Source organism: Coturnix japonica, chromosome 1 (assembly GCF_054131305.1).
Source record: "Coturnix japonica strain WE chromosome 1, WE-NBRP24, whole genome shotgun sequence".
NCBI lineage: Eukaryota > Metazoa > Chordata > Aves > Galliformes > Phasianidae > Coturnix > Coturnix japonica.
The window spans coordinates 178,977,473-179,038,294 of record NC_140663.1 but is presented as its reverse complement, the minus strand read 5'-3'; the positions used below and the strand labels follow the sequence as shown (position 1 = coordinate 179,038,294).

The following is a 60,822-nucleotide window of genomic DNA, read 5'->3' as shown; positions in this document are numbered from 1 at the left end:
CCCATTTGTCACTTTGACCCTTTTATCCCCAGTACCTTCACAGTTGGGTTTGATGCACCCATTGTTGCACAGGTTTCTGTATTTTCCCCTTTGCTTTGCTGTGTGTGAGGAATTTCCGGAGGCATTAGGAGGATTGGTGCAGGGTGATGTGCCGGGTGCCTGTTAGGCTGAGGCTGGAAGTGTTCGGCTTGGCATCAGACCCCGTTCCCCATGTGAGCAGCTGTGATAAGACCAGCTCCACGCAGCAGCATCACCCCCGGCAGGAACTGATGAGCTGTCCTCCATCTACTGGTGGTTTCAGGCCTTCCCTCCCAACTCCAGCCACAGCCACAGGGATGGGGTCCATCCAGGGCTGCTGGTTGTTGGCTTGCTGAGGTCTCCATGCAGCAGCTGTGGCCACTGAATCATTGAATAGAACCATATAATCAACCATTTGAGTTGGAAGGGACTTTAAAGGCATTCTGGTCCTACTCCCCTGCAATGAACAGGGATGCCCACATCTCCATCAGCTGCTCAGGGCCCTGTCCCTTCACACTGATGTCTCCAGGGATGTGGCACCCACCACTCCGTGGTCCTGGGAGTGTGAAGCTGTGCAGAAAGCTGCCAACACTGCATGGTGAGGGGCCCTGGGGAGCGAGGGGGGAGAGGGGGAAGTCACTGAGGTCAGCAGTTTCCCATCTCTTCTTCAAGGATGGATCTGCAGGTCTCCCCCCCCGCCCCCCATCAGCCTCATCCCATCCAGGAATCGCTCTCATGGCCATGGGGACCTTCTCCACATTGCTTTATTGTGATAATCACCGGGAACACCACGCACCCACACAAACAGCAGACTGCTGAACGAGCACTAAGTTCCCTACAAAAGCCTCTGTGCCCGCCCTGTACCTCTGGTTGCTCGGCCCTTTGGATGAGCTGAAGCAGCCCTTCCTATGGGATCCCCGCGGCACTGCGGGGCCCTGGGGACGGGCGGCTGCCACAGTGCGGGTACAAGAGCTGCACCGCAGCCCAGCTCGGAGCCCCGGGGACCGCAGGGACCGAGCACAGCTCGGAGGTGCCGTATCCCATGCGAAACGCTCTCCTCCCCTCTCCGCTTTTATCTGGAAGCTGCGTTCCGGGCAGCGAGAACTGAGCGAGACGGGAGCGGGGTAATCGCGCAGAGCATCCCCGGCACCACGCATCGCTTCGGTGCTGGGAAACGCTTCGGTCGGTTCCGTTCTCGACACACAAAGGCAGCAGCGAACCCTCCCGGCCCCGCGGTGCGTCCTCCCGGAGCTCCGTGCCCTGTGTGTGTGCTCCGGTCCGGGGGCTCCGAGGTGCCGCTGCTCTTTGCTCCCCGTGAGGGGAGGGGAGAATCGAAATAAGGTAAAAGTGCGAGAACTCGGAGCTGAGGGCATCTGGGTAAGAAAAGGGAAGAAGTGATGAAAAACGAGAATTAGTATCTGCTGAGTGATGCCCAGCGGTCCCTGAGCGGATGCAGCCCCCCGGCACTCCCCAGTTTTGTTGCTCAGTTCATTGCCGTGGCATAGGGCACTTTAGCTCCTGGCTCTGCCCTCTCCCTGTGCCCCCCATTCCTCCGCCGGCAGAGCAGTGAGAGGCTGACACATCTTCGGCTCCGTGCAGCACCGACTGAAATGTCGGTGTGTGATCAGCTGGGTTTGCCTTCTGCAGCCAAAGCATCGCATGGGGAAAACCAGCTCCATCCCAGCTGAACCCGGGACAGCATCCTCAGGCACAGCTGCTGGGGCCGTGCTTTGCCTGCAGCTCTGACACGGATTTTAGCAGTAAAAAGTTCCAGAGGACAGAAGAAAACTGCTTCCTTAATGCCCTGCCTGTGTCTGTGAGCTGCAGGGAAGCAATCAGAGGAGGAGGGGGGGCATAGCAGTGCAATGTGCCCCTGCCCATCTGCAGCTCAGCACTGCGGGTTGGGCAGGAGGAGCTTTGCTTTGGGTGTAACTGCACCCATGGATCTGCCGTTAGCATCAGTAGCATTTGATGTCTGTTAATATCACAGAATAGATAGAATGGCCTGGGTTGCAAAGGCCCACAGTGCTCACCCAGCTCCAACCCCCTGCTGTGTGCAGGGTCACCAACCAGCAGCCCAGGCTGCCCAGAGCCACATCCAGCCTGGCCTTGAATGCCTGCAGGGATGGGGCATCCACAGCCTCCTTGGGCAACCTGTGAACAGTGCGTCACCACCCTGTGGGGGAAAAGCTTCTTCCTCATATCCAACCTAAACCTGTCTCACTTTAAACCATTCCCCCTTGTCCTATTACTGCCCACACTCACAAACAGCCATTCTCCCTCCTGTGTATTTGCTCCCTTCAAGTACTGGATGACCACAGTGAGGTCTCAATATGCCACATCTCTTTTTATTTCATGCAATATTTATATGGAATTGTGCTAATTCATTTACATTATTCGATGATGATTACCTTCAGTGTTTCTGTAAAACTGCACGCTTTTTTTCCTACACAGCAGCTCCTTGGATTTCCCTTTAGATCTGAAGCTGTCTCCATGAGGAACCATCTCCTACTCAAAAAATGCAGTTGCTTTCTGATACATGGAGCCAATATTTTGGAGTGCAGCAACCCCACAGGTTTGTTTTCAAGTATTGCACTTGCTCATCTCGGCTGCGTTAGGAGCAATTCCAGTTTTGAGTATTTCAGAGCTGACTGCTATTGCAGAAGCTGCTGGAAAAGAGGAATCCAGCCATAATTTGTGAGTCTGGGTCTGACTCTGCTTCCTCTGAACCTGAGCAGGGCAGCGATGCTCTTCCCCTGCCCTAAAGGTCTTTCCAGTTGCATGAGGTGAGGAGCAAACCAAACTGGGAGCTCATCGACCCTAACGCCAAAAGGAAAGAGGAAAAGAGGTCTGGGGATGATGATGAAGAATGGGCAGCTGCTTCAGGTCTAGAGCTGATTGTGCTCTAACCTTGTGTGAGCCCAGGAAACTGGAAATCCCACTTATCCCCTCTGCAGGTGCTGATGTCTGAGAACACCTTCTGCAGCCCTGCTGGCACCTGGCCTTCCTCTCCTGTTGTTGTCTGACCTCTGCTCCAGGCTGGCAATACATCAGTGTCAGGTATTTGTGCTTTGTGGGTTGGTTCTGTCTCCATTCCCTCTGGTCTACATAGAAGTACTTGATGGAGAAAAAAACGCATTTATATCATGTTAAGATCAAGTGAAGAGGGAATTTGGATGCTGCCATTGGCACATAGGAGCAGAAACATATAAATGCCTGATGCAGTGCACTGCAGCCCGGGGGTCTTTGGAACTGGCTGTGCTGTTCACAGCTCAGAGGTGATGGTGGTATTTGGCAGTGGTGGAAGACCCTGGGCATGGCAGATGTGCCTTAGCAGGGTCTGTGTGATAGGACAAGGGGAAATGGTTTCGGACAAAAAAAGAGGACATTTAGATTGGATATAAGAAATAAGTTATTTACAGTAAGGCTAGTGAGGCACTGCACAGGCTGCCCAGGGAGGCGGTGGGTGCCCCATCCCTGGAGGCACCCAAGGTCAGGTTGGATGGGGCTGTGAGCTGTTCATTGTGGGGGGCCGGACAAATGTCCAAGAGAGGTGGTAGAGTTGCTTTCTCTGGAGGTGTTTAAGAAGCATGGAGATATGGCACTGAGGGACATGGTTAGTGGACATGCAGGGATGGGTTGGAGCTGGACTTGTTCATCTTAGTGGTCTTTTCCAATCTTAATGATTCTTTCTGTGACCTTTCAGAGGTCCCTTCCAACACAAACCTTTCTATGAAATGCCATTCTGCAGGGCTTTCTGTCGTTGCTATCAGGTGCACCCCATGCCACCTTCCAACCTTACCAGCTCAATCCCGGCAACATTTGTGCTGGTTGGCATCCCAGGCATGGAGAAGCTGCATGTATGGCTGTCCATCCCCTTCTGCTCCATGTACCTGGCTGCCCTGCTGGGGAACAGCATCCTGCTGCTGGTTGTGAGGGCAGAGCAGAGCCTCCATCAGCCCATGTACCTCCTCCTGTGCATGCTGGCGGCCGCCGACTTGATGCTGTCCACCACCACCGTGCCCAAGATGCTGGCCCTTTTCTGGTTCCATGCTGGGGGGATCTCCTTCGGTGCCTGCCTGACGCAGATGTTCTTCCTGCACTTCAGCTTCTCAATGGAGTCTGTCATCCTGCTGGCCATGGCCTTCGACCGCTTTGTGGCCATCTGCCACCCGCTGCGCTACGCGGCCGTGCTGACACCCACAACCATCATCAAGGTGGGGCTGGGGGCTGTTCTGCGCAGCTTCTGCATCATCTTCCCCTGCGTGTTCCTGCTGCGGCGGCTGCCGTTCTGCGGGCACAGCATCATCCTGCACACCTACTGTGAGCACATGGGCATCGCCCGCCTGGCCTGCGCCGACATCTCCATCAATGTCCTCTATGGCCTCGCGGTGCCCTTCGCTGCCGTCGTGCTGGACGTCGCACTCATTGCTGCCTCCTACGTCCTGATTCTCATGGCAGTGTACCGCCTCCCATCCAGGACAGCCCGCTCCAGGGCCTTCAACACCTGCATCTCCCACGTCTGTGTTATATTCCTTTTCTATATCCCCGCTTTTTTCACTGTGTTAACACACCGCTTTGGGGGGGAAATCCCTCACCACATCCACATCCTGCTGGCCAACCTCTACGTGCTCTTCCCTCCACTGCTGAACCCCATCGTGTACGGCGTGCGGACACGGCAGATAAGAGAGAAGGTGGTGAAGATACTCCTCTGCCCCACGAAGCATCTGCTGCAGGAATGAGATCCACATGTAAGGAATCATAGAATCATAGAATTACCAAGGTTGGAAAAGACCTAAAAGATCACCCAGTCCAACCATTCACCTATTACCAATAGCTCCCACTAAACCACATCCCTCAACACAACATCCAGTTATTCCTTGAACACCCCCAGGGTCGGTGACTCCACCACCTCCCTGGGCAGCCCATTCCAGTGCCTGGCCACCCTGGAGATGTCTCCCCATCTGAAGATGTCAAGAAAAGGGTAGATGTGGTCAGTGGGCATAGTGGGGATGGATTGGGGTTGGGTTTGGAGATCTTGGAACTCTTCCTTGACCTCAATGATTCTTTAATTCTGTGTAGCCAGAAGCCAAATGCCAGGCTCTCTGCTTGGCTGCAGAAAGAGGGTGCCCATGGAGGGGAGGACTGACCCCGGCAGTGCCATCTATGGGACCACTCAATGAAGATTCTGCTGTGGTGTAATGGAGCTCTCAGTGTCTGTGCTGGAGTCAGGGGAAAAGGAGTGTAATAAACCTGTTCTAATCACAGATGCATAATGGGGCTCATTGCAGGAATTGCTTCTTTATTAAAAATCACTGAACTAGAAAAGTCTCCAGAAGGAATAACACAGAAATAAAAGCAAGTGTTGCAGATTAGCACGCCTGGAGTCTCTTTATTCCTTAACTACATAACATCTGTCTGAGCTTTAAGGGAACAGCTGGGTGAAAAACTGTTCCAAAGAGAGCTGGGTTGGCGGTCAGACTTGATGATCTTAGTGGTCTTTTCATGAATCACAGAATCTCAGAATGGCCTGGGTTGCAAAGGCCCGCAGTGCTCATCCATTTCCAGCCCCCTGCTGTGTGCAGGGTCACCAACCAGCAACCCAAGCTGCCCAGAGCCACATCCAGCCTGGAATGCATTGGGAAAGGTAGTTTCAATTCATTTGGAGGAATAATATACACCTTTGAGGGCCTGAGGTCCTCCATTCCAGGAGCTGATAGCAGTGCAGTCACACACTGCTGAGAGCTCTGGCATCTGGGAAGCAGGGACTAACTGAGCATTGAGACAAACAGGTACCGGGTCCTAAGGAGATTCTTGCTGCAGAGTGGCTGTTTTCCTGGACAGCCAAGGGCTTCAAAAGCACTTGGGCACTCTGCAAAAGCAGCTGCAGGGAGCAGAGCAGGATGCTCCCAGAGCAGAGCTGCAGCAGTGGGCAGAGGTTGGGGGAGGTTTGGAGCAGCCCAGTGCAGCCCCAAAGCATTAGCAGCAGCTGTAGGGCTGACCGCATTCACTGTCAGCTCTTTTGTCATTAAATTACTCATTTCCTTTGAGTTCTTGTAGTAATATCCCAAACCACCCAAAATGGTTCGATGCCATTCTAAGCTTCTGCAGCAGCACAGACAGTGCAAACAGCCCCCGAGAGCCCATCTCAGTGCAGCAGCTGCTCTGCCTTAAGCCTGAGCCGCTGTAATGAATGCTGCCCCCGACGGCTGTTGTAGCTCTTCATATCTTTCACTTGCGCAGATCCTGGCAGTCCTGGCTGTACGTGCATCCCAGATCACAACAAATAATTCAGAAAGAAACTGTCTGCATTCTGAAATGGATCACATCTCACTCCTTCCAGGAGTGCCGTAAGGATGAGCCCGGCGCAGGCACAGAGCTCCAAGGAGAGCAGAGCTGGCAGCACATGGAGCCCCCGCAGCACATACTGCTTTTCCTTTGGCCAAAAACCACCCATCCCAGAATAGTGCTGAGATAAAAAACTGATCTCACTTCAGCGTTGGTTTCCAGTATTTAATTTGCATCCGGTCAAAGCACTAATTTGGGTCCAGTTTATCCCCCCCAGATCCGCATCTCTCTCATAGATGCAGATCTATGTTGTGCAAAGCACAACAGTCTCCTTGTGTGCATCTTTCAGATCTGGGCTGATGTTTTGCAGTAGGTTTGGTTTAGGCGTGGGCATCCTGCCCTGAGCATTGCTCCTGGGCAGCACTTCCCCCACAGAACTGAATCAGCAGCACCTCACTGAGCAGGAAAACCCTTTAATAACACTGGTGGACCTGCAGCGCTGCCTCATGGCTGCACCACTGCCCAAACGGCGCTGCAGAATCAAAACTCAGTTTAAATTGATGGCTCAGGGTGCCCAGATCACATCCCTTCCCTGGGCACCACAGGGGAGGTTTAGGTTGGATCTTAGGAGGAAGTTTTACACCCAGAGGGTGGTGACGCACTGGAACAGGTTGCCCAAGGAGGCTGTGGATGCCCCATCCCTGCAGGCATTCAAGGCCAGGCTGGATGTGGCTCTGGGCAGCCTGGGCTGCTGGTTGGTGACCCTGCACACAGCAGGGGGTTGGGCTGGATGAACACTGTGGGCCTTTGCAACCCAGGCCATTCTATCGTTCTATAATTGCATGACCACAGATCACTGCAGCCCACTCCCATCACATCCCATCTGCACAGCCCAGGTGCTGCTCTGGGGTATTATCCTGATGAATTCCCTATGACTTGCCATTGTTTCATTGTAGAAGTGATGGGATTTAGCAACAGAGAGGCAAAATGCTCAGCACGCCAAGTAACGTGAGATGGGCATGCAGGGAACAAAGGCCAAACAAAGGATACAGGGGTGAGAATCCTGTGGTGCCATGCAAGGCTTAAGCTGAAACATGACCATAAGAGCAACAAACAAAGTTTGTAACAGATGTACTGTCTGAACCAACTGCAATCAGGTCTGGAGAGGGAAGTTCTGCTGGTCCACAAACCTGCCTGCAGAGAGGGGAACTTGCCTGCGATGTGCTTGGATTAACCCACTGCAAAAGAAGCCCTCCTGATTGTGCTGAATGCACAACACAGTTTCTATCTGCAGCACTGGTTTGCTTCATAAGTACTTAGCTTGCTGTGGTTGGGCATGTCTGCTTTCCAATGAGGTGCCTGCTGCTTTGTATGCAAGCAAGAGAGAAATCTGATTCATGTCTCTGCTTCTGGGCCCATGTCTTTGCCTGTGTGCTCACAATCTCTGCTGCACAGTATCAGACATAACCTTGGGGCTGTCCAGTTTGCCTTGTGCTAAAGGACATTGGGAAGGTCAGATGGGCTCCTGAAGTGCCACAAGAATTCTGTGCATTGCATTTTTCAGGACACGATGCCGCATCCAGGACATTTAGTTCTTAGGTTTTCCAGCTCTTGACACAAAGAATGATGGGCAAATTCATTACTAAGATGATCACTGTATTATCAATTTAATTGCCAAGAGCTGGCAGGAAAGTGCAGCAGGCTGTCTGCTCATGGCTGCTGTTGGAACCCCCTGCTGTGTGCAGGGTCACCAACCAGCAGCCCAGGCTGCCCAGAGCTACATCCAGCCTGGCCTTGAATGCCTGCAGGGATGGGGCATCCACAGCCTCCTTGGACAAATGACACACCGAGTAACCAAGGAAGAAATGCTGAAGTCGCTGCCTTTGTAGGAGGTGTTCTCCTGTGTGTGCACCGTGCTGACATTTCTTATCATTGCAGGTGAAAGAAAACATTTTGGCACCTCTGAACATTGTCTCCAGACTTACTGCTTTCAGGAGGAGAAATCCAAACAAGCGTCGTGTCAAACTATTTTAATTCCTATTTTGACAAGTGATTAAATTCTGATCTGCGAAATGAAGAGCTCCCTTTGCCTTCAGTTCGACTCTCCCTGGATGTACTGGCAGGGCAGCCATACCCTTCTCCTCTTCTTCTTCTCTTTCTGAACATGTTTTATTTACACCGTGTGAAGTTAAGACATAAAAGCTGCCATCACAGCTCCACGTGAGGGCAACAGAATGAGAAATCCATTCCACTGTGCAGGAGAAAATGGTACATAACAGATATCAATTTCCCGGGTAGGGCTGCTATGAGTTTTTAAGCGTGGCCTCTCAGGTAATGCAATAAAAATAAATACACAATTAGGTTTTGGCTTCAGAAATCATACAGGAAATATTGTTTTATAATGTACTGCTCACATTCATCTTCTCCTGTCGTATTCTCATTGTGTTTACATTGATTTGATGTACCAGGCAGCTGTAGCGTTTCACATCTCTTGGTATCCAGGGCCATAAAGTAGTGCTAAAATGCACATTAAAACCAAATGATCCCTGCGATATAGAGGGAAACATGGATAATGCTGCTGTCTAATGGCTGAGTCTAAAGACCAAGAGAAGGCTGGGGGCCAGTCAGACACCAGGGTGTACTGGGAGCAGGGAATCAGCACGGAGATGGGCTGCATGGGGCACTGGTGGGTCCCCATCACTGGACGTGTTGAAGAACCATGGAGATGTGGCACTGAGGGACATGGTTAGTGGGCTTGGTGAGGATGTGTGGGGTATGGGACTTGGGGATCTTAGAGGGCTTTTTCATTCTTAATGCTCCTGCGACTCCCTGATTCTATAGTTCAATGATGGGACTTGGTAGGTTGTGTCAATGGTTGGACTTGTTGACCTTTATGGTCATTTCCTACTATGGTGGCCATGAGAACAACCCAGCGCTGTGGCTCTCAGGAACAGGGAGGACACTGGAGCACGACCTTTGAAGCCTCGTGTGGGGAAGCCTTGCATCTGTGCCCAAACTACACGTCTGCACTGGGATTCTCTGTCTGCAGAAGTCAGCTGGGTTTGCCTGGCTGCCCTGCAGCTGACCCTGAGAACATCAAGGAGCTGAAGTAGATTTAATGGGATGAGCTTTAACAAGGCCAAGTGCTGGGTCCTGCACTTTGGCCACAATAACCCCATGCAGCACTATAAGATTGGGGTTGAGTGGCTGGAAGGCTGTGTAGAGGAAAGGGACCTGGGGGCATTGGTTGATGTTTGGCTAAGCATGAGCCAGCAGTGTGCCCAGGTGGCCAAGAAGGCCAACAACATCCTGGCCTGTATAAGAAATAGTGTGGCCAGCAGGAACAGGGAAGTGATTAGAGCATGTCCTGAGCGGGCTGCTCAGGGAGGTGGTGGGGTCACCATCCGTGGAGGTGTTCCAGAAACATGTCACTGCAGAGAAATGGGACCCCTGGGCTGCACCCTCCTGAACCCAGGGGAGCCTACAGCCTCCTGGCCCTGATGGGGACGGCTGTGCTGTGTGATGCCATTCTGCTCTGTGAGGCCCCAGCAGTTCTACTTTAATAAAAATGAAATGCCAAGATGCTGACTCATCACTCTTATTAAACGTTTCCAAACAACTGCCTGAGCTAATCCTGATCTATTATGCCTGGGAAAACAGAAGGGATGTGAGCACACAGCAGTTACATGCCTGAACTTACCAGCCCCTGCATCAGACAAAGCATGGAAAACACAGAATTCATTTCCTGGAACCCCAAATTCTGCTATTGTTGCTGAGTTTTAACGTTCCCTGTGGTCATATAACAACCTAAATGCTCAAAAGGGATGAGGAACATTTCCCATCCCTTATCTCAGTGTGAACATTCTCCTTATGTTCTGGTTTCCTAAAAATCACTCAGGTATGTCTTCAGCACTGGATCACAGAGCAATGCTTCTGTCTGAGAACCACAACATGAATTCAGCTCAAATCACAAAATCATTTGGCACTGGAAAAAGGACAAGACAGGTAAAATCCTGAGAAACAGACCTCAGTGGGATTAATCCATCTCCAGCCACACTGCTGGGCTGGGAGCTCAGGTCTCTGGGTTTGCTTCCAAAGATCCCCCGCAAAAAGATGGTCAGGGTGAAGGAAGCTCAGAAGCACTGAGATGTCCTGCTTACTTTGCTGGAGGTTTGAGCTGTCACCGTCAGATCAAGGATGTCTCAGTCTGACTGAGAAAGGTTAAGCCGTGACCATGCCAGGGGATGGCAGCTTTGCTTGTGCAAGAAAAGCAGATAGATGTCTTTAATTAACTCCAACAGCAGCTTAGCTGAAATGCAAGGACTAGAGGAGGCCTCTGGTATGCTTTGTGAGGTTTCCCCTTTGTGGGTGATTCTTACCAATTAGCAGGGCTGTGACTTTCATATTTTTGACAGAGACCATAGAATCATAGAGTGGCTGAGTTGGAAAGGACCGCAGTGATCATGTAGTTTCAACCCCCTGCTATGTGCAGGGCTGCCAACCAGTCGACAAGAGACTTTCAGGGATGCAGAAAGGACGTCAGGAGGGAAGCATTTCATTCTGCTGGCTGCTGGGCAATAGCCCACATTTAGCTACCTCTGTTCAAGTGCAAGAAAGTGGGCAAATACGTATTGAGACAGCGCCTGCTGCATTCCTCTTTAGGCAATGTCATGATAGGAATTAAAAATAGCCCTATACTACTGAATCATTTCTTCCAGAGTTAAGATTTGCTCATTTCTGACTCTGCATCAAGTGTGAGTCATCATGACTAAGGCATATGTGCATGTCTGTATGCCTACAGGGCGCCTGAAATAACACAATCCATACTGGAGTCATATCAGCCTCAGTATCTCCCTGCCCAGGGCACGCTGGACCCTGCAGGGTCTGACAGTGCTCCAGCCCAGAGCTCATTGCCTGGACGTGTGAAGTGTGGAATGAGATGTGAGCTGGGCAGGTGGGCTATGCAAAGTGCTCAGGCATCAGCTGCCCCTGGTGGGGTTTAGTAGTCACTGAGTCATGTCTGAGCTCTTAACACTTTGTAGGGTTGAACAGCTGTGAGAAATCTCACCTGGAAAGGCAAAGCTACAACCCACAGTGGTGCAGAATCCCAGAATGTTTGGGGTGAAAATATCAATGAATCAATCAGTGAATCAATCAATCAAACAAACAAACAAAAACCCCAGTGCAAATTCCCACAGCTGGGACAGAACAGAACATCCCTTACATTGGTGCTGCCTGAGCCCAACTGTCAGCAGAGCAGCTGTTCAGAAATGGTCTGGTAGGCAGCAGGAGGACACGAGTCCTGCATTGCGGGTGGCATTTCTGAATGCAACCACTGTGCCAAGGGCTGGAGGAGCTGCGTTCATGCCAACGGGAGAATAGAAGGCAAAAGAAGCTGCTCATTAAGCATTCTAATACCTGACATTACAGAAAACACTGAGTCGTACTCACCAGAGAACCATAGAATGATAGAATGGGCTGGGTTGGCTGTGCAGGGTTGCAGACCAGGCAGCCCAGAGAAGAACACACATGAAGCTGTGGACGAAAGTTACAGTAGGGGAAAATTAGGTTGGATGATAAAGGAAAAATTCTTCCTCGTGGGAGTTGGGATCGGAGCCATTGGACATCTAGAAAAACCTGTGGGATTTGGTCTGAGAAACTTAATCCAAGCAGACATTAAGATTCTGAGTGACTTGGCTGGAGCGTACCGAGTTGTTTGCACAGACACATTTGATGTACTGGGGGAGAATAAATAAAGCAAGACTGTTCTCAACAGAAGATGTGTGGAGTCAACTCCTCATCCAGAGCCTCAGCAATACGTCCCATCGAGTCGCTACAGACAAACAGGGAGTTGGTGTGCTTCAGAGACCCACAGTGACACCATCCCAACTCCCAGATGGATTAATGCAATGACGCAGCTTTCCTGCCATTCTGCTGTTCCGTGGTGTTACTGAGGAGCTGAATACTGCAAAGGCTGAACTCCCCAAGGCAGACTTGGGCTTCCACAAAAGAAGAGTGGGCAAAAACTCATTCGAGACTGTTGCTTTCACCCCCAGGTGACAGATAGTACAGGGATGTTGAAGACTTGTGCTTTCTTTTGTTTCTGATGGCTTCTGAATGGGTGCTCAGGTTTAATCACATGTTGAATGATTTCTCAGTCTGGAGTTTGGCTCTTCATTACAGTTCTGGTTGCAAACACTTGAGCAAATTGTGTTACCGAATGTGTTTTCAAGAGAAAAAACACCTTCCATGGTGAAGTTTGCCTAGAGCACGAGCTTCTTCAGTCAGCAGTGGGAATAACGTATCTCTTGATGCAGACAGAATTATCTGATAAATCACAGGATAAAAGAGTGTGGACTCTGGTTTAAAGTTAAGTAGCCAGCAAATTCAATATGAATATCAGTTGCTTCTATCTTCACCCAGAAGGACACTATCAAGCACAAACTGTATGGCATAATGGGTGCATCCCAGCAGTCTGTGGTTTGTGAAGGCACTTTGTGTGCTGTGGTAGAGAGGCTCCTCCTTGACATGAGGACCTCGAGGACCCCCCTGCAGATCTGTTTGGTTTTGATGCTGCGGATGGTGGTGTTCAGCAAGGGGCTGAGCAGCAGGTTGGTGTTGGCCATGAGGACATGAATGAGGGGAGAATCATGTTTGCCAGAGCAATGAACCACAGACAATGGGGATGTACAGGATGAGGATTGCCAGGATGTGGGACCAGCAGTTGTTCAAAAGCTTGAGATGCTCTTTGGATGCAGTGCTCAGAACTGTCTTATAAATCAAAATATATGACAGGATGGTAAGCAGTGAAACTAGCACCACTATGAGGATGACCACAGCTCATGTGTACATATTACTGAACGTGATGTCTGCACACAACAGCTTGACCAGGTCCTGATGCAGGCAGTAGGTGTGGGAAAGAAGGTGGGAGCGGCAGAATGGAAACCTCAGCAAGAAGAGCGATGACAGCACACTCAGCAGAGGGCAGCTGGCCCAGTCCTTCCTATGGTGAGGATGGAGGAGAATCTCAGTGGGTAGCAGATGGCCACATAGTGATCAAAAGCCATGGCCAGGAGCACTGAAGACTCTAAGAATGAGAAGGAATGAATAAAGTAACTAACCCTGAGCAGTAGCTCACTCAGAAAATACTCATCACAGATGGCAATGTATATAGAGAGAAACCTAAATCAGAGACGTCCAGCATGGGCTGGTGGAGGCTGGGTTGGTTCTGACAACAAAGAGAATGGTGCAGATCCCCATTATGGGAATGTAAATGCATGTGAGAGGAATGGAGAGCCAGAGGTGAGCAGCCTCCAGACCTGGGATGCCCATCAGGGTGAATGTGTGACAACAGGAGCTGGAGCTGCTGGGCAGCCATGTGATGGACCAGGAGATTCTGCCCTGGAGCAAGAAATGAGTGTGCTGCCACAGACCAGAGAACACACAACTGTGCAGTGATATATGCAGGTGATGTAGATCTCATAAATTACTCAGGCTCATAGCCATGGTTAATAAATATGCTGCTGACAATTCTTCCCTTTTCTGTCTGTCAGATAAAATACCCACAAACAGAAGACAAATGTATGACGTATGTGTTGTCTGAAAAACATGATGATCTTGATAAGAGAATTGGATATGAAATTGTTCTGTGAGCGTGATGAGGGATGCCAGAACAAATAATCACAGCGATCCTTTCCAATCTAATATTTTCTAACTATTCTGTAACTGGAACACAAAGCCCACGTGCTTTACCAGGATTGCTGCTGTCTGATGGGTGATGCTGGGAGCTGAAGCCTGGGTTGGGCAGAACTGTGGCTCCTGGATATCCATGATATTAAGGCTCATCCATGTTCTGTGTCCAGCTCAGACATTAAAGCTCATCCATGTTCTGTGCCCAACTCAGATTGGTGCATTTATCTGTCCCAATCACATTCCAGACATCAGTGCCAGCTTTGTGCATGGAGCAGGGGCACACAAATGCTGTATGTGCCCCCTCTTTGCTGACATGTGCGCTAGGGCCCCCCAGCTTTGCTCTCACTTCCTTCCTGTTGCACTGAGGGATCCTTGCTGAAGCTCAGGGTATGGCAGTGGGTTTTTGCAGAGTGACTCAAATACCCCAAAAGGTGCAACCTTTCCTCAGATGGGTCTGTGTGGCTGTGGGATGAGCAGAGGAGCGTTCGATGCTGAATTGCTCAGAGCTCCCAGCACCTGGAGGAAGGTGAGATTGCCTAAGTGGCTTTCTCTTTGTAAAACAGCTCTCATAAAAACCATTCTAAATGATACCCTGCAGTGCCTTTCTTATAGGGGGGACTATGAATGCCTTTCTTATATGGGGAACCATGAGCGCCTTTCTTATAGGGGGGACCATGGACAGCACCTGCTGGCACAAAGCAGCTCCCACTGAGCTGGGAGCTCCTTCACTCCCGTGTCCTCAGTGAGGTGACAGCAAATGTCTCCCACCCTTCCTCCCCCATGACCTCTCCCAGCCCCACATCCCATTTCCTTGTCACACACTCGATGATGCTCCATGGGGGTGGATCCTGCAGCCTGGTGGTGTTTGGTGCAGGAATCAGCGCACAGCAGGCACACAGGGCTCGTGGCTCTGAGTGCCACCATTGACCCGAGGCTCTGGAACATCCTGAACCACGAACAGTGATTTGTGTTGAGTATTCCTTAATGGATTTTTTTTTTTCCTTTAGTTTGTCCTATTGCTCAGTTGAACCCCTGCAGAGCTTTGGTCCTTGCAGCTCACTCTGACAAAATGTTCCAAAGCTTAATCCTATTGAGTGAAAAACAACTCCTGTAATTGGTTTTAAATTTGCCACCTGCTATTTTAATGTGTCTTAGCTCTTGTACTGAAAGAGACAGCAAGCAATTACACCTAAATGTCTTCCTCAAGATATTGCTGACCCCCTCAATGGCAGCCATCTCCCTTCCAGACTGCAGAGTCCTCCCTCGCTCACACTCTTCCTTCTTGCATGGTTCTTTTTGCCCTGCCTTCGGTTTACTGATTTACTGTTGACTTATTTTATTTTAACCTTCCTTCTGCCTATTTTTGTTGCCTCTTCTCAAAATCCCTCTTGTGCCTGTAAAGGTATGTGGAAGGTGAGAGGTTCTGAAGGCTGTCAGGTCAAGACAGCAAATTGAGCACACAAAATGCAGAGAGGAAAAAACTCATGAAGTGATGTGGAAAAGAGCAAAGACGAACTAATTGCCAAGCACAGCTTTGGAGAGGGTTGGTACAGTCTTTGTAGTTGACAGGAGGAAAGTGGAGCAAGGGGAAACCAGTCAGACAGGGGAGGTTTAGGTTGGATCTGAGGAGGAAGTTTTTCATGCAGAGGGTGGTGACGCACTGGCACAGGTTGCCCAAGGAGGCTGTGGATGCCCCATCCCTGCAGGCATTCAAGGCCAGGCTGGATGTGGCTCTGGGCAGCCTGGGCTGCTGGTTGGTGACCCTGCACACAGCAGGGGGTTGGGATGGATGAGCACTGTGGGCCTTTGCAACCCAGGCCATTCTATGGTTCCATGACTTCCTCCAGTGGTTGCACAGCACTGATGAGCAAAGTGTCTTTCTGGTCTCTGCCCTGGGACTCACTGCTGAGCTGGTGACAGGTAGAGGGCAGACCTGGGCAAATCCCAGTCGTCAGGGATGGATTCCAACTCTGCAGTGAAGCTGCTGTGCTGATCTCCATATTGTGAGTGAAAATTACAGAGCAAAATCACAAGGCTGCAGTGGGCTGGGATGGCATTACGTCGGTGAACAATGTGTTTGGGTTTAACTTGCCTTTGTGTTGTGCTACGTGAAACAACTTCTCTCTTGTGCAGAGAGTGACAGCCCGATGGCTGGGACCAGGCAGAAGGATGAGGTGCCCTCTCCCCTGAGCCCTCTCAGCCTTCCTTGACATCTTTCTGCCTGAGCAACTTCTGCACAGTGCAATGCACCCGCAGCCTCTCTGACAGCCAGTTCCATCACCCCACCACCCTCACAGTGAGAAACTTCCCCCAACATCTAATCTAATTTTTCCCTCCTTTAGTTTAAAAGCATTCCCCCTTGTCCTATCACTATCTAATGTTGATTTCCCTCACCCTAAACTATTTTAACTTGACCAAAGCAAGAAGGCTGTTAGCATCTTACACGCATTGTTTTGCATAGAGGACATCTCTCTATTAAAAACACAGTATCAGGCACTCTGCTCTTCCAGCATGAAAGCTGCTTTCCTTCAGAAAAATAAGCATTGCCCGGGGCTTATTTGCCCTATCCTAAGAAACACAGGACAGACCAGGTAAAGTGATAGCACTTTGTCCTCCATTGGACATACAAGGTGACCACGTACAACCAGATGGTCATCTTTTAGATGCTTTATGGTGCCCCACAAAACCAGAGCACAGCTGTATTGCTCCCAGGCCTTTCTTCTTAATAACATTCCCGTCTTGGAAACCCAGACCTTCACCTCTGTCAAGCTGGAATTAATTCATTTTTCCTTTCTAGAAGGTTCTGCGACCCAAAGTGGACATGGCAGTCATGGAACGCATTGCTCCTCCCGGAGCAGGGCACCCCAGTTGTTTTTCATACAAGATCCTAAGATTTGGGTCATATGCAATGACTAATGAGCTCAGTGTAATTCACTGTGGCACCCAGACCAGGGGCTGCCAATGCTCATTATAGAACCAGTTTCCCCACCAGGCAAAACAGTCACAAAGCAGGCAGGATCAACACAAATCAATCTATTGACAGAACAAAGGAAATATGAGACAGTGAGACCAAGGCTGAGATGGTGGGATGAGTCTCCTGAAGTATTTCCTGGAGTGCAGAAAACCAGTGCTTGATCACGTTTCAATTTCAACACTTAAATGTTTTTCCCTCTCCTTTCAGATACAATATACTGTTGAAGGATGACCCATGTCTGAACAGTCAGCATGATATGGGACTTTATTGTACGAGTTGTCTCCTGGTTACTCTGGGTTCTGTGAAGTAAAACCTTTTGGGGCCCCACAGGTATTTATTGCTGACCCCCACAGTGCCCTGACATCGGCAACCATCAGATCAAGGTGACTCAGCCATTAGAAAAAGATTGCTTCCACCTCACTAATTATTTCATCTCCATTCATCAGAAAGACACAGTTTTGCTATTGGGAAGCAAAGTATGAAACACCAGAAAAAAAAACCCACACATGTTTTTTGAAAATCTAATCGCTTTAATGCCAGCCCGTTGGTACCTCCAGCCAACAACAACCGCTAATGACGCAGTTTGTGAACAATGTGTTTTTACCCAGCGCTGCCTGCCTGACCCTGCTTTTATTCCAGAAGAAGCATCATTTCTTTTATTAGCCCAAAGGAAGCAGTTGGAAGACGAGCTTGCAGAAGTGCCTTCTTTCTATAAAATAAATAACAGCCAGCGACCACTCTCAGCAGCCACACATCTGCCAAGGGCACACATGGCTCCAAGCAGAGAGGGACCAGAAGGGAACCACCACCTACATGGGGACATCCCATGTGTGAATCCAAGCTGTGAGGAGGGGCACAGCATGAACTTTTCTGCGCCCAGTCACGGTTCTGCTCATAGAGTCACAGAACGATAGAATGGCCTGGGTTGCAAAGGCCCACAGTGCTCATCCATCCCAACCCCCTGCTGTGTGCAGGGTCACCAACCAGCAGCCCAGGCTGCCCAGAGCCACATCCAGCCTGGCCTTGAATGCCTGCAGGGATGGGGCATCCACAGCCTCCTTGGGCAACCTGTGAACAGTGCGTCACCACCCTCTGGGGGAAAAACTTCCTCCTAAGATCCAACCTAAACCTGTCTCACTTTCAAACCATTCCCCCTTGTCCTATCACTGCCCACCCTCACAAACAGCCATTCCCCCTCCTGTTTCTATGCCCCCTTTCAGGTACTGGATGCCCACAATGGACGCAGCACTGCAGATGGGGCCTCACAAGAGCTGAGCAGAGGGGGACAATCACCTCCCCGTCCCTGCTGGCCACCCCTTTTTAATGCAGCCCAGCACAGAGTTGGCCTTCTGAGCTGCAGGCACACACTGCTGGCTCACGTTCAGCTTCTCATCCACCCGGACCCCAAAGTCCGTCATACCAGAAGGATGTTCAGTTCATCTGCTTTGTTGTATGGATATTGCTTCCCTTTTTCTACTCAGAAAACAGAGAAACAAATCTGGAGGTAACACACTACTTCTAGACCATCCAGTCTGACACAGACATTTGCTGACAGAAGCCTTCCCCTCCCTGCCATCCCAGTGGTGTGGATTTACAGTGCTATTGCATGCCTGGCACGTCAGGACAATTCAGCATGTCAGCTTTCTCCTGTTGTACTTTCAGTTCTTCTACATTACTCACAACACAAAATTAATAGCTGGTCTCCATGTCCAGTCATCAGAAGGAAGCTGGAGTTGCACCAAGAGATTCAAACAGGGAGGCAGAAAGAGCAAAGGAGACCTGATCCAAAGCAGAGCTGGTGGAGCACACAGGGAGCATCTGCAATGGAATGTTCCCATATAAAGCAGAGATGTTGGCTGAGCCCAGAGCAACTTCCCAGGGACAGAAGAGCTCATGGCAGCAGCAAGGTCAGACCACCCTCAGGACAGGCCTGGAGGCTTGTACATGGATGTGGGACAGCACCTTCTGGCCCTAAAGGGGATCCAAGAAACGCTTACAGGAGACAGGAACTTGGTTGTTATTTTGACACAGTGGCAGAGCTGACCATAATCTGCATGGACAGCAAGCATGGGATGGACATAAGGAGCTGCTTGAATGGCATTCCTCCAGAAAGCAAAGCTGCTCAAGACTAAGGAGTTTCACTTACTGTTCTTTAAGCAGGTCACTGTTGCCAAAGCGGCTCCAGGTGCTTCCTCTTCCCCATCCCCAGCTGAGTTAGGCAGTCCAAACCTCACTCTCTACTTGAAGCCATTTGTGGCCTTCCCAAAGCCAAGGCACAGAGTCAGCTTTGGATTTTGCAGACAATACACCAAAGAAGGAGAAAAGGTTCTGATCCATGTACAAGCAGGGAGTCAGTAACCAGCTGCAAGAGGCTGCGTGATTAAGGTACTTTAAAAAACAAAAGCTTCTGGAAATAACTGATTTGATCTCAAGCCTCCTTAAATCAAATAAAGCCCGGCAGACCGGACAGCTGTGGGCTGAGCAGCCCTACGCACTTCCCCATTACCATCCTCCTCACTATTCCTTCCAAAAGGAAAACTATTTCCAGCCCCCCTTCAGAGACTTGTTTCTACTTCAGAGGAAGGAAAACAAACCAGCACAGCAGGGAGCTTTGCGCAGCTCCTTTCACAGCCTGCAAATCCAGAGTAAAGGGTGGGAGCTGCTGCCTCCAGGGAAGAGAATGTTTTGAAGCAGCACAGGCACGTGGCCAAAGGCTGAGCCTAAACATGGGCTGTGAGCTGCACCATCAGCCTGAGCCTCACCACACCATTGCCACCACCCAGACCAGAAGCTTTATTCCACCCCCACAGTGCTTCTTCCTCCTTGGTAGGATTTGCCTCCAGACAAGGCTGATTCAAAGCAATTCTTTTATTACCAACTATCTGGGCATGCAGAAGGACCAGATGCCAGCGCTAAGAAATGGATCATGAACAAACACTGCCCACCACAGAGCACAGCCATCAGCACCTGTCCCATGGGCAGGAGGCAGCAAACACAGGGTGAGAAGACAGAAGGATCTCAGACACAATGATGGGAAATCAGCAGCGGGCATCAAAGTCCAACAACACAGTCCATGCTGGGCATCCACTGGGGCACATGAGCAAATGGAACAGACCAAGTGCCACTCACACACAGAAAGAGAAGCCCCATCCCTTCAAGGAGCTGTCACAGGGACCTCCACCCATAGGACCCCCAGCCTGCAGTGAGCAGCACGGGGGCCAGCAGCAGGATGAGCCATGGCACAGCACACGCAGCTCTGCCCGTCTCAGGAGTCACATCCTCCATCCTGACAGCAGCAGATCGCTTCTTCCAGGCGTAGTACTTTGCCACAACCACATTGGGGTTCCCCTGTGTGGGGTCAAACCACATCTGGATGCAGCGCCCACTGCCCCGGTGTTCTGTGGTGTATTTGTACGAATAGGACCAGATCTTCTCACACAGATCTTTGGGTGTGGGGAAGACCTGGGTGAAGGGCCTGCACATGGATCCCCAGGGACAGCGATTTGTTCCTGAGGACAGCAGCACAGAAAGAAACAACATGAGCTATTTGCCTACTTCCTTCTATTGGGGGGAGCAGGGGAGCAGCCTGCCCACAGGGCATCACATCTCAGCAGTGACAATGGTGGCTTGGCTGCTTCCCAGCCTGCAACCCCCATAGGAAGGTGACAGCAGCCACTGGTTGGGCTCCAGGCACCAGGTGGGAGCAGGATCATTCCCAGGGTCCTACTGCAGGGGGAGGGAAGGCTCTCTCCAGAGCCCACTGACCTGTTGCCCAGTTCCAGCCCTTGTGCCAGTTCTCTTTGCACGTGACGTAGTCCTTGCAGTCCTCCCACCATTCCTCACAGTCCTCTTTGCACAGTGGCACGTGCAGAATCCTCTCCCGCCTCCAGCTGCTGTCAGCCTGCAAGGGAATTGGGCAATGGATGCTGGTGGGAGCCCTGGAAAGCTGGGGCACAGGATCTGCTGCACCCTACAGTCCCCTCCCAGCCCATTCCACTGTTCTCCAGACCAGAACCAACCCCAAAAGATCAGCCCTAGGGAGACAAACCTCAGCAGTAAAGCAGACATTAAAAAAAAAAAAAAAAGAAAAAAAACAGAAGTACCCCTGGACAGCACACACCTATACATGCCACAGCATATCATATGGAGGACCACCATATAACACGTGACACCACTATATGCCCCACTCCATCACATGGAATTTGACTCTACCGGGTCAATCCAGGGCCCCAGGTTGGGTGAGCACTCATACAAGCACGTATCCTGAATGAAGTGACGCTTGCACTTGGGTGGCATCACCCCACAGTGGTTCCAGTTGAAGTTGTACAGGTAGGACTGGTCCTTGTGGGCTTCTGAGCTGGTGTTGGCCGTGCAGCAGGCATTGTCCTTCCAGGGAGCACACTGCAACAGAGCAGGAGAAGGCTGTGCAGAAGGCCTTAAGGGAGCCCAAGGATGCTGCTCATGTCAGCATCCCACAAAGCCTCCAGCAAGAGTATTTTTGCTTCTCCAGGCAGCCCTTGGGTATTTTGGACCAAAGAACTCAAGACTGCAGCAAGATGGTGTTGAAGGAAAAATAAGGAAAATAACAGTTGGACTGGATGATCCTGTAAATTCCTTTCCAACCTTGTGACTCTATGACTCTATAAGAGGACATTGAGGGTCAGATCCTCAGCAGAAACAGGTGCCAGGCAGAGGAAGGGAAAAATTGTCACCTCCTGCATCCTAGATGGTTTTTGGTTTTGTGGATGGTTTAACACCATCCACACCAAGGAACCGGCATCAGAGCTCTTCAATAAGAGAAGGGGTTGTAGCATTGAGAGGGAGTAGAGAAGACAACTTTCCTTTGCTATCAGTACATAAAACCTGGGAAGGAGGCCCCTTGGTGGAAGGAAGGGTGACCACGATTCCAATTACCCGCACCACTATCTTTGCCCTTGCCTAGAAGGAAGCAGCAAGCAGGCCTCCTTCTCAGCACAAGCCTTCTTCAGGCAGGTATCTGCTAAGCCCCAGTCACTTGTGGGGAAGTACAGACAGCCCAGACAGCCCCACTCAACCCACCAGCAGCACCGTACCTGGCCATGCAGCATCCCCTCTGGGCCAGGCTTGGTTTTATGGTGCTTGGCATCCATGCAGACATTCAGCAGCGGATCCTTGGCAGACATCACCACAGAGGCAGCCAACAGCACCAGCAGCACCTGCCCTGCTCTCATCTCCACAGCCAGCCCCATGGGGATGGGGATGTCACAGAGCAGCAGCAACCAGCACACTGCACAAGCTCCTGGAAACACATGAGTGGGTTGCCAGCAATGCTCATCAGCAAGGACACAACGGCAGCTCCCCCAAGCAAGTCTGCAAGGTCAGCCACGTGTTATCTTCTGGGCATTTCCACATGGGAGGCACAAGGTCCCTTTTGTATTCACTGTGCTTGGCTTCCAGCCTAAAGTGTCCTATGGAGCACCCTGATCAGAAGAGGGAAGCTGTATGGGACTATTTGGAGCTGGGACCCTTCTGTATTAAGCCACCCCTTGCAGAGCTTTTAGACTCCAAGTATTTAGTTAGAAAATGCTTTACTAGTTTGAGAATCTTTATGACAAGTTGCTTGGAACTCACAGTTAAATACATCAGCACACCAAGAACTGCAAGAGACCCATCTCATTTCCAGGAGAACAACAACAAAAGAAAAGCTGTTCTTTGTTTTATTTGGGCCTTCGGAAACTCACAACTGTTAAGTTCAAACTTGTGAAACAGAAGACACTTTATGTTACTGTGCCTTCTCCTTCTCTGCACACCCAGAACTTCAGTAGTTACCTCCTTGCACAGCAGAGCTGCTCTGTGCCCTTTGCTAGGGCAGGGAAAAAGGGCCAAGCCAGAACAACCTGCTCTATAGGTGGAATGATATGATCTTAAATGTCCCTTCCAACCCATTCCACAATTCCAGGTTTCACAGAACACTTTGCAGAACACAGAAGGATGGACCATTGACAGCATTGAAGTGATACAGAAAGGAGCAGTTTTAAAACTAAGAAAACACATTCAGTCCCAAGGAATGGAGCTAACTTGCATCAAACCTGTATACGTACTATATTGCAAAGACAAAAACAAAACACCACAACCCAAATAACCCATCAAACAAACACAACCAGAACACAGCATTACCTGCCTGAAGGCTATTTAGCCCCCTGCTAATACCTCAAAAGCACAGCAGCCTCCTGCAGTCAGCTTTAATAGGAAACCCTCCTGACACAGGTGCTGGCACTTGCAATTACTTTCTTAACGTGCTTAAGGAGCTTTGACTCCAGCCAGCATTCATTGCCTTGGAAGTAGTTGTGGTGGTAACAGACTTCCTCAACCCTCTGCACCAATCTGGTGGTGTGTGGGTAGGACTGGGCTCTTATCTGCTATGGCCACTCACACAAAGTCCTTTTTCCCTCTGCTTCACACCAGGCAGTTTAAATTTCTGCATGCTGTTGCATGAGATAAAACACTGGAAGGAGGGCAGATCTGGGATTCTGCCATGGACCACCAATAAATACAAAGTGCTCATCACAGAGCAGGGTGTGCAGAACCCGCCCATGGAAGGGAGGTTGGAACTAAATGGTCTTTGTGGTCCTTTTCAACCCAGGCCATTCCATGACTCTATGATAAGTGCTGCTGTCTCATGGGGAGGAATGGTAACTCCCAGCACAAAAAATAGAGACCAGCTGGAGGAGGGGAATTGTGCATTTACTGCAAAGCTGTGAGATCAATAACAGAAAGGAAAAGTGGGGCTCCGACCGAGTAGGAAAACCTCCACAGACCAGCAGATCTTCCTGCTGGCACAGCACTCATTTCCATAGAGTCACAGGATTTTGGGGTTGGGAGAGACAGCTGAGGATCACATCCAGCCCCGTTCCAAAGCAGACTTCCTGCAGCCAGGCTGGAGGCTGTTTTGCTTCAATCCCAGCCCTGAATTTTGGAGGTGAACCCGCTTGCCCAAGGAGCTTATCTTAAACTGAACTCCTGAAAACTTGTAGCTCCATGAGACCCTGTTTTGGTAATTTCCACAGCCTGGCCACATGCTGCATAAGCACTGGTGTGCTTGGAAAGCAAATGGGATCCTGGGCTCCATCAGCAGAGGAGTGGCCAGTGGGGACAGGGTGGGTGACCAGAGAGGCTATGGGTGCCCTGGAGGTGTTCAAGGCCAGCTTGGATGGGGCCCTGGGCAGCCTGGGCTGGTATCAATGTGGGGGTTGGTGGCCCTCTGTGTGGTTGGGGGAGGTTGGAGCTTCATGATCCTATAAGTCCCTTCCCACCCAGGCTGTGCTGTGATTCTGAGCCATGCACACACTGCTGCCATTCCGTGTCCTTTCAGCTGTCACAGTGTCAGTGACAAGGAGCACTCTGCCCCCATTCACCTCCTCTGTGCCTTCGCCTCCTCTGCCCCATCTCCTCCTGGATGTCCCTTTACAGACCCCATCCGCGCTGCCCGCTCATCTCTCATGCCGTGTCTTCCTGCTCCCTGTGGCACAGCACTGCAGCTGCAGCATTTCAGTTGCACCGCGCTGCCCTTCCTCTGTTTTCTGTTCCTCACTGAGGAATTTCTAATATCGGGTTTGTTTTTGGATGCTGCTGATCACTGAACTGTGTTGCTGTAAAGCTATCGGAGCTGTGACAGCTTGTTCCTGGGAGATAATTGTTAGCCACGAGCCTGTCATTTTCCATCTGAAGTGTTGTGCTTTGTTCCCCAAACGCATCCCTTCATGTTGATCAGAAGTGATTTTTTTTTGCCTGTTGTTTCATTGTGATTCAGCCTTACGAGGGTCTTTGCAGAGTTTTGCAGCTGGTCCTCCCATTTCTGCAGTGATTTAATCCCATCACCACACTCACGGCCTTGTTGTTTTCCTGGATCAAGAGCAGAAGTCCCAGCACGGACTGCTATAGGGGATTGCTATAGAGGACAGCCACACGCCTCTGCTTAATGGCTCAGCTGTTCACCAGTGTGCAGGACATCATTCTCACCCCATGGGATCGGAACCCAGGCAGAGGGAATCCCTGGGTCTGCCTTGTCCTCTTCTTTGAAGACCTGCAGAATAGTGTAGAGGCTGGTCTGTGTGCTGGGGGTCCATTCCTACCTTGTTCCCACATTTATCTACATATGGCAGTGCAGAAAATGGGGCCATTCCCACTCAGCCTGGTCCTGGCCATATCCATTCCATGGGATGGGTGCATTCCACCTGTGTTTGCTCCATCCTTGGTGGATCTTTGCCTGGGGCCATGTTTTACCAGTTCAGATCTGTGGGGTGAATGCTTTGGGCACGGTGTGTGCACAGTGTCCCTGCCAGGACCTCAGTGCACCTCCAGCACATCTGAACTTGCTGGGACTTCATATCCCATTGGAGGTGCATGATGGGGTCCCACATGGCTGCTGCTGCTACTGCTGCCAGGTCTGTGGGTGTTGTTATGAGAGAAATGGAGCCACGCAGTGTATCAAGCAAAGGATTCAGTCAGCGTAATTGAAATCCAGGCAGTCTGATACAAGAATCATCATTAGCCCTGATCTGCTATTGTGGTTTGAAAAAAAAAAAAAGGAGAGGAAAAATAAGGAAATAAGTCCTTTGCATCTCAGAGTTCTGCACACAGAGATTAATTCAAAGAACAACCAACTAATTGTAGATGTAAAAGCTCAAGAAACATGAGCTCTTAATTGTGTCTGACCTCCGCTGTGGGTGCTATTAATCCATGGCAGCAACGATTATAAGGGAAGGTGAGGAAGGCACCTTGCCACTGAAATCTAAGAAGTGGTTTGGGATCATCAGGTTGAGTTTGAAGACAAATCCCAATCTTGGTGGTATTTATTCAGTTCTACTTGTGGCCGCATCACCAGTAAAGCTGTCACATCCCGACAGTGCCAAACGCTTTGGCGCATACGGTGCACTCAGTCACCGCTCCAGGAGTAAATCACAGCGGGACGACGCTCATAAAGCACTGAAAGTGGGCCCAATGAACCAGAAACAAATGGCAAACTGTTGATGCGAGCGCGTGCGTTGCTGGGGAACAACAAGGACTTATTTGTGGGAGTAATGCCACCAAAGCCCAAGATGTTTGTCTTGGTGCTAAACAGAATGTTTGTCATTTTGAAATGTGTTCTGATGAAGCTGAGCTTGTGTACATTGGAAAAGGCTGTGTGTGTGTGGAAGCCTTCTGTGGTTTTATACCGGTAGATAATAGTACAGTAGGTACAAGCAGTCGCTCAAATATTTGTGTGTTTTTTAACCTTACTGTAATTGTGGGATGTGATTTTGATTAATTGCCTCCTGTTACATTACATCTTATCAGTAGTTATAATTGGGTTATGTGCAGAGTGCAGATTTGTTGCCTCCTGTTGCATCCTTCATCCAGCTGTGATTTTACTAACTCAGGTATTTCTATGTCTACTGCTTGTAATTATATCGTATATATAGGTTTGGAACAACTTCAGCCACCCAAAATGTGGGAAGTCATACAAATTAAGGAGCAGTGCTTCACAGGCTGCATACTGAGGATCCCTCAGTGCTTAGATTATCAACACACCCCTTACAGCAGAGAGCCAGGAGAATCATGGAGTCATAGAATGACACACAGAGGTGACCACACTGCTGCTCCAAGGGTCAGACCAACTGTCTGTGGTCATGGGATGGAGTGTGTTGGTGCTCCCCTGCCTCTCATGTCCCTCCTTCCATATCCATCTTGTGTGATAGCAGTGATAGCAGTCAGGATGGATGTGTCTGGTTGTGAGAGCAGAACTGGGCTAAGGTGGATGCAGGGGTGATGGTGAAGATGGGGCAGAAGATGGGCTTTGCTGAGCAGGGATCTTCTGCAGCTTATGTGGAAAAGAACGTGTGGCCACTGGAAGTGAAGGTGTGTGACTTGGCAGGGCTGCAGAGCATTGGGTACTGCATGTGAAGCAGAGGTTTTGACCTACAGACACTGGCCCTGTTCTGCAGACTTGCTGTACTCTGGAGCATTTAAGGGGACGGGGCTCAGACTTCAGTTGAGTAAAGGACCATAGCCTGGAGCCTTCCACAGCTCACCCTTGTCCTACACCAACACACAGACAGTTTTCAGAACATCTTTTTACCCAAAGGCAACACTGGGCAGCAATCAGCCCTTTTCCTGACCACCATGGCAAATCCACACAGCACTAAGTCAGATTTGCCTTCTCAGCATTGACTCAGAGCAGTGTCTAGTGTGGGTGATTCAGCCTAATATTGCTGTGTCTGGCAGTGCTTTATTGCCATTTAAATGGCACTCGGAATGGAAGCCCTAACCCTAACCCTAACCCTAACCCTAACCCTAACCCTAACCCTAACCCTAACCCTAACCCTAACCCTAACCCTAACCCTAACCCTATCCCTATCCCTATCCCTAAACCTTACCCTAACCCTAACCCTAACCCTATCCCTATCCCTAACCCTAACCCTAACCCTGTGCACCTACCAGGCATTTAGAAAATTCCCCATTGGGAAAGAGAGCAAAATGCACACAGCATTTCCTATAACTAGTAATGCTCGTAGTAGTTGTGACCCCACATGCTGGTATTTATCACAGTAACAGGTGATTGAAGATGTTGTAGGGGTATGTGGTATTGACTCTTGCTGTGATGGGATGCTCCTGTACCCTCAAGCTCTCCTTTAAGCAGCAGTTCATAAAGCAGCGCAGGGAGACAAAGTGCACAATGGAAATCTGTTTGTGCAGGTCTGGCAGATTTATGGTATCAGATCGATTCCAGTTTGTGTCTATGGTTCACTAATAGAGACTTACCTTGACTTTGTGTGCCTTTGCTATGTGCCTGAAGGGCTGCACAATCCATCACAAGCCAATGTCAGTGGCAGCACCACAGCACTGCCGTGTGTGTGCTCCATAATAGTCTTGCCACTTTACTGCACAGGAGGTTTCATCCATTCCAAATGATTTTGTTAAGAGGAACAAAGTGAAAATGGAAATCTAAACGCTCTCAGCCCTCTCAGTTTTCCAGCTTATTCTGCTAATGAAATCCTTAACTTGCAATATAGCCTCTAGAGAACAAGAAAATCCCACATCTAACTGCACAACTGCAGATAAATGAATATCAGTGCTGAATTTGTGTGCTTATTCAGTGGGATGCTTGTATTGATTCACAGAACTGAGCCACACGTAATCCCAGTGAAAGAACCTGTGAAGCACACATTTAATGGCTGTGGTTCAAAGACTTGGGTGAGCTCAGTTCTTGAGCCTTTAGCTTGCTGAAAGCGCTGGAGGGAGGAGAAAGGATGCCCCATCCCTGCAGGCATTCAAGGCCAGGCTGGATGTGGCTCTGGGCAGCCTGGGCTGCTGGTTGGCGACCCTGCATATAGCAGGGAGTTGGAACTGGATGAGCACTGTGGGCCATTGCAACCCAGGCCATGCTGTGATTCTATGATTCTATGAATTGGGCACACCAAGAACTGTTTCTGTTCATGGTGAGTGCAGCCAAAGCCAAACACTACCAACATTTCTAATGCTTGGCCAATGCAAACAGGGGATTTTTCCTATCAATAATGCATCTCCTTGAAGCTTCAAAGAGCTGATATCTCCCAGTTTGTGAAAACTGTGTATGAGAGGAGAGGACAGCAGGGAAGGTGTGGGTGTCCATGTCAGGCGTTTCCCAGCAAGGATCCTTATTTCCAGCCCCCTGTGTCAGTGTTTGGTGCAATTTTTCCTTCTGGCTGTCAAAACACTTAAAGACAGGTAGAACCTGATGGCTGATGTCACCCATTTCTTTCTCACAACTAACCTAAATCTCCCCTCTTTTAATTTAAAGCAATTTTCCCTTGTCCTGTCACTGTCAGACTGTGTAAGAACTTGGTCTTCTTCCTGTTTGTAAGCTCCAGACCCAACAGCTTGCACTTGAATCTCACTGGGTTCTCATTGCCCACTTTTCAAGCCTGTCCAGGTCTCTCTGGATCCCTCACTTCTGTTGCATCAACCACACCGCTCAGCTCGGTGCCATCAGCAGACTGCTGAGTGTTTGATTGATCCCATCATGTATGGCATTGAAGAAGAAGTTGAAGAGCACCTGTCCCAGGATGGATGACCTGGGGACACCACTTGTCACAGCCTCCACCTGGACATGGAGCCACTGACCACAGCCCTCTTGAGAAATCATGAGGAGCAGAGCAGGCAGGATGTCAGCAGGACAAGGGGCAGGGCTGGGGTCTTCCATTTGATATGAAGATGTATCCTTCCCTGGAGAGCTTCTGCCTCATTTTCCTTCTGCTCCTCACCATGCACAAAAGGGAATGTGTCCACCTGCCCTCATCTGACCCGAGCACGTGGCTGCCTGCTGTGCAACCTGGCCCTGTGCTGCTGCTTTGGGGTCCAGCAGCAGGACCATAAAGAGCAGAAGTGCAGCTGGTGATCCGGGTGTTGTGTTTCCATATACGTGCATAGCAGTTCTGAAGTCTGCACTGATTGGATTTATTGCGTTATTGATGGTGTGAAAGGGGAAGCTCGTACCAGCAGGATGTGTCAGTGTACAGCGATGTCTGTTATTTGGCCTGAGCAGTGACAGTGCCTGGCTCAGCACAGCCCCTCCTTCAGCTGAGCATCCCCCTGTTCCACTGCCTGATTATTATGGGGTGGAGTCATCCCCTTCTGTCTTTTGCAATCGGCGAGGTTAAAGAGAAATTAAGCACAGAGGCTGACCCAAGCAAAGATCATTCTGAACTGAATTAATGGGCAGGGAGCTCTTCCTTGCATGCACAGTGTCTGCAGTGTAAAGCAATAAATAAAAAGCAGCTGAGGCTCCTGGCTGAGCATGTGAGTGCAAGGGCTGCAGGGCTACGTGATAAATCCTCCCTTGGGACTCCATACCACTCTCATATAAAACACAGCTATGGATTTTTAGACACACAGAGCATGGGAAACACAAGCCCTGATTCTGCTGCACTGGTCACAGCAGACACTCCATGGCATAGGAAAACAGGGCATCATCTACCCACATCCAGAGAACCTCCAACAAAGGCAGTGCTTTCATTTCTATTTCATGGTAATACACTGAGACTGATGGCTGATCTAATCTTGGCCTTGAGCAATACTAAAAAAAGCCATTTTACCTTTTCACTTCCATTCAGACACAGTGATGAGGGAGGGAGGGAAAAGGCAGAGAAAATACATATCTCAGACCCTGGTCAGATAGTGCTCTGATTGCTCCAGAGAGAAGAAACTTGCAGCAAACAGAGCCTCGGCCTGATCATGGCCAGAAGGAAAGGGTAAGGAGCCAGCACAGGGTTAGGGTCAGGGTTAGTGCTGCTTAGCTTCAGGGGATGGATTGCCATGTGCTCCATCACACCTCCCAGCTGCCAGCAGTTCATGGTCAGGATCTCCCTGGGATGTTCATAGAATCACAGAATTGCTCAGGTCGGAAAAGACCTTCAAGATCATCAGGTTCAACCACAACCCGACCACTCTACCCTAACAAACAGCCCTCTGCTACATCATGGCACCACCCTGAGCACCACATCCAAATGCTTTAAACTGGAGGGTGAATTTGAACCCAAATCCCTAGAAAATGTCTGCACAAATAAATGATTTTGGTGGACGAAGAAGAAAAGCAGAAACTTGAATGAATTTGTTGAGTATAAGGGAGAGGACACTACCAGAAAGCATCGGAGCTTCTTGGGACAGCTGAGATAGGATCATAAATTGGGATGGTTGTGGGCTGACAGCCTCCCTGCAATCAGAATGATTCATGGATCGTGAAACACAACATTGCTCAGAATGTAGATCCCACAGAGCTCAAATATAGAGCTGAGCCCCAGCAGTCATTATTATAATGGCAATTAGCACAAATAAAAACAGTGCCCTGGGACACAGTGTGCTGTTGCCATAGATGGCTTTAGGTCTGACCAGATTCGTCCCACTGCTTTTGTTTTAAATTACACTTTAAGTGGTGCTTTTATTTCAGATGAAGGCTGTGGCTCAGGCAGGAGGAGCAGCCCCTGGGCTCCCTGTGGCTGCAGCTGGTGTTCCACCAGCAGACCTTGTCGTGAAGGCTGTGCTGCAGCTGCTGTGGTTCTTCAGTGTGGAACTGATGGGATCACATCTGGGCTCTGGGTCCAGAGTTTGACATCCCAGTAATCATAGAATCATCATAGAACGACAGCATGGCCTGGGTTGCAAAGGCCCACAGTGCTCATCTTAAACCAACCCCCTGCTGTGTGCAGGGTCACCAACCAGCAGCCCAGGCTGCCCAGAGCCACATCCAGCCTGGCCTTGAATGCCTGCAGGGATGGGCATTCAATATCAGTCTGTCTCTGATGTGGGAAAATACGCTCCTCCCTCTGCTCACATCCTTATGGACAATGTCTATAGAACGCAATAGAACAATGGACAATAGAATAGGCAATAGAACGCCAGCTGAAATGTGAACCATCCTTACAGTCAGACGTGGCCTCCTGCATTGCACACAAGATACTATTAATTAAAGTAAATGCCTGTGGCGCTGAGTGATATAACTGCACAAACATTTGAACCAAATGCAATTCCTTCTATTGATTCGCCTCCTAAAACGGCGTCTAATGGGGAATTATTTTCTGTCTGCTTTCTCTGGTTAAATAAGAAGTAAATGCTTCAGTAAACTTCAAATGTTTCCATCGAAGCACTGGATATATCCATGAATATTAGGCTGCAAACAGCAGCAATTTGTATCAGCTAATTAGGGAACAGAGCGATCACAAGGACTTGAAAGGAGTCATCAGTAAAACAGTGATTCTTAGTGGTACAAAGTTAATGATGAGACAGCAGAAGTGCCCAGTCCTAAAGAGCATCTGGGACACCCTTTCCCTGTCTGGCTTGTTTTTCACTGTGTAGATGATGGAGTTGAACACGGGCAGTAGGAGCATATAGAGGTCGGCCAGTGGGATGTGGACGTGGTGGGGGATGTTGTGGCCAAAGCAAAGAGTGAGAAATGAAAACAGTGCTGGTGTGTGGAATGTTAATGTAACACACACATGAGAGCTGCTGGTGTTACTCAGTGTGTGTGTGTGAATCATTGAATCATAGAATGGTTTGGGTTGGAAGGGACCTCAAGGATCACGAAGCTCTAAGCCGCAATAGCAGGCAGGGCCACCAACCTCCACATTGATACCAGCCCAGGCTGCCCAGGGCCCCATCCAAGCTGGCCTTGAACAGCTCCAGGGATGGACGGGGCATCCACAGCCTCTCTGGGCAGCTGTTCCAGCACCTCACCACTCTCATAGTACAGAACTTCCCCCTGACATCCAACCTCAGTCTTTCCTCCTTCAACTCCAAACCATTTCCCCTTGTCCTGCTGTTATCTACGCTTGTAAAGAGTTGACTCCCCTCCTGTCTGTAGGCTCCCTTCAGGTCCTGGCAGGCTGCACTGAGGTCACCCCGCAGCCTTCTCTTCTCCATGCTGAACAAGCCCAGCTCCCTCAGCCTGTCTTTGTATGGGAGGTGCTGCAGCCCTCTGAGCATCTTTGTGGCCTCCTCTGCACCCTCTCCAGCAGCTCCATGTCTGTCTTGTACTGAGGGCTCCAGACATGGACGCTTTGCTCCATCATAGTGACAGGCAGGAGGAGAAGGTTGCCAAGGAGTGCTGCAATGTACAGCAGGCAGAAGGGGTTGGAAAGCCCAGCTTGCAGCTCCTGTCCCAGCAGCAGGAAGGATGCAGGCTGCTTGCTCTGGTCGGCTGCCTCCATTGTGAGGTGGTGTTTGAGCTGGTCTGGGCTTCCTGCCCTGTGAGCAGAAATGGGGAGGGTGAGAAGCACAGCTCTTAAGGAGTGAAACCCACCTGGGTTGTGCTGGAGCAGTTTGTTTCTCTGGATCCTGAAGCTGTTTGCAAATACGATTCCCATCACGCGCTGGAGGGGCGTGCTCTGGGTACTGACTGCAAATCAAGCAATAAATCAAATTAGAAAGTGTTCCTCATAGACCAGGTGCTGAAACCCAGCAGAGGGCTTTGCTAGAAGCAACAGGTCAGCGCCAGGCTTGGCAGAGCATCCAGGAACCCACAGCCCCAGGCTCTCATTGCTGTTATTTATTGTGTTTTCATTCTGTCGCCCCCAGAAGACATAAAGGAGGTGAGAGGTTTGGGCTGAGTGATGCTGATTTCATGCAGCGCGCTGCTTCTTTCTGCGCCTCCCTCAGCTCTCTTTCATTCCACACTTTACATGATGGCAGACTGTGGTCCCTGCGAGGCACAGCACCCAGGCAGTGCAGAACAAAGCGATGCGGACATTGCCCACAGAGGGACATGGGAGCAGCAACATCTATGATTCTATGAGCATCTGTGTGTCGTGTGCTCCCATGGGGTGTGCATACAGAGCTCAGCTCTGTGCTGCTGGACAGACGTGGTGAAAAACACGACCAAAGTGAAGGGATTTGGGCTGGAACTCACTCAGTTTGACCTGTCTGGGGAGATTTCAGCATGGGAGAATGCCACTGGGGAGCAGAGATGGGGGAGCAGGATGGGACTGCATGGTGAGGGCACACAGGTGAGTGGCACTGATGTTCTCTGGCCAAACCCACAGAGACAGCACAGGGTCTGCTGTGCTCACTGCCTTCCTTTGCCTGTGTGGGCATCTGAATGCTGCTTTGATTAACACAGCAAATGTGTCTGCTCTGCAACAGGCAGCACTGCAGTTCCTGCTCTGTGTTCTCACTGCCGCACTGTGTCTCTCTTTGGGGACATAAAGAGGAAATCCAATATTGACAGGGAGAGGGAATGGGAAACAGGTGGGTGAGGAGAGGGAGGGTGTGGGGGAATGGGAACGAATAAAAGGATAAAAACCTGGGTACCTTCAATGAAGCAATAAATCTGGATTTAGTGGCTGAGATGAGAGCAGACAAACTGCCTTAACTTATGTATTTGCTTTTCCCTTTCTTTGAGTTGGGAAAACTGTGGTCTGACATCGTGGGAATAAACAGTTTAAAATGAGGTTTTCAAGCTCCAGAAAATGGGGTGTTTGCAGGAATTCCTTCTTGCCAGCTGTCAGGATGTGCCCAGCACAGGAACTGCAGCACTTAGCACCTGCCTGGGGCTGAATCTGGTGCAGGAACACATGATTTTAATCAAACGAGGTTCTCGTGCTTCATTCACCCCCTTGAGATGAATGGCTGACAGTTATTTCTGATGCCTGAAAACCAGTGTTGTATTGGTGAAGCTGGAATGACCTGTCCCAAGCCTGGCCTGGATACCCCAGTGTGTGCTGAGCCATGGGCACGCAGAGCTCCATGCTGCAGTGGGGGCCCTTTCCTCCCAGCCTTGTGCTGGCAGAGCAGGGTGAAAAACATCCTTGGCTTGTGTAAGCACCGCTCTGCAATAGACCAAACACAGCCGTGTTATCAGCATTATTCCCGTCCTAAATCTTAAGCAGCTCCATTGCAGAGCCATGAATCCCAGCCCGGCTGAAAGCAGCACAGCTGTGTGCAGGGAGCGGGGCTGGTGTGGCACTGCCCAGCATTTGTGGGGGTGGGCTCGATGACCATTAGAGGTCCCTGCTAATCCCCACGGTTCTGTGATCTCAGGTGTCCCCTGCCCTGTCCCACAGCTGTTCCTGCAGCTCAGGCCTGAGAAGTGGATGCAGATTCGTGTTCCTCAGCCCAGAAGTGAAAACACGAAGGCACACACACAGCTTAAAGCCCAGCGCTGCGCTGTGGGACGGCCCCGAGCAAAGCGCCCTTCAACCCACAGCGGCTCCACTGCAAAACGCCTCCAGGAAACCACTCTGCCGAGTGCCCCTTCTCGGAGACATCGCTTAGAGCCCCTGAAAAAGGAGGAATAGGCGGAAAGGAGGAAGAAAAGAAGCAGGTTTTCCTAGAAGCTCCTGGAACATCCGTGGGAACGCAGGGGGAGAGACCCCCCCCCCCCCATTGCCAGGGCTGTAATTGCGCCCAATGCCCGCTAGGGGGCAGCAGAGAGCCGCCAGGGGCTCAGATCCGTCGCACCTTCCGCCCGTTCCCCCCTAACCCCCCCCATAAGCAGCCCCTCATCCCAACCCCCTGCTGTGTGCAGGGTCACCAACCAGCAGCACAGGCTGCCCAGAGCCACATCCAGCCTGGCCTTGAATGCCTGCAGGGATGGGGCATCCACAGCCTCCTTGGGCAACCTGTTCCAGTGCGTCACCACCCTCTGGGGGAAAAACTTCCTCCTAAGATCCAACCTAAACATCCCCCGTCTCACTTTAAACCATTCCCCCTTGTTCTATGGAGGGGGAGTTTGCTGTGACAGTGTTGGCCTGGGGCTGATGTGTGTTTGCTGATCCAGTGCATCATGGAGAGGCAGATCTTGGGGATAAGGAAGAGCAGGACAGCATGGACATGGGAGATGCAGGTGCTGAGGGCTCTGGGACACCCTCTCCAAGTCACAGCGTTCAGAACAGCCTTAAGGATCAGAAGACAGGATAGAAGGACAAAGAGTCCAGGACTGCACAGTGAGGAGGAGGTTTATGGGTGTGTGCAGGCTCTGCTCTGCCTTAATGACAACAGGGACCATCCAGTTCCCCAGCAGCACCAGGAGGTTCATGGAGAAGAGAGCTGAGTGGTTTTCCATGATGCAAATCACCCAGGAAGAACATCAGCATCTGGTCTGGCTGCTGCTGGTCCCAAGTGGGGTGAGACAGGGATGCTCCATCTTGTCCTTGAACAGCTGATGGCCACAAACCACACTGCAAAGACAGGCTGAGGGAGCTGGGCTTGTTCAGCATGGAGAAGAGAAGGCTGCGGGGTGAGCTCATTGCAGCCTGCCAGGACCTGAAGGGAGCCTACAGACAGGAGGGGAGTCAACTCTGTGAAAGGGCAGATAACAGCAGGACAAGGGGAAATGCTTTGGAGTTGAAGGAGGGCAGATTGAGGTTGGATGTCAGGGGGAAGTTGTTTATAGAGTGGTGAGGTGCTGGAACAGCTGCCCAGAGAGGCTGTGGATGCCCCGTCCATCCCTGGAGGTGTTCAAGGCCAGCTTGGATGGGGCCCTGGGCAGCCTGGGCTGGTATCAATATGGAGGTTGGTGGCCCTGCCTGTGGTGGGGGGTTGGAGCTTCATGATCCTTGAGGTCCCTTCCAACCCAAACCATTCTGTGATTCCATGATTCATGCACACACTGAGTAACACCAGCAGTCCTGGGGTCCTTTGGCTCAAAGCACCTCAATCAGAGGCGGCATCATGACCAGCAGCGCTGTGACACAGCAGAGCCTGGCAGGGTGAATAGTGCTCATTTCCCTGCATGCACACACTGACACAGACATTGATCTGCTGCAACTTAGGAGCAGAGATCAGGAGACCTTGATTCTTTTAAACCAGCGAAACAACACACCGTGTACAAACCCACAGGGGGAAAGAAGGTCTTCGTGGGCTGAAAGAAAGTGTTACTGACAAATCAACATCTGGAAACTGACCATGGATAGAAGTAAACTGGAAATCAGAAGGAAGCTGCATCAAAGCTGGATGTCCCTGAGGACTTCCATCCCCCCCCAGTAGAAATACAGAAGTGGAACTGCTTTTATGGGCAGTTTTCTAAGGGAGGTTTTCTGGTGGGTGAAGTGGGGTCTCCTGCTGATAGAAGGGGTGGGGAAAGGACTCGAGGACTCTCACAGCTGGGGTCCTTTCCCCACAATAACTGCAGACTCTTCTGTAGGTCCAACTCCGGTCCTCATGTCTGCCTTAGAAGGGACACTGAGCAGAGGGACCCCCATGCTCTCTGGGTGGTTTGGGGGCTGTGAGTGGAAAATGATCTGAACAGAACAGGGCTGCTCCTTTCCCCTCATAACCAATGGAAAATGAGAGTTTGGGTCTTTGAGAGTTTCCCATCACTGTGTCTTCCCCTTGGAAAGTCCTGCCAACACCCATGGCTGCCTGTGGGGAGCAGGAGTTGCAGTCCGGGTTGGGATAAGGGCCAGCGTGGCCTCTCTTTTTCTGTTGCTTTTTTTCCTTCCCTCTCACTCTTCCTTAAAGCCGTGCCTCAGTTTCCCTGCCTGGAGAGGGAAGCTGCTGCCTGGACTGCTCCTCACATCACCCTGAGGTCTGATCCTCCTCTACTCCATGCTGGATGACTTGCAATATGAATGGGCAGAATAAAACACATCCCAGGACGGTGGCGGTGCCTCCAGCTGCAGTCTGCCTGCCTGGTGGGAAGGGGACTGTGTGCAGCTGCAGCTCTGGGGGTGACAGGCAGCTGAGATGAAGTGGGTTTGGAACCACTTCCAGCCTGAGCACTGCTGGAAGCCCAGGTGGAGAGGATTGCATTGTGCTGTATCTCACTTGTTGGAGACAGGTGTGGTATGGCAGCACTCAGCCACTCTGGGATCCCTTTCCCAATGGGAACCTTGTCCTGCTCCGTTCTGGGAGCCTTGGGGTGAGAGGCTGCACTGCCTCAGTTTGCACAAAGCTGAACACCAACCACCAGCTGAACTGATGGTGGATCAGGAGCTGTGCCAGCATGGGGAAGGGGGGCTCCCTCAGCTCCCCAAAACCTTCCTGTGTTCAGGGAAGCAAGGTTTAGTGCCCCAGGAATAGGGTCAGACACAGGGTCATAGAATCATCAAATCATGAAGGTCAGGAAAGCCCTCTTAGATCCCCAAGTCCGACCCCAACCCACCCCATCACACCTACTGACCACATCCCTCAGTGCCACATCTCCACAGCTCTTATACACCTCCAACCCCGCTGACTCCCCCACCTCCCTGGAGAAGAGGGGTCGGCCACAGGACGTGCCCCACTGTCCCTTTGGGAATATGGGCACTGGTGGCTGCCCTGGGATGGAGGGCAGCTGGGAAATCCCACAGCTGCAGGACACATCTGCAGCCCTTGCTGAGCAAACCAGGGGCCACACGCTCTCCTGGCTCTGCTAGAAAATACATATAAATAAATAACAAAGCACGCAATATTTTTTCAGCTGGCTGCTCCTCTGCCTCAGCAGAATTAATTTCTGCTGCCTCAGAATTCTGACGCAGCACAAAAGTGAGCCAAGGGCCTTATCACAGCCCCGCCGTGCTGTTTGTGTCAGCCCTGTTATCACCCCATGGCAACCCACACAACCGTGACTCAGCACAGCGCTGCTGACAGCTCACACTGATGGACAAAGCATTGGGAAAGGGGGCTTCAGAGCCCACCCGAGTGCCCTGCTGCAGGGCAGCCTCAGCACTGCTGCCCTTGAGATGGGGGAGACAATATCTGTGGGCTGCTCTCTGTGCTCAGCTCAGCCCCACAGTGCTACAGACGTGTGGGACCCCTGGGAGAGAGGTGTCATGCTGTGCAATGGTCTCAGATTAAGCAATGTTTTCATGCTGTGCAATGATCCCACTCAGTGCAATGGTCTCACACAGGGCAGTGGTCCCAGGTGGTACAGCAGTCTCACACTGTGCAGTGGTCTCACATTAGGGCAGTGGTCCCAGGTTGTGGAGTGATCTCATGCTGTGCAATGGTCCCACTTGGTGCAATGGTCTCATGTTGTGCTGCAGCCCCAGGCTGTAAAATGGTCTTGCACTGGGCAGTGGTCCCACTTAGTGCAGTGGTCTCATGTTATGTGCTGGTTTCATGTTGTACAACAGCCCTCCGGAGGTTGGTGGCCATGCCTGTGGCAGGGGAGCTGGGACCTTGATGATCCCTGAGGTCTCTTCCAACCCAAACCATTCGATGATTCAATGTTGCTCAATGGCCTCATGTTGTGTGGTGGTCCCAGGTTGTGCCAGGGGAGGTTTAGACTGTGAATGAAAAGAAATTCCTTCATGGAGAGGGTGGTCAAGAGAGGAATGGCCATAGCAGAGGTAGAGTCCCCATCCCTGGGGGTGTTTAAAGGGCAGAAGGGCTGAGTGGTGGGACTTGGTAGGTCAGGTTAATGGCTGGGCTTGGTGAACTTGAAGGTCTTTTCTGACCTCAATGATTCTATGAGCTGTGTGGACGACAGGCCCATCCCTGGTGGGCTTCAGGCCCATCCCTGGTCCACTGTCAGCATTCATTGCTTCAAATGCATTGGGGGAACACAGACTACACAGAAAGTGCATTCCTCACCCAGTGGTTCCATGCTGCACACAGGAGGAGGAAGGCCCATCTCTGAGCACAGCAGTGCACCCCCCTGACCCCACAGGCACCCTCCTTGCTCACAGGCACCTTCCATTAGCAAGCATGGGGCTGCAGTCTAGGACTCAAGGTTCCCACTGAGTGCTGGGTATCTGGGGGATGGGGGTCCTTCCCAGCTCCCTTCTTGTCTGGAGATGGGGATCAAACACCCACCATCCAGCCTTGGGCATTGGCCTTGCAGCCACTTTCTTCTCTCTTCAGCCCACAGCTGTGAGTTTGGGCCCTGTGCTGGCAGAGCCTCCCCCATAGAGCTCCCCAGAAGGAATTCCCTGCTGAGTGGGCACAAGTCACTTGTAGGATGTGTGACATACAGGACACAAAATGACCTGTAAGGCACAATAGCACCTGTAAGATGCAGTGCTACGTGTAGGACAGGACTGTCACATACAGTACACAACGCCAAGTGTAGGACACAACGTGACATATAGGACACAATGTCACTTGTAGGAAACATTATCACATACCGGATATAATGTAATGCATAGAACTCAACATCTCATAATGCTTGAAGGCATTTTTGCACTGCTGCCCTCCAGGTCAGAGCATTACAGTTCAGTCTGTGGCACTGCAGTCATTTATTTCACCTGAATGGTCCCAGAAGGGGCCTCCTCTGTGGGTCTGCTTCTTCCCCCTCCCTCCTCCCATGCAAAGAACCCCCTGGGAGCACCTTTAGGAACCCCACATTGATGGAGGAGCAGGGGGGGGGGGCTCATCTCCCTCCTGCCCCACCAGCTGTGCTGTGTTCACTTGGCACCACTGTCAGCATTTGGGGCAATAGTGAAGAAGACCCTGAAATCCTCCCCTGCACCACCTCACTCCTCCCTAAGGAAAACGACAGGGGGAAAACTCAGTTTTCCTATAGAGGCTGCACAGGAATCGACAGCAGCTGCTGGGTGGAGGCGTGCCCAGACCCCAGCCCACTTCTGCTAACCCCAAGGGGAGAAAGCAGGCAGCAGTGGGTGGGCGCAGTCTGGTGCTGGATTTATCTCGGGCTGCAGTCAGGGTGGTGAGGAACTATCTGGTGTGGGGCTGGCAGGGCGTGGGGCTGCCGGGGGGCGATAGGGGGGCAGTGGGCAGAGGGCTGTGAGGCAGCTGATAGGGGGTGTTGTGCTGTGGGGATGCTGCTCCCAGCACAGCTGGAAGGGCTGAGACTGCTCCAGGAGTCCATTGTAATGTGGCCTAGTATGTCACATCCTGGTGTTCCCAGGGCTCTGTTTGCCCCCAGGCCAAGGCAGGAGCTCTGGTGGGAGAACAGGAGCTGGCACTCTTGGCCATGGGTCTGTGTTCTCGTGTTGAGTAGATGGACACAGGGGGTTTTACACCCAGAGGGTGGTGACGCACTGGAACAGGTTGCCCAAGGAGGCTGTGGATGCCCCATCCCTGCAGGCATTCAAGGCCAGGCTGGATGTGGCTCTGGGCAGCCTGGGCTGCTGGTTGGGGACCCTGCACACAGCAGGGGGTTGGAATGGATGAGCATTGGGGTCCTCTCAACCCAGATTCTATGATTCTGTGACACCCTGGCAATGATCCTGGGCTCCCTGGTGAGGAGCAGGAGTGAGAGCAAGTCATCAGCTCAGTTATGGGCAGGAAAAGCGTTACCTCAAGTGGTGCAGCCTTGGGACACCTCCTCATCCATACTGAGCTGCTTTGGCCCATTTCTGCTTTCTTCTTGTGCTGAGGGATAACCCAGCAGCTGTGTAATTAAATCTTTCACTCCTGTCTGGATATCCCGGCTCTCACACCTGACCTCGTGCCTCCCATCCCTTCTGAACTGAGCCTGGAGAATTCCTTTACAAGGATGTGGGGAGAGGGATATGTGAATGGGGTCAGGGCCCTTTGCTGCAGTGCCTGGAGGTCCTCTGAGCATTTCTGTGCATTTCTATTGTGAACAGCCCCAAACTGCACAATGGGACCAACATTTCAGACACACTGGATTTCCTGTGATATTAAATCAGCACAAGGCTGTAAAGCAGCTCCAGTGCTGATGTTTGCACTGTGAGCAACTCGTATGGCATGAAGCTCAGGCCCTGAGAGGCTGACAATGAATCACATGAATAATGACCCGAGCACAGCCAGGGCTGCTCTGTGCCTCTTGAATCAGAGCTAACGGGCATGAAGGGTTAAGCCTGGATACCAAAATGAGGTGTCCAGGTTAGGAGTGAGCCCCTGACCCCCATCCATTTCACTGCTAGAACTGGTCCTTTGCTGCTGTTTTTTTTTTCTTCACTGCTGCAGTCAGTAGTTTATTAACAACCAGCAATGCAGAAATGCTGTGTTCCTGGCCTGTGCATATGGAATGAACAGGCTGAGGTCCCACAGCAGCATCCAGGCTGCAGGGCTGGGATGCTGACCTCTGTCTGTACAGACCCAACGCTGTGTACCACCAGATGCTGTGGGGGCTGAGCAGTGCTCATGGAACCCTCAGTTATATTCCCCCTCAGTTTATTGCTGTTGCATGGAAGCCATTTGATCTGTCTTTAAGCTGAGGGTGATGAGCCAGGGCTCAGTTAGGTGTCTTTCCTTGCAGCAATAGCATGGAGCCCTGAGCCCGCTGCAAAACCACGATCTGCTCTGACTGCACTTTGCTCTGCCCATACATCTTCTGGGGTCTTTTCTGCCTCCTCTTCCCTCCTAAAGAAGAAGCCTAAGGAAGAAACCCCTCATAAATCCTTGGTGTTTGTGTTCAGACGTGGCAAGGTGTGTCAGTTATGGCGATTCAGGCCAACTGGTTGCTGCTCTCATTTTCCTAAATAGGTCATTAAGTTTGTCCTACGGGGGCCCAGAGGAAAAGCTCTGCCTGTCCCTTTGGGTCTGTGGCTGTTCTGTAAGGCCACGCTCTGGATCCCAGTTTGGGGTCCATCTGGGCAGTAGCTGTGCATCAGCAGCATGGCAAGGGTAGGCCAGTTCTGCACTATGTAAACTTGTCATGGTAAAGTGAAGAGCCCCATTTCCTCTGCTCCCTCCCTCCAGTGTCTCTCAGGACCACCATTATCCACCTCATGGAGACGTGACCCTGCTCCACAGTGCACCCATGAGAGCAGATCAGTGGAACAGGGACCTGGGGTTTCTCTCCTCTCTGCTTGCTTCTCCACGGGGCCCATAGAGTCAGCATTTATTGACCGCAGATCCTCATTAAGAGTGAAGCTGCAGTGCTCTGCTCTGAGCGCTGTGTCTGATGCTCACTGCTTGTCCCAGCCACCCCTGCCCGAGCTCTGTCATGCTGCAGCCTCACACACTGAAGAAAAACATCATTATCTTTTTTATTGAAAGTTCAGCTTCACCGAGCTGAAAATGAGACTCCCATCACAGCTGAGGCAAATGCATTGCTAATAATAAACCCAGATGTAGCTTGGATTTTATGCTTTGTGTGGCTCTGCCAGGCAAAGCAGACTGCAGGAAGAGAAGTAATAACCAAGCAATACGTGAGAGGGGCACTCCGGGCTGTTCATTGCCCCCCCAGCTGTGCATACAGCTGTCCTGGCCAGCTCTGCTCAGTGCTGTGCTGACACATGATGGGAATGTCTGTGTGCCATTTAGGGTTGCACATATTCAATTTCATTCTGAGTCTTAGTTAAAGCTGAAGAGCTTCTGAAGCCTTCAGATCTCTTCAGGAGCCGTGGGTGTGTGGCTGTGTTTGCTCTTTAGGTGAGAACTGCAGCAGGCTCCGGCCACCTGTGTGATACACTTATCTGTGCTGAGCAGCCCTTGCCCTGCACGGCATTATCAGAGCACTACGGTCCACCTTGCTGCTGGAAGGGGCCCACGGGCCATGCATGGGACTGACAAATTGCAACTAAATAAATACATAATGAAATAAATGCATAATTCAAAGTAAGAATTTCTCCTAGAGTGCTGCAGCAAGAATCTGTAGCCTGATGGCACCCAACCCTGATCCCAACCTGATCCCACTGGGATGTCCACGAATTGTAGAATGGTTCCAGTTGGAAGGACATTTAAAAACCTCCTGGTCCAATTCCCCTGCACTGAATGAGGGCACCCACAGCTGGATCAGGAGCTCGGAGTGCTGTGTTTGTGCCGCTGCTCAGTGTCACTCTGTGAGGGTCAGTGGCAGTATTGGTCTGTAAGTGGTGCAGGTCAGAGATCATGGAATCATCGAGCCATAGAATCCTAAAGGCTGGAAAAGATCATCAAGTCCAAACATCAATCCATCACTATCATGCTCGTTCATACAGTGATGGATTCTTTTGAGTTGGAAGGGGTCCTTAGAGCTCATCTAGCTCAACTACCCTACAATAGAATCATAAAGGCTGGAACAGTCTTTTGAGATCAAATCCAACCAACAGCCCATCACCCCCATGCCCACTAACCATGTCCCCAGTGGATGGAGCCTCCCAGACTGCCTCTGAAACAGCCAAACCTCACAGCCCTGCTGTGGTTCTGCATGCCCCCCACAACCCGGCTTCGTGTGCCCATGCACAGGGGCAACATTTTGCCTGTGCCCTTCAGCCCAGGAATAGCAAAAACCCAGTGAGACCCAGCCAAGCTTTTGGTCAGGCTCTGAACCTGGACATGGCTGGTCTGGTTGTGGAGTGACTGATTCTACTGTCTTTATGCAAGGCCTTTTACTTCCCAGAAGTGAGAGCACAAAGGAGATTTAGACTGGACGTAAGGAAAATATGAGGGTGGTGAAGCACTGGCACAGGTTGCCCAGAGAAGTGGTGGATGTCCCGACCCTGGAGACAGCCAAGGTCAGGCTGAATGGGGCTCTGAGCACCTGATGGAGCTGTGGCTGTCCCTATTCGCTGTATGAGAGCCCTACCAGATGGCTTTTAAAGGTCCCTTCCAACTCAAATAACTCTATGATCCAGAGTTGCAGAGCTGCAGCCAGGGACGAGCCCTCAGCATCCCCAGGCAGCTGCTCTGGGTAGAAGGATGAGGGCAGTGCCCAGGTTCATTGCCACCTGTCTGAGAAACCCCCAGGTTTAGGGAGCCTGTGAGTGCTGCAGAGGAGCCAACATTTGGGCACTGCAGATGTGAAGCCATTGGAATGCATTACACAGGGGGGCTCAGTGCCTTCCACAGGGGTGCTACGTGCAGGGCTGCAGTGAGGACAGTGAGATAAGGGCTGCTGTGTCCGGAGCCGCCTGTTAAGCTGGTCACTGTCTTTTCATGGAAGGCCACACCTTGTGCACACTGACCACCCATGGACAGACCCCCCCCGGCATGGACCCCAACCCGTCCCAGCCAATGACCCCACAGTGTGGGGTGGGGAGGAGCTGTCAGCAGTGGATAAAAGCCCCCGGGGTCTGCAGCTCAGCTCCAAGCTCTGAGTGCTCCCACAGCCACACGCCAACCCCATCGCCACCATGGTGCACTGGTCCGCCGAGGAGAAGCAGCTCATCACCAGCGTCTGGAGCAAAGTCAACGTGGAGGAATGTGGTGCCGAAGCCCTGGCCAGGTAGGTCTGCTCCTGGGGTCGGCTCAGCTGCACCCTGGATACTGAAACCACTGCAGTTCTAGGAGGGAGTGTTAATGGTGTGTGCTTGTGTCCCCTGTCTCTCTACAGGCTGCTGATCGTCTACCCCTGGACCCAGAGGTTCTTTGATAACTTCGGGAACCTCTCCAGCCCCACTGCCATCATTGGGAACCCCAAGGTCCGTGCTCATGGCAAGAAAGTGCTGAGCTCCTTCGGGGAAGCCGTGAAGAACCTGGACAACATCAAGAACACCTACGCCAAGCTGTCGGAGCTGCACTGCGAGAAGCTGCACGTGGACCCCGAGAACTTCAGGGTGAGATGCTGAGGTTGCCTGTCTGTCCCTCCATCCTGTGGAGCAGCTCATGGCCTGGGGAGTGCTGGGGGAACTTAAGTAGCAGATGTTTTAGGTGTCGAAGAGAAAGGGGATGGTTTGGATGGAATAGTGCATCCTTAAGAGGGAGAGGGAAGGCTGTGCATCTGGTAACTTGAAGGAAGGGGCAGGAAGAGGCTCCAGGCTGTAACAGATCTGAGGACAGACAGAGGGAGATGCTCTGAGTGCCTGGAGGATGGAGAAAAGCAGAAGGAAGGAGGGAGGCTGAGGGGGGCTGAGGGTCAAAGGGACGAGTGCCATGTGCAGTTTCTCCTTGGCACACCGTGCCCTCAGGGATGACTTATATGGGAGAAGAGGGAAAAACCAGTGTGGGATGAAGACACAGGGATCATCAGGGGCTGCGTGCTGATGGGGAGAGATCAGCAGACCGGGATTAGAGACAGAGAGGTCTGGGTGTGGAGCAAGGTTAGCAGATGAAGAGAGAAGGAAAAGGAGAGTGGGGTGCTGGGGGGGGTTGTGGCTGTGGGGGCTGGATGAGGCCCTTGGCTTCCATTCCTGCCCCTGCTGTGGAAATGCAGCAGGCAGACACGGCACTGACTTGAGCCCCACCTCAGAAACATTTTGGGAGAACAGTGTAGAGGCTGGAGAAAGCGAGTGTGAGGATGCAAGGATGGAGCAGGTGGATCTTGGTGTCTGTGGGGAGCACATCACATTTTCCTGCAGAAAGAGCATCTCTGAAGCCCCCAGAGCAGTGGGGTTCAGCTGCAGCTACTGGGTGCTGTTCGGGGGAGGTTGCTCCACACTGTACTGACCCCATTGCTTTGCTTGTCCCTGCAGCTCCTGGGGAACATCCTCATCATCGTGCTGGCCGCGCACTTCTCCAAGGACTTCACCCCGACCTGCCAGGCTGTCTGGCAGAAGCTGGTCAGCGTGGTGGCCCATGCCCTGGCCTACAAGTACCACTGAGCTCCCAGAGCAGGACACAGCTGTGAAAGTCAATAAAAAAACACATTGCCTGAATTGCTTGGTGTGATCCTGTTTGGGTGGGAGCAAAGGGCACCAGAGAGGAAAGGGGGCTCAGGGCTGTGGGGAGTGTCACGGTCCAAAAAGGCAGCCAGGTTTGCCAAAGGGGGGGGGACATCAGGGGACATCTGGGGACAGAGGCCCCTCGTGCAGCACTTGGCACATCCCAGACCACCAAGCAGTGCCTTCAGTCTGCAGAAATCACCAGGGAATATTTCTGTCCTCTTCTGCACAGAAGGCAGAGCTGCAGGGCTGGACGCTTCTCAGCCTGCAGTGTGTGAGGGTGTGGATTTGGAGAGGTTCCCTCAAGGCAGCTTAGACTAAAAACACATCCTCAAAGAGGTGATAGAAAACCTTTTCTGTATCAGATGAAAGTGCTCTTTCCAGGAGCTCTGGGCATTCTGAGCAGAAGATGCTGCCTCCAAGAAGATGTAGATGTCTGGAGAAGAGGGACTAAGGGCAGTTTTTACATAGGATTGGACCATTTTAAACTCAGATTGGCTTAATGGACAATGGTTTTTCACTATAATGGAAGGGTTCTGTCTAAGAGCATCAGTCTTATTCAGGAGAAAGTTAAAAAATGACAGGGAAATATATGTCTGTCTCAGAGTGATGAAACCCCTGTTTTGTGTGATTTAGGAAGATGTTTTCTGCCTTCCTGCAGATAAAGCAGGGATTTGCACTTGTGACCCCTGTGGGCTTCATATCCATCCTGTGTGATAGGATAGGGGGGAAAAACAAAAAGCCAACAGAAACCAGAACAGCTTTCCTACAACACAACACTCTCCTGCCCAGCAGCAAATGGCTTTTTAGCATTATGTCATAGAATCACAGAATCATAGAATGGCCTGGGTTGCACTAATGGACCCCAGTGCATCAAAAGCAGTTTCCCAGGGGGCCTTGCCAACTAGTTCCCCAAGCAGCCTGAAGTCTGCTCTCATAGAATCATAGAACCATAGAATGGCCTGGTTGACCACAGTGCTCACCCAGCTCCAACCCCCTGCTGTGTGCAGGGTCACCCAGGCTGCCCAGAGCCACATCCAGCCTGGCCTTGAATGCCTGCAGGGATGGGGCATCCACAGCCTCCTTGGGCAACCTGTTCCAGTGCGTCACCACCCTCTGGGTGTAAAACTTCCTCCTCAGATCCAACCTAAACCTCCCCTGTCTCACTTTAAAACCATTCCCCCTTGTCCCATCACTGCCCACCCTCACAAACAACCACTCCCCCTCCTGTTTACGAGCTCCTCACTTAGACCACCACAGAAACCAACTGGGAGCAGACACTGGCAGGACAGACCAGCTTTCAACTTAAGCCACTGCATGTTCTGCAGGAGACAGAAGGGGACTGGCTATAGTCCAGAGGCTGTACATCTGCCACTCCTGCTGATAAGCAAAGCTTGGCACAGGGTGCTGCTTGCTGCAATCAGAGTGACCAACAAACACTGCTTCTTTTGTCAAGGCCCAGAGCCGCTTTTTGCTGCCAGTAAGATGATTTATCCATGATATCTTTAATATCTTCATCAGTGATGTCAACAGTGGGGTCGGGTGGCTGACTGCAGTTTGCTGATGACCCCGAGCTGTGGGGTGCAGACACAGCAGAGGGATGGGATGCCATCCAGAGGGACCCAATCAAGCTGAGCAGTGGGGCCAGGTGAACCTCATGGGGTTCAACAAAGCCAAGTGTAAGGTCTGCACCTGGGTTGAGGCAACCCTCACAACCAATACAAGCTGGGGGATGTAAGGATTGAGTGCAGCCCTGCTGAGAGACCTTGGAGTTCTGGTGGATGGAAGCTGTCCATGAGCCAGCACTGTGCCCTCACAGCCCAGACAGCCACCTGCATCCTGGGCTGCACCAAAGCAGCACGGCCAGCAGGTCAGGGAGTGATCCTGCCCCTCTGCTCTGTGCTGTGAGGCCTCACCTGGAGCACTGCGTCCAGATGTGGAGTCCTCAGTGCAGGAGAGACATGGAGCTGCTGGAGAGCATCCAGAGAAGGGCCACAGCAATGATCCAGGGATGGAACAGCTCTCCTATGAGCACAGGCTGAGAGCTGGGCTGTGCAGATGGAGAAGAGAAGAGAAGAGAAGAGAAGAGAAGAGAAGAGAAGAGAAGAGAAGAGAAGAGAAGAGAAGAGAAGAGAAGAGAAGAGAAGAGAAGAGAAGAGAAGAGAAGAGAAGAGAAGAGAAGAGAAGAGAAGAGAAGTCTGTGAGGTGAGCTGAGAGCGGCCTGTCAGTATCTAAAGGGCAGCAACAGGAAAGAAGGGGACAGACTCTTGAGCAGGGTCTGTGGTGACAACAGGGGAAATGGCTTCAAGCTCAGAGAGGGGAGATTCAGGTTGGGTGGAAGGAAAAAGTCTGTTCCAGTGAGGGTGGTGAGGCACTGAATGGGCCGCCCAGAGATGTGGGGGATGCTCCATCGCTGGAGACTTTGCAGGTGAGGCTGGATCAGGCCCTGGGCAACCAGATCTACCTGTGGTGTCCCTGTGTATTGCAGGGCAGTTGGACTCCATGGCCCTGAAAGTATGAAGGTTCCTGTCCATGGGATTGCCATGGCCAGGAAGTGAAGAGCCACATATGGGGCTCCTCCAATCAGACCAAAGGAGACAGCAGGATGGAAGGATGCTGGAGAAAGGATGTGGGTGAAGTGAATCTGTCCCGTGTGGGTGCAAATGAGTTCTGACTTAGAGGTGCATGAGATGGAGTCATCCCTGAAGATCTCCAAAGCAGAGTGCAGGACTGGGACCATCTGAGCTGTTCTTTGCTTTCTGCTGAGCATCCCTCAGTCATCTCATCTCACTGTTTGGCAGAAAGAGTGAAGGCTTCTTTCCAATCCTGCAGACACCTTCCAGTCTGAATCCACCTCACTGAGCTCACTGTGGACCAGCGCCCACCTGCTGCAAAAGGGGGCACGCAGCCTCTGGTTCTGCTCAGGAGCACAAGAGAAATCAGGGGAAGGTCAGCAATCCCCAGGAGCTGCTTCTTCAACTCATGGCTTAGCACCTCATCTTACACCTGGCTTAGAAGTCTGGATCTGCCCTTGTGGGATGGGGCACTTGAGCTGTTCTGGTGCAGAGGCACTGCATGACGGCAGCCACCAATTCACCAACCCACCCCGTTAACAACAAATCCTCAACTTGCATCTGCAGAGCAATTTGTTGTCATTACAACCTCCTCATTTCACGTCTGTACCAAATGAGAAAGCACACGAAGGAACGAACTGCACACACGCAGTTAGCATAAACAGAACTGCCATTGGTAGAACAGTGGAGTTTATGGCCAGGCGACCAACTGCAGCTGAATTCAGCAGGCAGGGCTCAGCTCCTCACTGCCACAGGCTGCTTGCACAACTGAGTGCAAAGCACATCCCATGGAGCATCATTATAAAGTGACACTGGAAAGAGCTTTTCCTGTTTTTTGACAGCTTCTCCTGCTAGTAGGAAACACTCTGAATCAACGGACAGCAACTATGGACAACAACCATGGAGAACTACTATGGATGACTATGGAGAGCCACTACGGACCACTATGGAGAACCACTGTGGTCAACACAAAGAACAACTATGGAGAACTACTGTGGGCAACAGCTATGGACAATAGCAAGGGACAGCAGCTGTGAAACTCTTTATGAGTACTGTCAAGAAAGGAGAATCTTGTATTCAAGGCATGAGGTGTACGTTTGGGATAAGCACTGAGCTCTCATTTCCCAGAAAGCCTCTGATCCTTCAGTTTGGGGCTGATGATGCCTGGATTCACGATGGATTCCCAGGAGGGCAGACATTGATGTACCAAGAGTCTGAAAACAAGGCCAAGGCAGACGCTGTGAGCTCCCTGACATCACTGCCTGTCTCGCTGGGTCTCCTCCACAAATTCAGTCCCCAGCCACTGGCAGTGACACTGTAAACCTATGACCATGGCGAAGCCATGCGGGCAGCTCCACCTACACTTGGGGCTACACACGGGGCAGCGGCTGCGAGAGCGGGGGTGTGAGATGAAGCTGGTCCCTTTGAAGACAGAGGGGGAATGGGCCCCTTTTCCCCTTGGACAGCATCCAAATTTGCTATCTTTCCTTCTGCAGCACAACTCCCTCCCCGGTCACAACCAATGGCAATGTCAACTGAGATTAGGGCAAGCTGTTACCGGTGTATAAAAATCCATGAGTAGGCTTTGGCCCCACTTCCTACTCATTGTTCAGGGAAACCCAAAGCAAACCCTTCAGCTGCCGCCATGGTGCACTGGTCTGCTGAGGAGAAGCAGCTCATCACCGGCCTCTGGGGCAAGGTCAATGTGGCCGAATGTGGGGCTGAAGCCCTGGCCAGGTAGGTCCAGCTTTGGGGCATCGGCTCAGCTGCTCTCTGGGTATGGAAATGGCTGCAACTAAAGGTGTGTGCTTGTGTGTCCCATCTCTCTGCAGGCTGCTGATTGTCTACCCCTGGACCCAGAGGTTCTTTGCGTCCTTTGGGAACCTGTCCAGTGCCACCGCCATCACTGGCAACCCCATGGTCCGCGCCCATGGCAAGAAAGTGCTCACCTCCTTTGGGGAGGCTGTGAAGAACCTGGACAACATCAAGAAGAGCTTTGCCCAGCTGAGCAAACTGCACTGTGACAAGCTGCACGTGGACCCTGAGAACTTCAGGGTGAGCCTCTGGGGAGTATAGGCAGGAGTTATAGGACTGAGGTGTGCGAGAGGTGGAGTGGATGGGCACAAAATGTGGAGTGATTTACATGCAGTCTGCAGAGTGAATGGAGAGACACAATACCAGGCTGGAGCAGCAAGGGAGCAGAAGAGAAGAAACAAAGACAGGATCGGAGGGGAGGAGATGAGCTTGGACATGAGTTAATCCAGGACAGAAAATAGACAGAGCCATTTCAACAGAATGAGAGGATCCAAGCCAAAGGAGAGCCAGGGGAGTGGGGAAACTAAGGGAGAATAAACACATCCAGAGCTGAGAGGGGTCACTGGCACAGCTGGAGTAGGGAAGGTGTTTGGGGAGTGAGGTACAGTGTGTTCCAGCATCCCAGTGAGTGCCAGAGAACAGGATGGAACAGGGCATGGGCTGCAGCAGATCTGTTCCTTGCTCTGTGATGGATCTCCATCACTGCCCTGGGATGGCTGCGTGGTATGAAGGAGGTGGGGATAGCACTGGCTGATGGCTTCTATTCTTCCTCCTTCGCCAGCTCCTGGGGGACATCCTGATCGTTGTCCTGGCTTCCCACTTTGGCAAGGACTTCACTCCTGCATGCCAGGCTGCCTGGCAGAAGATGGTGCGTGTGGTGGCCCATGCGCTGGCCCACGAGTATCACTGAGCCCCACAGCCACGTGGGGATGCTCCCAGCGGGGTCTGCTGGGCTGTAACTGCCAAATAAACACTGCTGCAGTCAGGATGGAGTCTCTGTCTCTCTGTGGGGTCAGGGTGGGGGCTGCTCTGGGCTGGGAATGGAACGAGGTGCTCACAGACACTGTGCTGCAGGACACGGTTTGTTTCCTTGAGCTCCTGCAGGCGAGATCTGTCTAAGCTGGAGAACACGGGGAGCATTCAAGACCTGACCAAGTAAACGTACCCCAAAATACAGATAGGAACACTCTGGTTCTACATTGAGGCATCAGCAACATCACTGCGTTTAATGTTGTGACCTTCCACAGTTCAAGGGGAACAAACCTTTGCACAAAACGTGCAGCTGCAGTGAGATGAGGTGTGTTGTTTGTGACGTCTCTGATGGAAGGAAACATGAAAAGGAGCCGGGAGTTGGACTCTATGATCCTTCTGATCCTTTCCAACTCAAGATATTCTATGATTCTATGGTACTGGCTATCTGCCCTTGTTTAAATCCTTACCATGCTCAAATTATTAAGGGCAGAATGTAATAGTCACAGGAATCTATTAAAGCAAAAAATGTTCCAAGAATGATCATTCCACATACAGAAAGGGCAGAGCATTTGGTTTCACTGCCCCTACATCTAACTTCTCAGCAGCAAAAGTTCCCTCAAGTCCCCACAGTGCAGAGGGCTGTGGTGCTCTCCAGGCTCCCATCCCCATTTTAGCCCAGATGTGGCTGGCAGCATCCCCACAGATTGCAGAGCAGCTCAGGGACACCTCTGGGTCCTGGCACGATGAATTTCTGCTCACACCCTCCTGCCCCGTTATCAGGGAGAAGGCAGAAGGCACAGCTGCAGTGCAGGCATGCACCGAACGCAGCTCTGTGCAGCATGGCCCTTCTACCCAGCCCTTTCTGAAGCAAGTGTGCAGAGGAAAACCAGTGCAGCTTTGAGCACAAATGTCAGCCACAGCCCATGGCCAACACCAGTGCCTTGCTCCATGGCCACCCATCCCCTGGGCCAGCTGATGCTCTGTGTGCAGCCAGGTTCTGGCCCCATAACGTCCATCCCAGTTCCAGCCCTCGCTTGCTGGCAACCCCAGGCAGCTCTCACAACATGCTGCCATGTCACCGGGTCAGGTCAGGCACTGCCTTCCTGCTGCCAGTGAGGCTGTCCCCGGTGTACCCAATGTGTCCCACCTCTCCTAGATCATCTGTGCACTGAATGCCACGCAGGTGATCTCTGTGTTCTGAGTTCTGAGCCTGCCTTGTTTCCCCCTGCCTGCAGGATCTTTGGGGCCAGAGCTATGCACCCTGCTGTCCGCAGCCCACTTAGTGCTATCCTGAAGTCAACAAATTGTTCAATAGCTGATGGGAAAGAACAAGAGAGCCTGGTCCTAGTAGCCCCTTCAGGAAGAGGAAGAGAGAGAAACCACATGCAGGCAGCTGGTGTGCTGCAAGGAAGGACCCAACAGACCCAAGTTGTGGTCTCCTGCCTCACAGCGATGCAGAGTGCTGTGGTCTGGAACTGTTTGTGGGGCACCCTGGCACGCGCTGTGCTCACAGCACTGGGGTGGGCACAGGGTGCCATGCCCACACCATGCATGGGGACGTATGGCGCACTCCGTATAGAGCTGCAGAGCTGGGGATCTGGGGGGGGGCTGGGTGCTGCTTTGGCTGCAGATCTGGGCACCTTGCCCTGTGCCCCACCCTGATGCTGCGCTCCCTCCCCCGGGGTGCCAAGGCTGGGGGCCCCCCTGAGCCGCAGCCAATTGCGGGGTGCACAGGGGAGAGGAGGGGCCCGGCGGAGCGGATAAAAGCGGGGACACGGACGGCCGCTCACCAGCGTGCGATCCCCGCGGGAGCAAGAGCCCAGACCTCCTCCGTACCTACAGCCACACGCTACCCTCCAACCGCCGCCATGGTGCACTGGTCTGCTGAGGAGAAGCAGCTCATCACCGGCCTCTGGGGCAAGGTCAATGTGGCCGAATGCGGGGCTGAAGCCCTGGCCAGGTAGGTCCAGCTTTGGGGCATCGGTTCAGCTGCTCTCTGGGTATGGAAATGGTTGCAACTAAAGGTGTGTGCTTGTGTGTTCTGTCTCTCTGCAGGCTGCTGATCGTCTACCCCTGGACCCAGAGGTTCTTTGCGTCCTTTGGGAACCTGTCCAGTGCCACCGCCATCACTGGCAACCCCATGGTCCGCGCCCATGGCAAGAAAGTGCTCACCTCCTTTGGGGATGCCGTGAAGAACCTGGACAACATCAAGAACACCTTCTCCCAACTGTCCGAGCTGCACTGTGACAAGCTGCATGTGGACCCCGAGAACTTCAGGGTGAGCTGTGATCTTGGCTGGGTCCCATCCCAATGCACCTCCAAGAGGAGATTCTCTCTATGTCCCCCAGGGCCAATATGGGGGTGCTCCCCATAGATCTCCCCATACTGTTAGTAGAATTTGGTGGCTGGGGTCAGGGTCAGAGGTAGGAGAGAGGGAGGGAAGGGGCACCTGCACACACCAACCTGAGAAAGGAATGAAGGGGATGGATGGAGGGGCTGATGAGTGGGTGACAGTGAAGATACGAAGGAGAAGGGAAGGCATGAGGAGGTGTCTGCAGTGCAGAAATGGAGGGCAGAGCAAAGCAAGACCACTGTTGGAGTGGGAAATAGTCTGAGCCAAGGGGAAAGTGAAGGAGCAAGAGTGCAACCTGGCATGGAGAAGGGACAGATGGATGAGGAGCAAGGGACAGTGGCTGGATGCTGAGAGCCAAGGAGTGAGATGGCTGGGGTGGTAGAGTTCCCACATGCCAGCAGGAGCTCAGCTGTGCCGCCTGTTCCTTGGAGCTGCCACCTGCAGCCAAATGGAGGATTTCTGGAGAACCTGTGGCTCCTCTTCCCATAGTCATAGCAGAGGGAGAGTGGGTGAGATGGAAAGACTTGGGCCCAGCGGGCCAGCCCAGACAGGTGTGTTTTGCATGTTGTGCATTTCAGTGTTTAGACTGAACAAAAGGATTAATGAGTTCAAGGTATGTCTTAACAAGAGCTGTAGTTTATAGGGTCATTTTTAAGGCTAGGTATGTTTCCCTGGTGCTGGTGCAAGCACTGGCACAGGGACAGGCTGTCTTCAGGGCATTGCTAACAGAGGGTCCTCCTATCCCCACAGCTCCTGGGTGACATCCTCATCATCGTCCTGGCCGCCCACTTCACCAAGGACTTCACTCCTGAATGCCAGGCTGCCTGGCAGAAGCTGGTCCGCGTGGTGGCTCACGCCCTGGCTCGCAAGTACCACTAAGCACCAGCACGAAAGATCCCGGAGCACCCGACAGCCATTGGATGCACCTGCAGAAATGCTCCGGAGCTGACAGCTTGTGACAGACAAATAAAGTTCATTCAGTGACACTCCTCTGCTGTCTGTGTGTCCCTGTGCGGCTTGGGGCTGGGCTGGGGGCTGTGGGTGCAGTGGGAGCTCAGTGGGGCAGGGTCGTCTCTATGGAGGGCTTTGTGCTCAATGGGGTTTTATGGGGTTCTGTGGGATCTGCCTCTGAAAAGCAAACCTTCAGGCCTGTGCTTGGGCAGGCACAGCGCTGGGAAGTTTGCACTGGGGCTATGTCTGTAGAAAAGGGTTTTCTCACTGACGCGGAGGAGTCATATATTTAAGAAAGAATAAACAAAGTGAAGGCTTTAATCCTCCTTGGCTCATTTCTGGCATTCAGCCTCCCCGAAAGGAGCTGACTCATGCTAGCCCAGCAGCCAGCTGGGTGGGGGCAGGCTGCAGATAAACAGTTTGCTATCAAGACTTGCACAGACCTTGTTTATGCACTTCTTCGCCCCACGCTGCCCATTCTGCAGCTCTGCGTGGGGGAAGAGAGGGGGTTAATCCTGTCAATTGTAGTAACTATTAATGATGTTCTGGAACTAAAAATCAATTGATGTCATTTGCATGCAAACTATAGAGGTGTTTAAATGCACACAGAGCAGGTCTCGGTCGGGTGGGGGTTGTTCTTGGCAGGGGAACAGGAATGAGAGCCACTCATCCCATTTTGATGAGCACAGGGCAGCAAAAGCAGCTGCTGCTGGAAGGACGTGCTGCTTTCTAGGGGGAAACAGGGAATACACCAAGAATCTCTGGCACCAAGTCTGTACCACATCCTGACCACAGCTACATAAACCAGCACCTCCACCAGGCTGGCACCATGTCCTGTCCCTGCTTCATCCCTGCTCGTGGGCATCTCCCTCTCCTCCCCTGACTCACTGCTGGGTATCAAAGCCCCCATGGCCCCTTAACCCCTCCTCACGCACTCTGCTCAGTGGAAGGAGGGTGTTGTTGCTGTAAGTGCTTACACAAGGACAGAGGAGGACACCTTTTGCTAAGACAAAAGTGCTGTCTTCCTTGCAGGCACAGTGAGAGTCGTGCCCAGGTATCAGCAGAAAAAGGCAGATGTAGGCAACTCTAATCCATGATCCAAATCTACTCCATGGTGAAAAATACTGTGTATGTCTGGAAGGGAAAAGGGTGTTAAAACACTGAAGGTATTTTCAGAATTCCCTTTCTTTTAAATGGTTTTCCTCCCATTCCTTTATTTTTTGGTACAAGGCCAGGAGGATACTGAAGAGGTGGTGCTCAGTGCAGTTGGATTTAATCTTAACAATCATTTCCAACCTTAATGTCTCAATGATTCAGTGATTCTATGGAGGAAAACAAGCCCAGGGTTCTATGGAGGACCTCAGCCCCTCTCCAGCTCTGCTGCAGCCATGTGAGCACCCTCCTTTCCTGCTGCTGCTTCAGCACGACCCTGTGCCTCTTGGGTGTCACTGGTTAAGGATGCTCATAATTTATTCTTCTGATACTTCATGCAGTGGTAGATCTGTTTGTTTAGAATCAGCCTTCAGCACTCTCATGCAGGAACAACGCTCCAGGGGAAGGTGCCCCAGTGCTGTGCTCCCAGGGGTGGCACAGGAGAGCACTTAGCATGGAGTCTGAACAGCTTCTGAACTCATGGGAGATGTGGTTCATTGCTGCTTTGTCATAGAATTATAGAATCATTCGGGCTGGAAAAGCCCTCCAAGATCCCCAAGCCCAACCCCCCCACCATGCCCACTGACCACATCCCTCAGTGCCACATCCCATGGCTCCAGAGCACCTCCAGGGACGGTGACTCCACCACCTCCCCAGGCACCTTGTTCCAATGCATCACCACTCTCAGGAAGAAGAAATGTTTTCCAGTATTCAACCTGAATCTCCCCTTGCTGGAGCAGGATCCAAAAAGAAACCCCAGGGTCCCAGCTGGGCACCCCTGATCTGAGCTTTTGCTGCTTTCTGAGCCCACATCAGGTGCTGCAGAGACAACTCTGTATTTCAAAGCATGTTTCTCCTGTTCTTTATGGATGTGAATGTAAGCACAGCTGGGGTGAAAGGGGTGACCCTGTTCAGTCCCTGTGCAGCAGCTCGGCACGTGGCCTGTCACCTCACAGCTGATGGGTGAGCTTCCACTGACTCTGGAATAGAAAGTAAATGGCTCAGGTCATGTTTTGCCATGGTAAGTGACAAAGAGGTTGAAGTCCATTTCAGTGGTCATGGAGCCTGCTGCTGGAACACCCCTGGGCTGCATGGCCATGGGCTGCATGTTGGCATCTGTCATGGGGCAGCTCTGGGAGAGCCATGAAACAGGGCGTGCTCCATGGAGTCCCATGCATGTGTTGCAAATGGAGGCTCTTGCATGGATATGAGGAAAAGCTTCTTTACAGGAAGGGTTGTTAAGCACTGGGATGGGCTGCCCAAGGAGGTGGTTGAGTCACCACCCCTGGATGTGCTTAAAACCATTTGGATGTGGTGCACAGGGCCATGATTGAGCAGAAGGCTGTTAGTTGGGCTAGGATGGCTGCGTTGTGGTTGGACTCAGTGATATTTAAGGTCTTTTCCAACTTGAGCAATTCTATGATTCTATAATGTGATCCTATGATCCTATGATTCTATGATTCTATGATCCTATGATCCTATGATTCTATGATTCTATGACTCTTCTATGATTCCATGATTCCATGATTCTATGATTCTATGATCCTATGATCCTATGATTCCATGATTCTATGATTCTATGATCCTATGATCCTATGATCCTATGATTCTATGATTCCATGATTCTATGACTCTTCTATGATTCCATGATTCTATGATTCCATGATTCCGTGATTCTATGATTCTATGATTCTATGATCCTATGATCCTATGATCCTATGATTCTATGATTCTATGATTCCATGATTCCATGATTCTATGACTCTTCTATGATTCCATGATTCTATGATTCCATGATTCTATGATTCTATGATTCTATGATTCTATGATTCCATGATTCCATGATTCTATGATTCTATGATTCTATGATTCTATGATTCTATGATTCTATGTGCAGCCCTTTCTCTGAAAAAGGGCCCAGGTCTGGTAGGGCAGCGCTGGGGGAAGGGTCAGACTGGGGATGGCTGGAGGCCCCTTAACTGCTGCCACACCCTGACCTCCCCCTCCTGTCTCCCCAGCACAAACTCCAACCCATCCCAGCCAATGACCCCACAGTGTGGGGTGGGGAGGAGCTGTCAGCAGTGGATAAAAGCCCTCGGGGTCTGCAGCTCAGCTCCAAGCTCTGAGTGCTCCCACAGCCACACGCCAACCCCACCGCCACCATGGTGCACTGGTCCGCCGAGGAGAAGCAGCTCATCACCAGCATCTGGAGCAAAGTCAACGTGGAGGAATGTGGTGCCGAAGCCCTGGCCAGGTAGGTCTGCTCCTGGGGTCAGCTCAGCTGCACCCTGGATACTGAAACCACTGCAGTTCTAGGAGGGAGTGTTAATGGTGTGTGCTTGTGTTCCCTGTCTCTCCGCAGGCTGCTGATTGTCTACCCCTGGACCCAGAGGTTCTTTGCCTCCTTTGGGAACCTCTCCAGCCCCACTGCCATCATGGGCAACCCCCGGGTCCGTGCTCATGGTAAGAAAGTGCTGAGCTCCTTTGGAGAAGCCGTGAAGAACCTGGACAACATCAAGAACACCTACGCCAAGCTGTCGGAGCTGCACTGCGACAAGTTGCACGTGGACCCCGAGAACTTCAGGGTGAGATGTTGGCAGCCTGAGCCCTTTCTGTGCACAGTTCTTTGCTTTGGATCAGGGGGTTCAATTTTTTTGTGTCATTGTAGCAATGGGAAGGAGAAAGTATTGTGAGACTGTAAGCTAAAGGAGGCACTTGGGTTGAGGGGAATGAAAGCAAATCAGGGAAAGGTGCAGCCTGGGCTGGGGGAAGCAGAGGTGGAGGGATGCTCAGCAGAGTACTGAAGGAAGTCATACACCCTATTGAATTCTATGGGAGGAATAGCAGTTCTGAAATGACAGAGCAGGTTTCTGGATTGTCCAGCATGGGCTGCCTGTCTGGATCGTAGAATCATAGAACCATAGAATGGCTCATTTTGGAAGGGACCTCAAAGCTCATAGAGCCATAGAATGGTTGGGTTGGAAGGGACTTTTAAGCCTCCCAGTCTCACTCCCTGCTGTGGGCTGGGTGTCCCCTATCAGATCAGGCTGCCCAGGGCCCCATCTACCACCTTGGGCACCTCTGGGGATGGGGCTCCCACAGATTCTTTGGGCAACCTGGGATAGAATGGGCAGCTCCTCTCCCCCTGACACCTGTAAATAAAAATGTGTAATTTCCCATTTACCAAAACAAACAAACAAACAAAAAAAATTAAAGTAAATTACAAGTGGTGTTTTGCAAGGTGTGTGTCAGGCCAAAGCAGCATCCCAAGAATAGAGGAAAATAGTCTCAAGGCTTTTTCTCCACCCGCTTCCCCTTTATTTTGGTAAGGATGGAGCAGACAGCTTTTTTTCCCCCCAGACTCAGATCTTTCTAGGCAATGAGTGGGCAATGAGGCTGTGCTGGGTGGGAAGAGGGGATGCTCCCTGGCCATCCACGCAGCACTAACCCTGCCTGTTCTCCACTTCTCCTGCAGCTCCTCGGGGACATCCTGATCATCGTCCTGGCCTCCCACTTTGCCAGGGATTTCACTCCTGCCTGCCAATTTGCCTGGCAGAAGCTGGTCAATGTTGTGGCTCATGCTCTGGGCCGCAAGTACCACTGAGCTGCAGCACAGCTGTGGCCATAGCCCCCAATAAACACCTGGAATGAATGTGGTCTGCCTGTCTGTGTTGGGGGCATATGGGGTGAACAACATGGGGCTGCTGAGGTGGCATTCTCATCACTCTGGGGTGCAGCCATGTGTGTGCTCTGCCTTGGTGTGAACGTGGGGCTGGGGGGAGAAAATCCATACCAAGTCCTGAAACACACCTGCGAAGGACCTGGCCCTGGGAGGGCTTCAGAGGGGGCTGCAATAGTAACTGGGGACTAGGAAGAAAGCAAGCCTGGTTCTCCTGACCAGGAGATGTTCTAGGAAATCAAAAATGAGGTGATTCTGTGACTCTGTGATTTGCCCAAGGAAGCTGTGGATGCCCCATCCCTGCAGCTATTCAAGGCCAGGCTGGATGTGGCTCTGGGCAGCCTGGGCTGGTGGCTGGCAACCCTGCACACAGCAGGGGGTTGGAGCTGGATGAGCACTGTGGGCCTTTGCAACCCAGGCCATTCTATGATTCCATGATTTTATGAAGCCAGCAGTGCCTGGGCACACAGCTCCCCACCTGTTGCTCCATCCCCCACCCAATGGTCCCCGTGGTGCTCAGAGCTGGGTGATGCATCATGCTCAGTTGTTTGTTCATTGGGATGAGGGTTACAAGGTTGGCTTTTATCTCCTATTTTATTACCCCCCGTAAGGAAAAAGTATAAGAGCACCCAGGACTCTCTGGAGGGCAGTGAGGATGTGGGGGATGGAGTGTTCCATGGAGAGCTGACATGCTTTGTGGCTTCCATCAGGAGGGCTGTGACCATGGGGTTGGCTGTGCACACACCCCAAGATGTGCTTTGGTGTTCCTTCACTGATGAGGAACTGCAGCCCAGGCCTGGTTCAGGTCTTGCTTTAAAATGATGGGAAAACCCTGAACCCGTATGAGCTGCTGCACAGAACGGATGGGAAGCTCTTCTCATCTTTTCTAGCGGGTTGATGGATTGCTCTCCTCACTCACAGCAGCTCCTCTCAGAGCTGAGGCAGAGCTGCCAAACTGATGAATGAACACACTGTGCTGCCTCGGAGAGCAATAAGGGAATCTCCACTGTGACAGCAGAGTAAAAACTGAATGGACTGTGTGAGAGGACTGTCAGAATTAGTTGGAAAAGACATTGTAGTGGAAGCTTGTCTCATAATAGAAGACATGCACAGCTTTAGTAGGTGTTAAGGAAAAGAAGTCAGATATCAGTGCTAGGATGACTGATGCAGTCTGTGCCATGAAAAATGGTGTGGTGTTATTTTGGTGCTTATGGGAGAAACTGCTGTGTTTGCTCCATAGGGAACCTGTTGTTTGGAAGTAAAGCACTCACAATTTGTGCTTAAAAACACACTGAATCCATCAAACCCAAGAGCCTTTTGAGAAATCCTTATTGGAGGTTTAATGCTGATCTGAGGAGCAGGTGGAGCAGTGCACTGATAGACTGATAGACCTTTATTTGTCCAGTGCACATCACGGCTGCTGTGCAGACACCCCACTGAAATGAACAACTCCTGCACAGGGACCCTTGTATTCACTACAGGGAAAACAA

The 60,822-nt window shown here is 51.5% G+C and overlaps 7 protein-coding genes and 1 long non-coding RNA gene across 9 annotated transcripts; 6 read left to right on the top strand and 2 right to left on the bottom strand.

Annotated features, from left to right (window-relative positions):
* The first annotated feature begins 2,472 nt into the window (after nucleotides 1-2,472).
* On the top strand, nucleotides 2,473-5,393 carry LOC107308614 (uncharacterized). The gene is made up of 3 exons (XR_001552858.3): nucleotides 2,473-2,593; nucleotides 2,976-3,078; nucleotides 5,101-5,393. It is a non-coding gene; the product is annotated as an uncharacterized LOC107308614 (long non-coding RNA).
* LOC116652407 (olfactory receptor 52B2-like) lies at nucleotides 3,651-4,885 on the top strand. The gene has a single exon (XM_032442297.2). It carries the CDS (start codon nucleotides 3,756-3,758, stop codon nucleotides 4,758-4,760), a length of 1,005 nt encoding a protein of 334 aa, XP_032298188.2. The 5' UTR covers nucleotides 3,651-3,755; the 3' UTR covers nucleotides 4,761-4,885.
* Nucleotides 5,394-12,503: 7,110 nt separating the features above from the next.
* Nucleotides 12,504-13,788, bottom strand: LOC107308615 (olfactory receptor 51Q1-like). The gene is given in 5 exon segments (XM_085536720.1): nucleotides 12,504-12,981; nucleotides 12,983-13,299; nucleotides 13,302-13,450; nucleotides 13,453-13,536; nucleotides 13,539-13,788. Coding segments are annotated over 5 exon segments (990 nt in total). The 5' UTR covers nucleotides 13,639-13,788; the 3' UTR covers nucleotides 12,504-12,641.
* Nucleotides 13,789-19,822: 6,034 nt separating this feature from the next.
* Nucleotides 19,823-32,875, bottom strand: LOC107308616 (folate receptor gamma-like). 2 transcript variants are annotated; one of them, XM_085536721.1, is made up of 5 exons: nucleotides 32,763-32,875; nucleotides 22,045-22,250; nucleotides 21,185-21,373; nucleotides 20,738-20,873; nucleotides 19,823-20,481 (listed from the first exon to the last, which is right to left on the bottom strand). In XM_085536721.1, the coding sequence occupies exons 1-5, from the start codon at nucleotides 32,824-32,826 to the stop codon at nucleotides 20,138-20,140; spliced, it is 939 nt and encodes a 312-aa protein (XP_085392847.1). In that variant the 5' UTR covers nucleotides 32,827-32,875; the 3' UTR covers nucleotides 19,823-20,137. The 2 variants fall into 2 exon arrangements, with proteins under 2 accessions (XP_085392847.1, XP_015708107.2); XM_015852621.3 differs by lacking the exon at nucleotides 32,763-32,875 and adding an exon at nucleotides 23,129-23,288.
* Nucleotides 32,876-44,325: 11,450 nt separating this feature from the next.
* LOC107306759 (hemoglobin subunit rho) lies at nucleotides 44,326-45,831 on the top strand. Its single transcript, XM_085536723.1, has 3 exons — nucleotides 44,326-44,462; nucleotides 44,571-44,793; nucleotides 45,649-45,831. Exons 1-3 carry the CDS (start codon nucleotides 44,371-44,373, stop codon nucleotides 45,775-45,777), a joined length of 444 nt encoding a protein of 147 aa, XP_085392849.1. The 5' UTR covers nucleotides 44,326-44,370; the 3' UTR covers nucleotides 45,778-45,831.
* A 4,172-nt stretch (nucleotides 45,832-50,003) lies between these two features.
* Nucleotides 50,004-51,211, top strand: LOC107308586 (hemoglobin subunit beta-like). Its single transcript, XM_015852568.3, has 3 exons — nucleotides 50,004-50,147; nucleotides 50,243-50,465; nucleotides 51,007-51,211. Exons 1-3 carry the CDS (start codon nucleotides 50,056-50,058, stop codon nucleotides 51,133-51,135), a joined length of 444 nt encoding a protein of 147 aa, XP_015708054.2. The 5' UTR covers nucleotides 50,004-50,055; the 3' UTR covers nucleotides 51,136-51,211.
* Nucleotides 51,212-52,985: 1,774 nt separating this feature from the next.
* On the top strand, nucleotides 52,986-54,539 carry LOC107308585 (hemoglobin subunit beta). Its single transcript, XM_015852566.2, has 3 exons — nucleotides 52,986-53,157; nucleotides 53,253-53,475; nucleotides 54,301-54,539. Exons 1-3 carry the CDS (start codon nucleotides 53,066-53,068, stop codon nucleotides 54,427-54,429), a joined length of 444 nt encoding a protein of 147 aa, XP_015708052.1. The 5' UTR covers nucleotides 52,986-53,065; the 3' UTR covers nucleotides 54,430-54,539.
* Nucleotides 54,540-57,770: 3,231 nt separating this feature from the next.
* On the top strand, nucleotides 57,771-59,305 carry LOC107306765 (hemoglobin subunit epsilon). The gene is made up of 3 exons (XM_015850113.3): nucleotides 57,771-57,907; nucleotides 58,016-58,238; nucleotides 59,129-59,305. Exons 1-3 carry the CDS (start codon nucleotides 57,816-57,818, stop codon nucleotides 59,255-59,257), a joined length of 444 nt encoding a protein of 147 aa, XP_015705599.1. The 5' UTR covers nucleotides 57,771-57,815; the 3' UTR covers nucleotides 59,258-59,305.
* The last annotated feature ends 1,517 nt before the right edge of the window (nucleotides 59,306-60,822 follow it).

Coding starts and splice junctions, on each gene's coding strand:
- LOC107306759 (XM_085536723.1), top strand. CDS start 44,371: ATGGTGCACTGGTCCGCCGAGGAGAAGCAGCTCATCACCAGCGTCTGG. Junction 44,463..44,570: donor GGTGCCGAAGCCCTGGCCAG/GTAGGTCTGCTC, acceptor GTCTCTCTACAG/GCTGCTGATCGTCTACCCCT. Junction 44,794..45,648: donor TGGACCCCGAGAACTTCAGG/GTGAGATGCTGA, acceptor TTGTCCCTGCAG/CTCCTGGGGAACATCCTCAT.
- LOC107308585 (XM_015852566.2), top strand. CDS start 53,066: ATGGTGCACTGGTCTGCTGAGGAGAAGCAGCTCATCACCGGCCTCTGG. Junction 53,158..53,252: donor GGGGCTGAAGCCCTGGCCAG/GTAGGTCCAGCT, acceptor GTCTCTCTGCAG/GCTGCTGATCGTCTACCCCT. Junction 53,476..54,300: donor TGGACCCCGAGAACTTCAGG/GTGAGCTGTGAT, acceptor CTATCCCCACAG/CTCCTGGGTGACATCCTCAT.
- LOC107308616 (XM_085536721.1), bottom strand. CDS start 32,826: ATGGGAATCGTATTTGCAAACAGCTTCAGGATCCAGAGAAACAAACTG. Junction 22,251..32,762: donor ACTGCTCCAGCACAACCCAG/GTGGGTTTCACT, acceptor ATGTGTTTCCAG/GAGCTTGTGCAGTGTGCTGG. Junction 21,374..22,044: donor AGGGGATGCTGCATGGCCAG/GTACGGTGCTGC, acceptor GCTCTGTTGCAG/TGTGCTCCCTGGAAGGACAA.
- LOC116652407 (XM_032442297.2), top strand. CDS start 3,756: ATGCCATTCTGCAGGGCTTTCTGTCGTTGCTATCAGGTGCACCCCATG.
- LOC107306765 (XM_015850113.3), top strand. CDS start 57,816: ATGGTGCACTGGTCCGCCGAGGAGAAGCAGCTCATCACCAGCATCTGG. Junction 57,908..58,015: donor GGTGCCGAAGCCCTGGCCAG/GTAGGTCTGCTC, acceptor GTCTCTCCGCAG/GCTGCTGATTGTCTACCCCT. Junction 58,239..59,128: donor TGGACCCCGAGAACTTCAGG/GTGAGATGTTGG, acceptor CTTCTCCTGCAG/CTCCTCGGGGACATCCTGAT.
- LOC107308586 (XM_015852568.3), top strand. CDS start 50,056: ATGGTGCACTGGTCTGCTGAGGAGAAGCAGCTCATCACCGGCCTCTGG. Junction 50,148..50,242: donor GGGGCTGAAGCCCTGGCCAG/GTAGGTCCAGCT, acceptor ATCTCTCTGCAG/GCTGCTGATTGTCTACCCCT. Junction 50,466..51,006: donor TGGACCCTGAGAACTTCAGG/GTGAGCCTCTGG, acceptor CTCCTTCGCCAG/CTCCTGGGGGACATCCTGAT.